The sequence below is a fragment of the Primulina huaijiensis genome, chromosome 16 (assembly GCF_012295235.1).
Source record: "Primulina huaijiensis isolate GDHJ02 chromosome 16, ASM1229523v2, whole genome shotgun sequence".
NCBI lineage: Eukaryota > Viridiplantae > Streptophyta > Magnoliopsida > Lamiales > Gesneriaceae > Primulina > Primulina huaijiensis.
In genome coordinates this window covers 8,415,985-8,488,073 of record NC_133321.1, presented here as the reverse complement: position 1 = coordinate 8,488,073, position 72,089 = coordinate 8,415,985, and the positions used below count along the sequence as shown (strand labels likewise).

Here is a 72,089-nt window from a genome sequence, read left to right as displayed (position 1 = left end):
AGTTACCAGGGAATCAATTCTTACTGCTAATTTAATCCTCTCTCCTGTGGGGGATAATATGACAACACCTACTCCACACCCCGCAAGGCTAGATGCCCCATCCACGAACACTCTCCATACTTCTTCTTCATCGGATTGGGCCATCTCGGATAAAAAATCTGACAAAGCTTGTGCTTTGATGGCCACCCGGGGTTTGTACTCAATATCATACTCCCCTAACTCCACCGGCCACTTAATCATCAGCCCGGCCACCTCTGAGTGAGTCATAATTCTCCCCAAAGGGCTATTAGTGAGTACTATGATTTGATGAGACAAGAAGTATGGTCGCAGCTTCCAGGCGGTCACAACCAAGGCCAGGGCAATCTTTTCTACTTCGCTGTACCGGAGCTCGGGGCCTCTCAGAGCATGACTGACATAATACACAGGCTTTTGGTCAGAGCCTTCTTCTTTTATCAATACTGAACTGACAGCATACTCTGTAGTAGAGAGATAAACAAACAATTTTTCCCCAGGCTCAGGCTTTACCAACATCGAGAGTTCAGCAAGATGAATCTTCAAATCCTGGAAGGCCTGTTCACATTTTTCATCCCACCCGAATTGCTGGGCCTTCCTCAAGACTTCAAAGAAAGGATAACTCCTTTGTGCTGATCGGGAAATAAATCGAGAGAGGGAAGCAATCCTCCCGGTCAGCTTCTGTACCTCATTAACAGATCGAGGAGATGGCATGCACAACACGGATTTGACTTTCTCCTGATTCACCTCAATCCCCCGATCTGTCACTATGAATCCCAAGAATTTGCCACTCTTTACGCCAAAAATGCACTTGGCCGGGTTAAGTTTGATTCCGTAATGCACGAGAGTGGCAAAAGTTTCTTCTAGATCAACAATAAAGCTGGCAACCTCCCGGGTCTTGCCCAGGATATCATCCACATAGACTTCCAAGTTTCGTCCCAGCTGCTTCTCAAAGACTTTGTTCATCAAACGTTGGTAAGTAGCTCCTGCATTCTTTAACCCGAAAAGCATTACAATATAACAAAATGTACCTCCCGAGGTGATGAAGCTGGCTTTATCCTGATCACTCTTGGCCAGGGGGATTTGATGATACCCCTGGTATGCGTCCATGAAATTCAGTAATTCGAAACCCGAGGTGGAATCTACCAATTGATCAATACGGGGCAGAGGATAATGATCCTTGGGACAAGCCTTATTGAGATCGCGGAAGTCTACACACATGCGCCACTTCCCGGTAGATTTGGGCACTAATACCACATTCGAGAGCCATGTAGGGAATTGAATTTCCCGAATGTGGCCGGCTTTCAAAAGCTCTTTTACTTGCTCATCAATAACTTTGTCCCTTTCAGGACCAAAGTGTCTCTTTTTTTGCTTTATCGAGTGAGATCCCGGGAGAATATTCAGTTGTTGCTCCGATATCAGGGGAGAGATCCCCGTCAACTCCTGTTGGGACCAGGTAAAAACATGAATATTAGCTTTTAAACAGTTAAGTAAACTGACCCGGGTGGATACATTGAGATCTCGGACCACCCAGATCTGCTGGCCTGGTCCAATCTCCACAACTTCCTGCTCCTCTTCTGCCACGAAATGCACCTCTCCCTTCTCAACTGATCTTTCACCTTCTTCATCAGTTCGGGCCTTCTTCCCTTCCTTCTTAGCTTTGCTCTGATCTACCCGGACAGCTTCTACATAACACTTTCGGAAGGAAGGTTGGTCTCCCCGGACTTCACCCACTCGGGCTCCCACAGGAAACTTTATCTTTTGGTAATAGATAGATGCCACAGCCCTCAGCTCATTCATGGCCGGCCTACCTAGTATGATGTTATAAGATGATGGGGAGTCCACCATAGTGAAAGAAGTCATCACCGTTTTCTTGAGATCCTAGGAGCCCAGGGTTAGTGGTAAGAAAATGTCCCCTTCCGGGTAGACCACATGGCCAGCAAAGCCAAAGAGGACAGTTTCCACAGCTTCCAAATGATAACCCTGTAAGTCCATCTGCACAAAGGCATCTTTAAAAATTACATTTATAGAGCTGCCCGAGTCAACAAAGAGTCTCAGAATGTCATAATTTGCCACCCGGGCTTGGATAACCAGGGCATCATTGTGGGGTAGATTCACCCTCTTCAAATCTTCTGGGCCAAAACTGATGACCGCCTCGCTCCTCCTCATTCTCTCTACCTCCATACACTCCCTCCTACTCCTCGATTTCCTCGCCCGGTTGGAGTCTCCATCATTAGAGCCTCCTGATATCATTTTTATCAACCCCGTAGCAGGGGGTGAATTCTTTTTTGTCTCAAGCTCGGGCTCTCTTCTCCTCCCGGGCTCTCCTCTCGGTACATTCCTCATACCTCCTCCCCGGGCGCTGGACCCTGGCTGTGGAGATGTCCATGGCAATCTCGGCCTCTTATTGGCTTGACTTTGTTCCGGGGCGGAAGGGGAGGAATAGTTTCCCTTCAATGTTTTGCAGTCCTCGGTGTTGTGATAACACACCTTATGGAGAGTACAAAATCCTCTTTTCTCAGGTCGGGATAATTGATGGTCCGGGGCCAGATCCCTACTGCACTCCTGGACCTCTCTGTCCCGGACAATCTTAAGAGGCACATGGTGAGAGAAGTGTCCTGGATTATTCCTTCTCTGTCCTTTCTCCTCGGGCCTAGCTACCCGGTCTCCTCTTTCTTTCCTTACAGCTTCCCTCTTCTGCTTCTGGGCTTCCTCCATGTTGATGTATTTTTAGGCCCGGGATAATAAGTCCTCGAAATCCCCGGGCACTTTTTTGGTCAACGACTTGAAAAATTCACCCTCCCTCAAGCCTTGTGTGAATGCCGTAGTTTTTGTTTCAGTGGCACAGGTGGGGACATCCAAAGCCACTCTGTTGAATCTTCTGATATAAGCCCTTAAGATCTCTTCCGGGCTCTGCTTGACTTCGAAAAGACTGAAAGCAGTCTTTTTGTACTTTTTGCTGATGCTAAAATGGTGTGAGAACACCTTTTGAAAGTCCTTGAAAGAATGTATGCTTTGAGGGGACAATCCTTCGAACCATCTCTGGGCTGAATCTACCAGCGTTGTTAGGAACACTTTACACTTTAATCTGTCAGTGTAACAGTGCAGCATGGCCATGTTCTCGAATCTGGCCAAATGTTCCTCAGGGTCTGCGTTGCCATCGTAATCTTTTACTTTGGCGGATTTGAAGTTTCCGGGAAGAGGTTCCCGGACGATGATATCAGCAAATGGGCAACCCTTAGCAATAGCTCGAGGAATACTACGACTCTCCAACTGCCCTTCCAGAACCTTCATTTTCTGCCTTAGTTCCAACAACTCCTCAGCCACAGTAGGCGATTTGGATCCAGCACTGGACTCCTCATCCTCTCCTCTTCCCTCCTCACTTCTTGCTCTTGCTCCTGCTCTAGCTCCTGTCTGTTCCCGGGTGGGGTAACATTCTGAGAAGCTTCTTTCATAGGCCATAGCTTGCTTTACGGCATCTGATACAATCTTCTTCAACCCTTCCGGGGTCATGCTGATGAGATTTGGCCCAGTATTATTAACTTCAACTTGTCTCGAAGTTTGCCCTCCATCTCCCTGGGCCCGAGAATTATCTTGGTTAGTTCTTCTGGGCTTTCCAATTGGGCACAGGCCTTTACAGGGGTATCAATGCTAATAACACTTCTGTCTATTCTCGATCACCATTCTTTTTCATCTTTGGGAATTGTCTTTTATATAGTAATCTCTTCCAACGGTCATATTTAATCTTTTCGAAACTCCGTATCGTTTTCTGTTAAGGTATGATATCTTTTGTTATTGATTGATTGAATGTTTTTATCATTTATATTCATAGGCTAGTGACGTTATGAAGTTCATTGGTTCTTACTTGTTTGAAATATTTATTTGAAATAATGACTTGTCCAAGACTATTTTTTTTATTTATCAATTCTGTTTTTACAGCAAAATATTGTCCTATCAGGTTTCTCCTTTTTTACGCAAACAAAGATCGGAAGTAGCAGACGACATAGTCTAGCAACTTTCATTAAGTTCATTTTATTTTAGTATCGTTATCATTGAAACTTAAAAAAATTTATTCTAACATATATAACACTTTTTTTTTTATTAATATACACTTGAAAAAAAATATTTCAATAATTTATTCAAAAAATTTATTATTAATTTTTTATCGATTTTACTTTTATCTTACTTCATTTTCAATGCAAAAATTCTAAATATTTTATCCACAAAAAATTCTAAATATTTTAAATAAATCCAATTAACTCAAATTCGACCAAATATGATTTTAAAAAAAAAAAAAAACCAGATTAAAATCCTATCCATTGGGCTCTTTGTACCTCTGATAGAAGGTGGCTGAGGATTCTGCAATAAATTATGCTAACATTTATTACTGACTATTGTCTAAAACCAATACGCAAGTTTGTCCAGTACCCATCAACACTTTTTGTCGGTGATTAACGGTCAGGCACTACATTATTTACGGGAAATTGTCTTTCAGTCTTCAGCTGTCGATTTTTTTGTGTTCATTCCCTGGATACTTTTTTAGTACCACATTTCCACATGAAGTATACCACATTTCCACATGAATTGTACCACATTTTGTATGACATAGTACCACAATTTTATGGTTAGGGAATGAACCCAAAGAAATATTTTGATTAGGGATTTTTCACCAACTTCCCCCATTATTTACGTGTTTTATTTATTGGATATTTTTATTTTTCATTTTTAAAAAAATATCAATGATTTTTTTAACTGTACGATAACAAATTTTGAAATTAAACAGATACATACAATATTTTGTGTTGAAATTATATTTCATCTCGTTTTTAAATTGTGAGTGATATATCTTAAAATTTGTAGATTTTTGTTCGAGATTAGAAACAAACAACCTGTTTTATGAAAAATACTATATTACATCGGATTATATTTACTCAATAACCCAAATAATATTAGGTTATATTTGGATTAAAAGATTTGGATTTAAGATGTATTTCAAATAAAGATTTAAAATGATTTCATATTAAAATAAATNAAGACTAAGTCTACCTCTATTTGAAATTTGAATTGTTGGTTGATATCAAATATTTGTTGGGTGATTCTAGAATGGGGTGGCCGATTCTTCATGCTAGACTAGGTTAGGATATTGGTTAATATTTAATTAATTAAGGTTAATTAATAATTAAAAAAAAGTTATCATGCTAAAAATGACAAAGAATGGGTCAAAGGTGAATTGGCATATAATTGCTTATTCTACTAATGAGTGGCCGAAAAATCCACTAATAAATGGAGGAGAATTATTTTCTAATTAGTAAATTTATAACCCTTAAAAGCCTCACTAATCCTTTAATTAATTTAGTGAACTAACCCCTTAATTATGGAACTTAATTGAATTTATTTTCTACTCACCTCAAGTAACTTAAATAATTCCTTAAACTCCCTTTTTAACTTAAATGAACTTACTTGCTAGCTAAAATAAATTTCTGGGAATGTTTTCTAAATCTTAAATTTTATCTCAAAGCTCCAACTCCAGTCCGGCCTCACTGAATTAACTGAAATGATAAAGTTAAACTACTACGTAAAATAATTAAATTTAAATACTCATGCAATAAAAATCATTTTAATTTAAATACTAGAATTATGCATGACTTATACGTAGTCTAAGTTACGGGTTCTACATTTTAAATTCACCGTCAAATCAACATATTTATACAAACAAACTTTTTGTTCAAAAACTTATGTGAAACGGTCTCACATGTATTTTTTGTGAAACAGATCTCTTATTTGGGTCATCCATGAAAAGTATTTCTTTTTATGCTAAAAGTATTATTTTTTATTTTGAATATCGGTAGGGTTGACCCGTCTCACAGATAAATATCCGTGAGACAGTCTCACAAGAGACCTACTCCTAATGGAATTGGAATTTTTCTCTTCAAATTCATATATTCAAAAACAACCTTATCAGAGTGAACTTCGAGAAATAGATTCGAAATCCATGAATTTTGATTATTTACAATAAAACTAGATATTAAATCTTAAATTCATATTTTAATTATTTATGATTTAGTAATACAAAGTAAGATTGAATTTTAAATGATAATATTATTGGGTAAACTTAAAATTTATCCTAATTAATATGAAATACTATAAAAACATGTGAAAATTGAATTTGAAGTTTATGGTTTTATTTTTTTAAACAACAAAAAAATACATTCGAAATTAATTTCAACAAAAATAAAAAAAATAAATCCAAAGATGTCATTAATTTTTCTTTATCTAACCTCATTTTATTAGATGAATCTAATAAGTTAAGACAAGACATAAAATCTTTCAACTCAATTTTACCAAGTAGTCCAAGGTTGAACAAGAGGTGCTATGTTCTCACTTGTTGTCTCACAAAATATTATATATTTTTTGAATCACAAATTAAATAAATAATACAGCTGGCATGTTGCAAATTGGTAGAAACAAATAAAACCAAGAAATGAGGGGCCAATTTAATTTATTCCATCAAAAGCATATTGTCCCCCTTTATCTTTTCATCTGTCATCTGTCAGCAATCGACTTAAGACTCACTACAAAATTACTAGAAAGTGCTTCCTAACCAACTCCAATAACAATTCTAACCAACTCCAATAACAAAAAAAATTAATAATAATATATAATAATAATAATAATAATTTTTAGTTATGTCTACCAAAATATTATATAAATATAACAAATTTAAGATAAAATGCATAAAATTTTGTATTGGGCAATGAAAGGGCCCAGGATTTTTTCAGGAAAAAATTCTAGGTTGCTTAAAAATAATAATAATTAAAAAAACTATAACACTTTAATTTTTTAAAAATATTAAATTTTTTATAATATTAAAATTTAATTTAAAGTATAGCTTTTTGTTCATTAGACACGTTTAATTTGATAATCACGGCTTTGACTATTTTTTCTGTTTTAGACAATATCATTTCAATTTACTTATTCTAATTTACGTTTAATCGTTATTGGTTAATCTCTCTTTTGCAAGTAGATTGCTTGTAACTATATTTATATTGGAAATAGTGGGAGCAAAAGTTTCTTTACAATTATAAATTCTTGAATGTGTATATTTAAAATACAAATTTCATGTTGATGATCTCTAGTTCATCTAGCATTATTAGGATCGAAAATAAATTTAAAGAGGCTGAATAACTTTATCTCAAAATATTTCGGTTGGGTTAGGAACAATGGAATTCTTTTCTTGTCAATTGAATTCAAAGTTAGTCAATCAGCGTGAACTGTACGGAAAGAGGCTTAATGAAAATAATTGAACAAATGAATTATTCTGAAAATCAGTTGGATTATATAAAGAGTAGTAAGGTAGGTAGAATGAAAAAATTAATAAGCACAAGATTGTTTCAGGATGTTTGGAGATTTTAAGACTCCTATGTCACTCTTTCTTCCTGACGGTAGATTTGCACTAAAAGACTTTGGTAATTACAATCAATTTAAAATCATGCACTTAAGTAAGACTTAACATTGTCTAACTGAAACTCTTAGTAAAGCTTCAATATAAATACTTTGAGTATTGAGACTCCTTACTCTCAATTACATAGATTTCGTAGAGAAATTTTAAGCACAAATTTGATCCTCAAAATGATCAAATGATGACTTATTAGCGTGTGCTAGCTATTTCAGTTTGGCTTGTAGAAAGCTTCTTTCAGAGGAGATATGTAGTGCCCAAAATCAGTACACTTAAATCTCATGCATTTATTTAATGGTTAAATCATTATTTAAATTTAAAAGTTATTTTTAATGATGCATTATTTATTTAAATTGCATTATTTTAAATTAATTATGTTTATGTGATGCACGTTAAAATATTTTTCTTGAGTTTCATGTTTCAGGCGATCATTCGATGCGGGATCGGGGAAAAGAAACCGGTAACAATGTTGGCAAATATTTTTACGTGGTATTTTATTTTAAATTAGGATTGGGGCATTTTAAATGATTTATAAATTTTGGTATTTTAAAGTCTAATTTATTTATTTAGTAATTTAAGAGTTTAAAACTTTTAAAGTTTAGCAAGTGTGCAATTTATTTTAAATTAGAGGATTTCAGTAAATTGGGTATTAGTTTACCATTTTTATTAGCTTGTTAATTGGTTTAACATTTTAAGTAGCTTGATTAATTTTTTAATTAAGCAATTCCCCCTAATTACTCACTCACACACACGTTACACACACTCACACACACGTTACACACTCACACACACTTACACATTTTTACACACACCAAAACACACAACACACACACCTACACATCTTACTTCAGATTTTTAAAGAGAAAAAACCTAGGGTTCATAGCAAGAGAGCAGCCGCCCCTCCCCTTCAGTTTCCAGCAAAGTTTTGTTGAATTTTCTCCAAGAAAATCGAGCCACCATCGCCAAGGATCAACCTTCGCTCCGTCTCCCCGTCGGTATTGTCGTTTCGGTATTTTTAAATATCAAAAGGCACGTATATTCTTTCTTTTATGCATCGACCTCGTCATATTATGCGTTGTGTTGTTATTTATGCGTAAAAATACATGTGTGATGTGTGGAAGTTTGAGCAATGATGTTTTGATCAAGTTTGAAAGGGTTTTTGGATCACAAATCACGCTTTTTACTGTCATTTTAAAAACTGCGATTTTTTGGTCGAATTTTTGGAAAAACTTTCAACATATAAAACGTATTACTCTTCAATACCTTCGATTTGATATAAAATTCGCAATTTTTGGATGAGAAACGAGTGCGTTATGGTTGTTTTCGTGTGACTGCTCAAACCTACGATCTTATGAAAATGACGTTCATCATGATTTGAAGTTTTTGAGTTGCAGGCTTCGTTGGGAACCTCCGGGCTTGTGCTACTGCATTTAGATATGTTATGAGATGAGTTTAGGTGTTATTTGGTGGTTCGTTTGGGTCGAAATTGGCTTGGGATATAATAGAAGTCGTAGGAAGCGAAACAATGTCGAATTACGGGTCATTGTTTTATTGAAGTTGCTTGTCGATGTTTGAAGACGTTTGGGGTGTTTTTACGAGTTTGAATCAATGTAATAGCATCCTAGGATGAGTCTTGAGGTGTTGGTTCATGGTCTTTAGGCTTGGATTGAGAGAATGGATGAATAAGATAGTGAATTTTCGTGAATATCCAAGTCCATAGGCTACCCGGACCCCGACACGGAATCCGTGTCCTTTTTCCTTCAAAAATACGAATTTCCAGAGCCTACCCGGACCCTTACCCCGACCCCTACACGGGGTCCGTGTACCCCTTTAAAAAAAAATTTAAAAAAAATATTTTTTTTGAACTTTGATTCGGGGTTCTATATCATTGTTTAGTACGATAGTTAAAATTTATTTATGTAAAAATATAGGATTTGTTTTGGGGTTATTAATATAAAATATAGGATATGTTTTGGGGGTTCTATGTCATGGTTTAGTATGATGATTAAACGAGGTCAAGTCCCGAGCGATTTAGAATGTCATAAGCTATTTAATCACTTTGGTGGTGAGCTCGAGTACCTACGTTTAAGTTATGCAAGTTAAGTATTCAAAATCATGTTAGTATGTTGCAGCAGCGGCCCCAAGCGAGATCCAACAAATCCCTCAACGCCAAGTAAGTATGTTGACGTGCAAAAGAAAATATTTCAAGTTTTTGAGGTATGCTAAATGTCTTGTGACCAAATTTTGAATGGGTTTGGAAGTCGGTGAACGTGGCCGATGACCTCTACACCCCGTTAAAGCATGAACGGGTTTAGATCAGGATTGGAAGGCGTTAAAGCATGAACGGGGACCAATCCACCCGTTAAGACACGAACGGGGATCTCATGTATGTGGCAGTGGATACGTCTCTGTCAGCCCAGTACTGTGGTTTGTCTGATCAGGCATTTATTATGTATGGGTCACTTGCTTTGAAACATGCCTCTACGCAAAATGATGAAGTATGTATGCTCAAGTATGTTCAAGTATGCAAGCATGTTTAAGAAAAGTTTTTATGATTATGGCACGTCTATGTTATGCTATTATTATCACGCTCAAGTATGTTTATGTTATCGTGTTCAGATTTATGTTTCCAATATGTACGCTCTATTTGGAAGTTGCGTGTGGTTTTACTACGTATTACTCGTTACTTCCACTTTATACGTATTGAGTCTTTAAACTCACCAGACTTGATCGATGCAGGTGAGAAGCATGTTGAGGAGACTAGAGGTGGGGACCAAGGAGCTGGCTTGGACTGAGCGGAAGGCTAGATCCGAGGACCGCGTACATTTTTATTTAAAATGTTAGGCATGTCGAATATCTTTATACTCTTATTTTGTGAAGTGGTTGATGATGTTTTAACAATCTTTCTTATGGGAGACTTGGTTGTGATGGTTTCTTTCTTATGGGAGACTTGGTTGTGATGGTTTATGGCAAATGTTTCAGACAAACAAATATTTTATTGCAAAATTGGAGGTTTATTTTATAGTTAAGAAAAATTTTTAATTCTTCCGCAAATTTTAAGTAGTAAAAAGTAAGGTACGTTACAGTTGGTATCAGAGCGGTGTTCTTGTAAAGGGTTACGCCTACTGCCAGTTACGAGAAGCTCACGAAGTCACACCTCAAGTCTGTAAGTTTTCATGTTTTAAATTATGTTATGTAGTAAGCATTGAACCATGATTTCAGCATGTGTATATTCAAATCCAAATTACGTGCATCTTATGCTATTAGTATCATGTTCATGCATATTGGGTTACAGATTGGGTAAATTTTGGAACAGTATGCCTCCCAGACGTATGATTAACCGCGAAGCTAGAGAGGAGAACCGAGAGGCCCGAGAGGAGGAGAGGGTCACTCCTCCTCATCCACCTCCAGATATGCAGGCGCAGATGCCTGCAGGTATGACGTAGTTCTTCGTGCAGTTTGCGGGGAACCAGACTGCGGTTAATGTAGAGGCGAGGCCCCGACCAGAGGCTGTGTACGAAAGATTTAGGAGGATGGATCCTAAGGAGTTCTCGGGGACTACTGACCCGATGATAGCTGAGGGATGGATTAAGTCCATCGAAGTAATCTTTGATTTCATTGAGCTGGCATATGCAGACCGGATCAGGTGTGCCATATTCCTTCTAGCAGGGGATGCCAGACGGTGGTGGGAGAGTGCGTCAGTGTCAGTGAATTTGTGAACACTGACTTTGGATGGTTTTAAAGAAGTTTTCTACTCTAAGTACTTCACTGAGGAAGTACGCTCCCGCTTGACTAGGGAGCTCATGGCGCTGCGACAGGGAGACAGCGACGTAGCAAAATTTGTGAGAAAGTTTGAGAGGGGGTGTTACTTTGTACCCCTGATAGCCAATGACGCCGGGAAAAATTGAGGCATTTCATGGATGTTTTGCGGCCAATCTTGCGCCGAGATGTCCGAGTAGCTAGTCCTACCACATATGCAGTTGCCGTGTCTAGGGCGTTGGCGGCAGAGCCGGATCAGAGGGACATTGAGACGACAAGCAGGGCAAGAGGCCCTATGAGGCTCCACAGCAGCAGCAGCAGCATCAGCAGCGACCTCCGTTCAAGAAACCTTACTAAGGGCAACCAGGAAAGAAGCCCTATCAGGGACCACCGAAAGGTAAAGGTCCTGTTCCACAGCAAAAGGCTCCGCAGAGGCCCGGTGATTTCCCAGTGTGCTAGAAGTGCAATCGCCAACATCCGGGGGAGTGTTTATACGGATCAGGCAAGTGCTTTAAATATTGAAAGAGTGCCCACAGTGGAGGCAACCAACTCAGGGCAGAGTGTTCGCCATGCATGCACATGAGGCGAACCCAGACACGACGCTGTTGACTGGTAAATTATTTAATTCAGTACAGTATTAAATTTTGCCTTGCATGCTTTTTTTTTTTTATTTGGTATTATTAGGATACTAGTGACGTTTTGGTGTCTTTTGTTGCATGCGGTTAATGTTAGAATTTTGGGTTATAAGCTAGTGTGTTGCGCTAACGTCTCTCAGGGAATATCTTCATTAAGAGATTAGCTACTAAGGCCGTGATAGATTCAAGGGCCACTCACTCCTTTATCTCGAAGACATTTGCTAATCATTTGAACATCAAGTCCAGAGACCTCGACGTGAACTATTAAGTGACAGTCCCATCAGGGGAAGAACTGTTAGCCACCAGCGTGGTCAGAGATATTGATCTAGAACTGCAGGGCCACCTAGTGTATGCCAACCTAATAGTATTGCCGATGCCAGAATTCGAATTTATCTTGGGAATGGACTGGCTGACAAAGAACAGAGTCCTGATCGACTTTCAGAAGAGATCAGTGTTGGTCAGACCGATGGGAATGGAGCAGTTTCTATTTGAGCCAGACAGATGGAGAAGTTTCCCTCGTATGATCTCCTGCATGCAGGCACGGAGACTTATTTCCAAGGGTTTTCAGGCTTTCTTGGCCAGCATCATTTCGACACCTGATGCGTCCACTCCATCTATATTAGATGTGCCAGTAGCCAGAGACTTCTCAGACGTCTTTCCTGACGACGTCACAGGCCTTCCACCAGATAGAGAGGTGGATTTTTCCATTGATCTTATGCCAGGCACAGTACCAATCTCTAAGGCACCGTACCGATTAGCTCCAGCTGAGATGCTAGAACTCAAACAGCAGATTCAGGAGCTTTTTGAAAAGGAATTTATCTACCCTAGTTTCTCACCGTGGAGCGCACCAGTGCTCTTTGTGAAGAAGAAGGATGGGAGTATGAGGTTGTTCATCGATTACCGAGAATTGAACAAGGTAACGATCAAGAATAAGTACCCTCTTCCAAGGATCGAAGACTTGTTTGAGCAGTTGCAGGGAGCTACAATGTTCTCTAAAATAGATCTTCGATCAGGGTATCTTCAGCTGAAGGTTAAAGAAGCAGATGTTCACAAGACAGCCTTCAGATGCAGGTATGGGAATTACGAGTTCTTAGTGATGCCGTTTGGATTGACAAATGCTCCAGCAATATTCATGGACTTCATGAACCGAGTATTCCAGCCTTATCTTGATCAATTCGACATAGTGTTCATTGACAACATCCTTATTTACTCGAGGAGCATCCTTATTTACTCGAGGAGCCATGAGGAGCACAGCCAGCATTTGAGAACAGTTTTACAGATCCTGCAAAGTCGCAAGTTATTTGAGAAGTTCAGTAAGTGTGAATTCTGGTTGGAGAAAGTAGCCCTTTTGGGTCATATAGTGTCTAGCAGTGGTATTGAGGTGGATCCAGCAAAGGTGGCCGCCGTTAAGGAATGAGTTGAGCCAAAGAATGCGTCCGAGATTCGCAGTTTCCTAGGCCTAGCAGGATACTACAGGAAATTTATTCAAGGGTTTTCTTCGATAGCAGTGCCACTCACTTCCTTGAAAAAGAAGAATGCTAAATTCATGTGGAGTGATGAAGTCAGAAGAGCTTTAATACGTTGAAGCGAGCTCTTATTTCAGCGCCAGTGCTAGCCATGCCATCAGGGCAAGGAAACTTTGTGTTATACACCGATGCGTCTAAGCTCGGGTTAGGAGCAGTATTGATGCAGCATGGTCGGGTTATAGCTTATGCTTCCAGGCAGTTGAAGGTACATGAGAAGAACTACCCGACTCCCGATCTTGAATTAGCCGCAGTAGTCTTTGCGTTGAAGATTTGGAGACACTACTTGTATGGCGAGAAATGCCAGATATTCACCGATCACAAGAGTCTCAAGTATTTCTTCACGCAGATGAGCTGAATATGAGGCAGAGACGGTGGTTAGAGTTTGTAAAAGATTACGACTGCGAAATTAGCTACCATCCGGGAAAGGCTAATGTCGTCGCAGACGCCTTGAGCAGAAAAGTGGCAGTTGTAGCATAGTTGTCCGTGCAGCGACCTCTTCAGTCTGAGATTCAGAAATTTGATCTAGAGATTTATCGTAAGGGCGGAGCTCCGAGGCTGTCTAATCTGACAGTCAATTCCAATTTGCTAGACCGTATCCTTCAAGGACAGTCTTCAGACGAGCAGTTACAGAAATGGAAGCTGAAGGATGAAGCCAAGGGCAGTGTGCTCTACACAGTGTCAGATGGTCTTGTGAGGTACAGAGGGAGAATGTGGGTGCCTAAAATGGATTCGATCAGAGATGATATTTTGTCAGAGGCACATGCATCTCCGTATTCTATCCACCCAGGAGGTACCAAGATGTACAAAGACCTGCAGATCTTGTACTGGTGGCCAGGGTGAAGAGAGACATCCGCAGATTTGTGTCTGAATGCCTCACTTGTAAACAGGTTAAAGCGGAACACCAGAGACCGGCAGGAATGCTTAAGCCAGTCCCTATCCCAGAGTGGAAATGGGAGAATATTACCATGGACTTCGTTGTCGGTTTGCCGAAGTCAGTCGGTGGTTTTAATGCCATTTGGGTCATAGTGGATCGACTCACTAAATCAGCGCACTTCTTGCCGGTGAAGACGACTTTCTCCATGACATAGTATGCGGAGCTTTATATGAGAGAGATTGTTCGATTGCATGGGATCCCAGTTTCCATTGTGTCCGACAGGGACCCAAGGTTTACATCGTCCTTCTGGAAGAGCCTACATGCAGCCATGGGGACGAAGTTGCTATTCAGTACAGCGTTTCACCCGCAGACAGATGGACAGTCTGAGCGAGTGATTCAGATGTTGAAGGATCTATTGCGAGCATGTATGATCGATTTCCAAGGGACGTGGGAATTGAAGCTACCTCTAGTGGAGTTTACATACAACAAAAGTTTCCAAGCATTTATTGGTATGGCTCCCTATGAGACATTATACGGAAGGAAGTGCAGATCACCGATTCATTGGGATGAAGACAGAGAGAGAGCAGAACTTGGGCCAGAGATAGTTCAGCAGACTGCAGATGTGGTGGTCAAGATTCGAGACAGAATGAAGACGGCCCAGAGCCGTCAGAAGAGCTATGCTGATAAGAGAAGGAGAGATCTCAAGTTTGCCGTGGGTGATCACGTTTTTGTAAAGATAGCACCTATGAAGGGTGTTATGAGGTTTGGGAAAAGAGGCAAGCTGATTCCGAGTTTTATTGGACCGTTCGAGATTTTTGACAGAGTTGGGACACTAGCGTATCGTGTTGCCATTCCGCCGAATCTGGCCGGGGTACACAATGTGTTCCACGTCTCAATGCTGAGGAAGTACCTAGCGAATCCTTCGCATGTTCTAAGCTACAAGCCGTTGCAGTTGGCTCCAGATCTGTCATATGAGAAAAGACCTGTTCAAATCCTAGACAGACAGGAACGTAGACTTCGGAACAAGGTGAAGTAGCTAGTCAAAGTCCGGTGGCTAAACCAATCAGTCGAAGAAGCCACTTGGGAGACTGAAGCAGATATGAGGATTCGCTACCCGGAGTTGTTCGGTAAGATTTAATTTCGAGGACGAAATTTTATAAGTGGGGGAGGAACTGTAGTGCCCAAAATCAGTACACGTAAATCCCATGCATTTATTTAATGGTTTAATCATTATTTAAATTTAAAAGTTATTTTTAATGATGCATTATTTATTTAAATTGCATTATTTTAAATTAATTATGTTTATGTGATGCACGTTAAAATATTTTTCTTGAGTTTATGTTTCAGGCCATCATTCGATGCGTGATCGAGGAAAAGAGACCGGTAACGATGTTGGCAAATATTTTTACGGGGTATTTTATTTTAAATTAAAATTGGAGCATTTTAAATGATTTATAAATTTTGGTATTTTAAAGTCTACTTTATTTATTTAGTGATTTAAGAGTTTAAAACTTTTAAAGTTTAGCAAGTGCGCAATTTATTTTAAATTAGAGGATTTTAGTAAATTGGGTATTAGTTTACCATTTTTATTAGCTTGTTAATTGGTTTAACATTTTAAATAGCTTGATTAATTATTTAATTAAGCAATTCCCCCTAATTACTCACTCACACAAACGTTACACACACTCACACACACTTTCACGTTTTTACACACACCAAAACACACAACACACACACCAACACATCTTACTTCAGATTTTTAAAGAGAAAAAAACCTAGGGCATAGCAAGAGAGCAGCCGCCCCTCCCCTTCAGTTTCCAGCAAAGTTTTGTTGAATTTTCTCCAAGAAAATCGAGCCACCATCGTCCCGGATCAACCTTCGCTCCGTCTCCGCGTCAGTATCGTCGTTTCGGTATTTTAAATATCAAAAGGCACGTATATTCTTTCGTTTATGCATCGATCTCGTCATATTATGCGTTGTGTTGTTATTTATGCGTAAAAATACATGTGTGATGTGTGGAAGTTTGAGCAATGATGTATGGATCAAGTTTGAAAGGGTTTATGGATCACAAATCACGTTTTTGCTGTCATTTTAAAAACTGCGATTTTTCGGTCGGGTTTCTGGAAAAACTTTCAACATATAAAACGTAGTACTCTTTAATACCTTCGATTTGAAATAATATTTTTAATTTTTGGATGAGAATCGAGTGAGTTATGGTTGTTTTTGTGTGACTGCTCAAACCTACGATTTTATGAAAATGACGTTCATCATGCTTTGAAGTTATTTAGTTGCAGGCTTTGTTGGGCACCTCCGGGCTTGTGCTACTGTATTTATATATGTTATGGGATGAGTTTAGGTGTTATTTTGTGGTTCGTTTGGGTCGGAATTGGCTTGGGATATAATAGAAGTCGTAGGAGGCGAAACAATGTCGAATTACGTGTCATTGTTTTATTGAAGTTGCTTGTCGATGTTTGGAGACGTTTGGGGTGTTTTTACGGGTTTGAATCAATGTAATAGCATCCTAGGATGAGTCTTGAGGTGTAGGTTCATGGTCCTTAGGTTTGGACTGAGAGAATGAATTAATAAGATAGTGAATTTTCGTGAATATCCAAGTCCAGAGGCTACCCGGACCCCGACATGGAGTCCGTGTCCTTTTTGCTTCAAAAATACGAAATTCCAGAGCCTACCCAAACTCTTACCCGGACCCCTACACAGGGTCCGTGTACCCCTTTAAAAAAAATTAAAAAAAATATATATATATAATTTTTTTTTTACTTTCATTCGAGGTTCTATATCATGGTTTAGTACGATAGTAAAAATTTATTTATGTAAAAATATAGGATTTGTTTTGGGGTTATTAATATAAAATATAAGATATGTTTTGGGGGTTCTATGTCATGGTTTAGTACGATGATTAAACGAGGTCAAGTCTCGAGCGATTTAGAATGTCATAAGCTATTTAATCACTTTGGTGGTGAGCTCGAGTACCTACGTCTAAGTTATGCAAGTTAAGTATTCAAACTCATGTTAGTATGTTGCAGCAGCGGCCCCAAGCGAGATCCAACGAATCCCTCAACGCCAAGTAAGTATGTTGACGTGCAAAAGAAAATATTTCAAGTTTTTGAGGTATGTTAAATGTCTTGTGACCAAATTATGAATGGGTTTGGAAGTCGGTGAACGTGGCCGAGGACCTCTCCACCCCGTTAAAGCGTGAACGGGTTTAGATCAGGATTGGAAAGCGTTAAAGCTTGAACGGGGACCAATCCACCCGTTAAAGCATGAACGGGGATCTCATGTATGTGGCAGTAAATACGTCCCTGTCAGCCCAGTATTGTGGTTTGTCTGATCAGGCATTTATTATGTATGGGTCACTTGCTTTGAAATATGCCTTTACGCAAAATGATGAAGTATGTATGCTGGTATGTTCAAGTATGCAAGCATGTTAAAGAAAAGTTTTTATGATTATGGCACGTCTATGTTATGCTATTATGATCACGCTCAAGTATGTTTATGTTATCGTGTTCAGATTTATGTTTCCAATATGTACGCTCTATTTGGAAGTTGCGTGTGGTTTTACTACGTATTACTCGTTACTTCCACTTTATACGTGTTGAGTCTTTAAACTCACCAGACTTGATCGATGCAGGTGAGGAGCATGTTGAGGAGACTAGAGGTGGGGACCAAGGAGCTGGCTTGGACTGAGCGGAAGGCTAGACCCGAGGACCGCTTACATTTTTATTTAAAATGTTAGGCATGTCGAATATCTTTATAATCTTATTTTGTGTAGTGGTTGATGATGTTTTAACAATCTTTCTTATGGGAGACTTGGTTGTGATGGTTTCTTTCTTATGGGAGACTTGGTTGTGATGGTTTATGGCAAATGTTTCAGACAAACAAATATTTTATTGCAAACNTGCAGGTGAGGAGCATGTTGAGGAGACTAGAGGTGGGGACCAAGGAGCTGGCTTGGACTGAGCGGAAGGCTAGACCCGAGGACCGCTTACATTTTTATTTAAAATGTTAGGCATGTCGAATATCTTTATAATCTTATTTTGTGTAGTGGTTGATGATGTTTTAACAATCTTTCTTATGGGAGACTTGGTTGTGATGGTTTATGGCAAATGTTTCAGACAAACAAATATTTTATTGCAAGATTGGAGGTTTATTTTATAGTTAAGAAAAATTTAATTCTTCCGCAAATTTTAAGTAGTAAAAAGTACGGTACGTTACAGTTGGTATCAGAGCGGTGATCTTGTAAAGGGTTACGCCTACTGCCAGTTACGAGAAGCTCACGAAGTCACACCTCAAGTCTGTAAGTTTTCATTTTTAAATTATGTTATGTAGTAATCATTGAACAATGATTTCAGCATGTGTATATTCAAATCCAAATTACGTGCATCTTATGCTATTAGTATCATGTCCATGCATATTGGGTTACAGATTGGGTAAATTTTGGAACAGTATGCCTCCCAGATATCTTTTTAAAATATATATGTTTCCAAATATAGATGTCATTATTGTCATGTCATCTTTTTTTATGACATGTTCTGTTAGTGCACCTAAACCTGACATTCTGTCAAAGTTCAATCACTGTCAGTACAGAAAGCTTTATTCGCTATTTCCACTAGGAACTGATATTTAATCACTGATAATACAGATTCTTCAAGGAATATATAGATTTGGACTGATTGATCGACTTAAAGATTTTTAGTTTGGCTTCATCAGTCGACCTTGAATATATTAGGAGACTTATTAGGAGACATTCTTATGGCAGTTTAGTTTACCTTCTTAAATTCAAATCGGTTAGATTCTGTAATTATCCATTGGTTCATCAATCTTGTTCAATCACTAAAGCTAAAAATGTTCCGATAATTACCAAGTCTCAAATTCCTTCAGAGTCGTGTTCTTTCTTTCAACAACTCCATTTTGTTGAGGTGTTCTTATTGCAGAGCATTCGTGCTTAATTCCTTGATCTGACAAGTGCTCATCCAGATATTTGAAATGAACTCAGTATCTCGATCACTCCTGATCCTGATTAATAATCTCATTTTAAACAACCTTAATAAATTTAATAAGTTGGGTAATATTATGATTTTTACCACTAAGAAGTGTCATCCAAGTAAATCGAGAGAAATCATCAATAATCACATGTGTATATCTCATTCTTCCTAAGATGATTACAGGTATCCGTCCAAACAAGTTTATATGCAATAATTATAAGCATTTACGAGTCAGTTTTCTACCTTTATTTATAAAACTAGATCAAATCTTCTTACCTAACTGACATGCTGAGCACACATAGTTTTTAACAAATCCAATGCTAGTTAATCCATCAGCTAGGTTAAATTTACGCGATTATTAATAGATATGAAATTGAGATGATTAAGTCTTTTTATGTCATATCCACTCTTTGAAATTATTAATACAACAAACCATGTTGTTAGATTAAATAATTACTATTCCAATAAATTTTGTAAGTGTTATCATTTCTAATTCCAATTAACAATATGTGATTATTAGCATTCTTGATTAAGCAATTGTTTTTACAAAATAGACATTATCACAAAGTTGATTATGCTAATCAAATTGTAACACATATTTCAACAAGTAGAACATCATTAATTATCACATTTCTATATGTAATCTTACCATTACATATGGTCTTACCTTAGCATTGTCTCCAAAAGTGATCTTGAGTCCTTCAAAATTGATTACATTTGATAACAGTTTGTCTTGACCAGTAATATGCCTTGAAGATCTACTATCCAGGTACCAAACTGAATTTTTAAATTCTACTCGTTCATAGTTCTGCATACACAAATTAAATCAACTGGTACCCAATCCTATTTGGGTCCAAACAAGATTTTTCCCTTGGGAACCCACACTTAGATCAGTTTAAAAGTCTGGCCTCCTTCTTTCTTCTACAACGGTTGTGGAAAAACATGTGTGTGCAATGCTAGGTGTGTGTGTGAAATGGAATGTTGTTTAGTATTTCTGTCATCATTGATTTTCTTGTATCTCTTTGAACTAGATTGCAGTTATATTATCGATAGAGCCTATCCATTTTTGAGTTGTATCTTGTTTAACTGAGTCTGCAATCAGACCAGTTAATCTTGACAGATGAACTCTCTAGTGTATACCCATTACCAAAATTTTTGTCTTTGTTTATCAGTTCAACATGTTTATTAACTTGATCATTCGACTTTTGATGTTCATATATCTTACTAGACTTTACAAAATGAATGTATTTCTATTTGCACATGTTCAATTTCGATTCAGTACTGCAGTCAGTAGGATTTCTGTCATTGCCATTGAAGCCAATATCAGTTTTGCATCCTTAGTGCTTCTGCAGCTCTTGCATTTTTTCAAGACTTACTGACGACTTATTCCAAATACTAATCAGTTCAGCTAGTTTCTTATTCTCAGAATTAAGTTGTTGATGCTCATTTAGTACTCTTCCATTCTCATTTTTTATCTTTGCAATTTTTGTCTTAAGACCTAATAAATCATCTTACTATTCATAGTTAGACTAAGCATCATTGTCAGTTTTTCTTGTTGCTTTGGTTTCATTTCCTCTAATGATTGAGAAGGTCTCTTCTACTCTACTACCATGTCATTGAGTGCAGTGATGAGTTCATTTCGCGTAAAATCACTCGAGCTAAAATTAAATACCTCATCATACGTAGATTCCAACTCAGCATCAGTCATGAGACACTGTACCACCTCTTCATCACTTTCACTTGTGGAGCAGTCTAACTCGAATGAGTCGTCTCAGAGTCAACCCACTTGGCTTTGTTGTTTTCAACAACAAGCACCTTATTGTTATCTTTCTTTCTGAATGACTTTCTGTCATCCTTAGACTTTTTATTCTTGTCATAAAGTCGGCCTTCTTTGTTAGTTGGCCTCCTCTCATCCTTCTTTGCTTTGGGACAGTCGGCTAAGAAGTGACCGACTTTATCACAATTGAAGCATGCATTTTCCTCAATGGTGGATTCTTTCTTGTAATGGTAGCGTATGCTTGGACCTTGGAAGTTGCCCTAATTTTTCCTTAATAATTTCTCAAATTTCTTTTCGAACAATGACATTGCATCACTGCTCAACTAATTTTTTTTTCAAGACATTTTGTTTAGGAGTTGCAGCAGCCAGAGCCTTTGTCAGTTTTGTTGAAGATTTGCCATGACTTCTTTTTTCGGGTTCAAATTCAAATGCTTTGATGTATGCGAACAAACTGTTAAAGTCAAGATTGTTAAGATCCTTTGATTCTCGCATGGCCAAAGTTTTAACATCCCATTCTCTTGGGAGTATTTTCATAACTTTTAAGGCTATTTCTCTATTTTCGTATTCCTTACCAAAAGCAGCTAGTTCAATAATAATATTACTAACTCTTTCATCAAAATCTGACATGGATTCTCCAGCTTTCATCTTGATACGATCAAATTTTTGGATTGCCACATAAGGTTTATTCTATTTTGTTTGATCAATACCTTCACATGATTGTATCAGTTTATCCTAGATATTTTTGACAGTGAGACATATTTAGATCTCGCTGACGGTATTCTTGTCCAAAGTTTTGTATAATATGTCCTTGATTACATTGTCCATATTTGCCTTCTTCTTGTCCTTACTAGTCCATTCCATTTTTTTTTTCAATCATCCGAGTAGCACCATCAGAAATGGCTATAACAATGTTTTTTTTCGTGATTCTCATTGATCTGTCTATGATGACGTATCACATATGGTCGTCTTCTGCAGCTAGATGAGCCTGAATACTGATATTCAAGTCATCAAAATCTTCTTTAGAGAACATTGAGATCTTATTGAATAATGTCATTTTCAATATTTTGTTCAGAGACAAGAATAAAAAGTTTTCATACCACTTGTTAGAATCTAAAATAAATTTAAGGGGGGAGGGGTGAATATATTTATCTCAAAATATTTCGGTTGGGTTAGGTACACTGAAATTTTGTTCTTGTCAGTTGAGTTCCCAGTAATTCAATCAGTGTGAACTGTGCGAAAATGGGTTTACTGAAACTGGATGAACAAATGGCTTCTGAAGATTATCTGTTGGGATTGTATAAAGAGTAATACGGTAGGTATACTGATAAAATAAATAATCACAATGTTGTTTCTGGATGTTCGGAGATTTTACGACTCCTACGTCGCCACCTCTTCTTCCTCACGGAAGGTTTACACTAAAAGATTTTGGTAATTACAAGTAATTTGAAATCACCCACTTCATCATGACTTAACACTGCTTAACTGAAACTCTTAGTAAAACTTCAATCTAAATACTTTGAGCAGTAAGACTTCTTGCTCTCCATTACACATATTTCACAGAGAAATTCTAAGAACAAATTTGATATTCAAAATGATCATATGATGACTTATCAGCGTGTGCTAGATATTTCAGGTTGGCTCTTAGAAAGCTTCTTTCAGAGAAGATAAGTTAACAAAAAAGTTTAGAGATAAAGTGTGGCTGTCTAACTTTTGAGCTTATTCAACTGATCTATTTGTATCTTTAATCTGCAACAGTTTTCTTTTTGAAATATATCTATTTCCAAATGCAGATGTCGTTGTTGTCATGTAATCGTCATTTCTGACATGTTCTGGAAGTGCGCCGAAACCTGACAATATGTTGAGGTTCAATGACTGTTAGTACGGAAAGTTGTATCCGCTATTGCAGCTGAGCTCTGATATTAATCATTGATATTATTTATTCTTCAAGGAATACATGGATTTGGACCGACTGATCAAATTATAGATTTTTAGTTGGGTTTCATCATTCGACCTTGAATCGGTTTGGCTATCAATATACTTCTGATGTTTATCAGTCTGGCTTTGAAATCAGTTTGGCTTCTTAGGAGACTTCTTCTTATGACTGTTCAATTTAACTTCTTGAATTCAGTTCGTTTAGATTCTGTAATTATCCTTTGGTTCAAAAATTTTATTCAATCACAAAAACTAAAAATGTTCCAACAAGCACCAAGTCTCAAATTTGGGACAAAGTGTAGAGTTTAAAATTCAATTGTAACAATCCATTCTCCAATTAAAACAAAAACGAAAAAAAATATCTTTTGGAACTTTTGGATGGTACCTGTTCATTTCATAATGCCTCCCTTAATTATTAAAAAAATTCATTTGGCTTCATTTTAAAGAAAAGAACTTAGTTTGACGAGTGTAATTTTTTAGTGGACCTAAAAATGTCCAAATTTGGATTCAACCTGAGGGTAATACCAAAGTCGTTTAGATATTGTCTCAATGCTTTATCTCATATAATATCGATTCAAATAAAAATCAAATATATACAGTAAAACTTTTGAAAATTAATATTCGATAAATTAATATTTCTCTAAAATAATATATTTTTCTCGTTCTCGACTTGGGCCAGTGCGCTAAATTAATAATTTCGATAAATCAATAATATAATAATTTTTCAGAAAACTCGTATACAAAATTACGGTCTCTTCAATTTCATAAATTAATAATTATCTAAAATCACAAATATAACTAGGAAACTTTAATAAACTATGATTGCATTTGTTGTGAAAAAGTAAAAATTTACGGTAAAAAGTAAAAAATCTCAACCTCTCAAAATTATCACACTACACACTTTATAATATTTTTCTCTCAACTCAATTGTGATTTTCTTCACAAATGAGATATCTATTTATAGAAAATCTTTACAAATAATCCAAAAATAAATTACATCATTACCTTCATCATCACACACAAATTTCAATATTCAACACCTAATTTTAACTAATTTTCAAAATTCAAATATTCAACATTCAATATTCAAATATTCAATATTAAAATATTAATTTTCAACACTCCCCCTTGTGATGATGATCATAATGATTGTCGTCATTACGTGTTTTTATACTGCCTCGTTAAAAACCTTACTAGGAAAACCCATTTGGGATAAAAACCATAGTAAGGGAAAAAAAATGCAGTCACGTAAACTCCCCCTCATTATGACCTGAACAATTCTTCACAAATTTCGTAGATTGCGCATCCAAATATTATATATGTGCTTTCTGAATATTGTCGTAGGAAGTGCCTTTGTGAAGAGATCTGATGAGTTTTTACTTGATTGAATGTGACGAACATCAATATATTTATTCTTCTCAAGCTCCTTGGTGAATGCGAAGAACTTAGGAGGAATATGTTTAGTTCTGTCGCTTTTTATGTATCCTTCTTTCATTTGAGCAACACATGCAACATTATCTTCATATAGTATTATAGGCTTCTCGTCGAATGATAATCCGCATGAGATTTGGATATGTTGGGTCATTGACTTTAACCACACACATTCACGGCTTGCTTCATGTAGTACGATAATCTCGGCATAATTTGATGAAGTTGTTACGAGCATTTGTTTCTGTGAACGCCAAGAAATCACAGTGCCTCCACGTGTAAATACATATCCAGTTTGGGAACGTGTCTTGTGTGGATCAGATAAGTATCCAGCATCGGCATAACCAATTATACTTGGATTAGCATCTTTTGAATACAAAAGTCCCAAGTTTGTCGTTCCTCGTAGATAACGGAATATATATTTAATTCCGTTCCAGTGTCTCTTTGTTGGATATGTGCTAAATCTTGCCAATAAATTTACGGCGAAAGATATATCAGGCCTTGTACAATTTGTAATATACATAAGGGCACCGCTAGCACTTAGATATGGTACTTCTGGACCAAGAATTTCTTCATCATTTTCACATGGACGGAATGGATCCTTTTCTATGTTTAATAATCTAACAACCATTGGAGTACTTAAAGGATTTGATTTATCCATATTAAAACGTTTAATGATCTTTTTTGTATAATTTTTCTTGTGAACAAATATTTCACATTCTTTTTGTTCAATTTGTAAACCCAGACAATACTTGGTTTTTCCAAGATCCTTCATTTCAAATTATTCTTTCAAGTATGACAAAACTTTATGAATTTCATTATTCGTTCCAATGATGTTTAAATCATCAACATATACAGCAATAATTATGCATCCGGATGTTGTTTTCTTAATGAAAACACAAGGGCATATTGAATTATTTACATATCCCTTTTTCATCAAGTGATCACTTAGCCGATTATGCCACATTAGGCCTGATTGCTTTAACCCATATAATGATCTTTGTAATTTCACAGAATAACATTCTCTAGGTTTTGAACTTTGTGCTTCAGGCATCTTAAATCATTCAGAGATTTTCATATATATATTACTATCAAGTTATCCATATAAGTAAGCTGTAACAACATCCATAAGACGCATTTCTAAATTTTCAGATACCGCCAAGCTAATCAAATACCGAAACGTAATTGCATCCATCACGGGAGAATACGTTTCTTCATAATCAATTTCAGGCCTTTGAGAAAAACCTTTTGCAACAAGTCGAGCTTTATATCTTACTATTTCATTTTTTTCATTTCGCTTTCGAATAAAAACTTATTTGTATCCAACAGGTTTTACACCTTCAGGTGTAAGGACTATAGGTCCAAAAATATTACGTTTATTTAGCGAATCCAATTCAACCTGGATGGCATTTTTCCATTTTATCCAATCCTGTCGATTTTTACATTCACCAAAAGATTTTAGTTCATGATCTTCAATATCATTTCTGATGTCGATTGCCACATTATAAGAAAATACATCATCAATTTCTTCTATATCTTTTCGGTTCCTTATTTTTCCAGTATTAATATAATTGATAGAGATTTCATGNGGAATTTCAATTCGAGCAGGGGCATTTGCAGCATGTATATATGATTTAGTTACCCCTTTTGTGTCTGCAAATGCATCTGGTATTTGATTTGCTATTCTTTGCAAGTGCACAATTTGCTGTACATCTTTTTCACATTGTTTTGTTCTTGGATCCAGATGTAACAATGATGATACATACCATGTAATTTCTTTTTCGGTATGTTTCTGTTCTCCCCCTAACATTGGGAAGATTTCCTCATTAAAATGACAATCAGCAAAACGTGCTGTGAACACGTCGCCTGTCTGTGGTTCAAGATATCGAATGATCGATGGACTATCATAACCAATATAAATTCCAATCTTTCTTTGAGGTCCCATTTTCTTTCGTTGAGGTGGTGCAATAGGCACATACACCATACATCCAAAAATTCTCAGATGAGAAATGTCTGGTTCTTTACCAAATGCAAGCTGCAATGGGGAGTATTTATGATATGCACTTGGTCTGATGCGAATTAATGAAGCAGCATGTAAAATTGCATGTCCCCATATAGAAATAGGGAGCTTTGTTTTCATAATCATTGGTCTAGCAATCATTTGCAGACGTTTAATCAATGATTCAGCCAATCCATTTTGAGTATGTACATGAGCAACAGGATGCTCAACAATGATTCCCATAGACATACAATAATCATTGAAAGTCTGGGAAGTAAATTCACCAGCATTATCAAGTCTAATTTTCTTGATTGTATAATCGGGAAATTGATTCCTCAATTTTATTATTTGAGCAAGTAATCTTGCAAATGCAACATTTCGAGTTGACAATAAACATACATGTGACCATCTGCTGGAGGCATCAATCAATACCATAAAGTATCTGAATGGTCCACATGGTGGATGGATTGGTCCACAAATATCACCCTGAATACGTTCAAGAAACATTGGTGATTCAGTTTGGATTTTGGCTGGTGATGGTCTTATAATAAGTTTTCCAAGAGAACATGCTTTACATTGAAACTTATTATTCTGAAAGATCTTATGGTCTTTCAACGGATGACCATGTGTATTTTCTATAATTCTTCGCATCATTGTTGAACCAGGATGTCCTAATCGATCATGCCAATTAGTTAATATTGAAGAATTATCAACTACCATGTTTGATTCAATGGGACTTATATGTGTATAATGCAATCCAGTAGGGAGCATTGATAGTTTTTCAATCACATATTTCTTTCCTGATTTATATGTGATAAGACACATATATTTCTCATTCTCTTTATTTATTGTTTGAGTATCATATCCATGGGAATATATATCATTAAAACTCAACAAAATTTCTTTTCGATTGTGGTGAATACAAAGCATCATTGATCAAAAATTTTGTACTATTAGGTAACAAAAATTGTGGTTTACCACATCCTTTAATCAAGTCTACAAGACCTGATATTGTATTCACCATTGTTTTTGTTGGTTTTAGTTCCAAAAAATATCTTTTATCTCGAAGGATAGTGTGCGTTGTACCACTATCAGGTATGCAAACTTCAGCTTGGTTCATATCATTTTCCATATTTGAACTTCAAAAAAAAATATGCAACAAAATAAAATTACTAACAATACATTTATAAAAATAAAATACAATAAAATATATATTTATAACACACTATAAAACATTATCATACGAGTACATGGAAAATAAAATATTTTACATATTTATTCCACCAGCAAATTGATCATTGTCTGAGAAATCAATCAGAAAATCTCCAGCATCAAAATGAGTTGAATCACTCAAAGGTTCACTGTGTTCAGCGAAGTTGGTCTCCTTTTCTTTCCCCTTTATTAATTCTTTATAATGTTTGCAAAGGTGCTCAGGGGCTCGACAAATATGGGACCAATGTCCTGGAGTACCACATCTAAAACAAGAACTTTCAAATCTTTTTGAGTGATTCTCATTAACACTTATATTCTCATGATGTCTTTTCGGTGGATGGTTTGGGACGCTCTTTTGAGATGAGTTATAAAAATAACTATTTCGATTATTTTCAAAACAACGGCCGCATCCACGACCACGACCACTTCCACGTCCACGTCCACGACCACGACTTCGACCTCGATCTCGACCAAAACCTTGTCTTTGAATTTGATTTTGGTTTTCAGGTTTAAATTCATTTTTACTTACAACATTTATTTCTTGAAATGCTGTTGATCCAGTGGGTCGGGACTGATGATTTCTTATTAATAGCTCGTTGTTCTTTTCTGCCACAAGAAGACATGCGATGAGTTCAGAATATCTAGCAAATCCACGCACTCTATATTGTTGCTGTAGAGTTATATTTGATGCATGAAACGTGGAAAATGTTTTTTCAAGCATTTCTGATTCTGTAACCTCATGTCCACAAAATTTTAATTGCGAGATTATTCGATACATCGCCGAATTGTAATCACTTACTTTCTTAAAATCTTGGAATCTCAACATATTCCATTCATCACGGGCGGTCGAAAGTATAACTTCCCTTATATGTTCAAATCTTTCTTTTAATCCTTTCCACAGAGCCATGGGATCTTTTTCGATGAGATATTCACATTTCAAACCTTCATCAAGATGTCGGCGCAAAAATATTATAGCTTTTGCTTTTTCTTGTGATGAAGATATACCATTTTCTTTAATAGTCTCGCTTAGACCCAATGACTCAAGATGCATTTCTACATCGAGAGTCCATGGCATATAATTTTTCCCCGTAATGTCGAGTGCAACAAATTCGAGCTTTGTCAAGTTTGACATGGTGGTACTAAAAAAAATTATGATGCATTTTATTAGTTAATGAATATTGCAATACAAAGTAATGGATAAACAACAAATACAAGCATTCGTAAAAATAAAGAAAACACACGAGGAGGATATTCTCCGATAAGTACAAGATTCGTGAGTATTATAACCAAAATAATTAAAAATAACTTTGTGAAAGCCATCTTCTTTTTTCTTCGAAAATTTGATGAAGAATAATTTTTAGAGAAGAAGAGAAAGTTGGAGTGATTGAATGTGTTTGTGAGATCATATTTATAATGCAAAAACTAGCCGTTTTGTTACCGTTTATGACCGTTGGTGTACAAGAAAATTAATGTATGTATTTGTATAATTTTATGTTAATAATATGATGTATATAATATTAGTCATGTTTAAATAATTATGTATATCATATCACAATATTATAATGAGTTGTCATAAGATATTTTATTTAAAAACCTTATAGACTTTTATACTTGTCGTATCTCTTACCGGGAGTGTGGGATGTAGTCTTAACATCCTCCCAGGATTTATAACAAGTTTTTGAAAAATTTATTTTATTATAACATTATAATATATATTAAGTTTATACAAAATAAATAAATAAACAGTAAAATAAATAATATTATTTTTGTTACTTTTTTATTCTGTTTTGGAGCTTGGAAAAATATGGAGGACTTTTAGAGCTTCGTGCTGATAACGTGTTGTGAAAAAGTAAAAATTTACGGTAAAAAGTAAAAATCTCAACCTCTCAAAATTATCACACTACACACTTTATAATATTTTTCTCTCAACTCAATTGTGATTTTCTTCACAAATGAGAGATCTATTTATAGAAAATCTTTACAAATAATCCAAAAATAAATTACACCATTACCTTCATTATCACACACAAATTTCAATATTCAACACCTAATTTTACCTAATTTTCAACATTCAAATATTCAACATTCAATATTCAAATATTCAATATTAAAATATTAATTTTCAACAGCATTGTTATTTTTTTCATAAAATTTAATTATAATACTGTTCTATTTATACGATAAATTATGTTTGAGTAATCAATTACAGGTAATTCATTTTTATGTAATTCAATTTATGTTTGGTAAATAAAAAATTATTTAAAATAATAAATTATTAATTTATCGATTAATTGATATCTATGTAAATTAATAAAATTTCATGGTCCCAACATTATTAATTATAGAAGTTTTATGTATATATATGTGTGTGTCATGCATAAGAATAACTTAAAAAATTTCTAATTATTTGTAGCAAATTAAATGTGTTGATCCAATTTCTCTTATTTTCTTAGTTTTTATTATTATCTCAATTAAAAATAAATAAAACTGAAAGCAAAAATAAGAACACAGATGATTTTAACGTGGTTTGGTTCAACCAACCTACATCCACGAGACCACGCTCAGCTATCAAGCAAATATACTAAACTTTAATATTGTTACAATGATACAATGATTTACTCAAATAAAAGACTCAATCTTTTCTAACGATCTATCTATGATGAAAACATTTAGTAGACTTCACTTGAAGAGCATCACCCGTCTTCAATATATGCCAACTCGAACTCCGTTCAATAACATGTGAATTGTTCTATTTCGATAGCGTCATCTTCATCTCCCGATGAATGAATCACCAATTAGTGAATGTTTGTGCTCCATCAGCAATAGAAAAGCTCTCAAAACATGATGATAAACCTGTGGTGTTTGAATCTTGTCGTAGAAGTTACAGAGAATGCAACACAGAATGAACAGATTCGTTTTGGCTCGTTAATTACGCACCGAACCAACTTGACAAGCTTACAACATAAAATATGCTAAATGCAAGAAATATCCTCTCTCTCGAGAACTTATCTTCTTTTCTTGAAGAATATCTTAATGAATATAATGCATAAAAGCAACAACCAACAAATAAACTCTGAAAGATTTGACATTAAAATATCATCGGCCTCCCTTGACCACACATGACCACTCTCGACACCATTATATCTAAGATAGACAATCTCTTGCATATTATCTTCTCATATCAATCAAGATAATATCTTTATATCTCCATAATATCTTCAACAATCAAAATATATATGTTCAACAAAATATATTCGCCAATTATCTCCAAAATTTTCAAATCAATATTTTATTGACAAACTAATCTAAAAATTAAACCAACCAAAGATAACATCTAACAATCTCCCAATTTGACTTATTTTTGAAGGATTAAAAAAACAATATTCAATAAAATTCACAAAAATATAGCTCTCTTTGTTTTCAAAAAAATCAACTTAAGTTCATAAATCAAGCTGAAAAGTTCCAATCCATTATCCAGGTTCTCCCCCTATCTACTGCATCTAAAGACGTTGCGAATTCTGTTGCAGCACATAAATAAAACCGTGAACATAAAAATCAAATAATAATTATATGACCCCCCTAAATATCAACCATAATTCCATCATATGTACCTGCATAGGAATTTTTTTCATTATGCATCCTACCATTATCTTCAAAAACCGAACTCCAAGACCAACATCATGAAAATAATGCATCGGCTCTGTTACCAGTTGTTGATTCGATTTTTTCTTATTTTGCTTAGTTTTAATGATTAACCCAATTAAAAATAATAAAATTAAAAGCAAAAATAAGAACACATGCAATTTTAACATGGTTCAGTCAAACTGACCTACATCCACGAGGAAACGTTCAGCTATCAAGCAAATCCACTACACTTCAATATTATTACCATCATATAAAGAATTATTCAATTCAGGTAATCTATTTTTTAAGTAAAGAATTATTCAACTTAAATAATCTATTTTTTTAGTAACACCTTTATGACGAACACATTCAGTAGACTTAACTTGACAACCACCCTCTTCTTCAGTATCCGTTAACTCGAACTCCCTTCGATAACATGCAAATTTTCACTCTTGAGAACGTGACATTCCTCTCTCGATGAATGAATCATCAATCTAAGAACGTTCGTTCACCACAATCAATAGAAAGGATTTTAAAACATAATGATAAAGGGGCATTGTTTGAATCTTGTCATAATAGTTGTCGAGACTTAGAATGCAACACAAAATGAACATATTCGTTTTGTCTTGTTAATTTTTCATCCAACCAACCTAACAAACTCAGAACATAAAATATGCTTCATGCAAAAAATATCGCTCTCTCTCGAAAACTCACATTCTTCTTCGGAAGAAAGTCTGAATGAATATAGTGAGTACAAGCAACAACCAACCAATCTACTCTGAAAGATTTGACATCAAATTCCCATCAACCTCCCTCAACCACACATGACTACTCTCTATAATCTTCATAATTAATAGGAACTCTACTATATGAAGTAGGAACTCTACTGTAGAGCCCAAAATTAGTACACGTAAAACTCATGTATTATTTAATTGTTAAATTATGTATTCAAGTTTAAAATATTTTTTAGCAATGCATTATTTAAATTATTTATGTTTTGTGATGCACGTTAAAATGTTTCTTGAGTTCCATGTTTCAGGCGATTATTCGATGCGGGATCGAGAAAAAGAGACCGACGACGATTTTCGCAATTTTAAAGTGTGGTGTTTTATTTTAAGTTAAGAATGGGGCATTTTAAATGATTTATTAAGTTTTTATCATTTTTAAAACCTTATTTAGTGATTTTAAGATTTTTAAAACTTTTAAGATTTATGAATTGTGTATTTTAAATTTTTAAAGTGAGTTAGCATTTTTAGTAGCATTTAAACTAGCATTTTTAGTAGTAATTTAATTAGTGTTTTTAATTAGCATGTTAATTGGGTGATTAAACATTTTAACCCCAATTAATCACACAAACTCAGACACACACATCTAAACACACACACACACACACTTAAACGGCTGATACACACACACATTTCATTTCATATAATCTCATTTTTTTTAGAAGAAAATTTTAGGGTTCTAAGAACCAAGAGCAGCCGCCCCTCTCCTCTATATTTTTCAGCAATTTTTGTTGGGTTTTATTCAAGAACAATAATGTCACGTTCGTCCCGGATCGTCCCTCGCATCATCCCCGCTTTGGTATCGTCGTTTCGGTAACTTTAAAAATCAAAAGGCATATATATTCTTTTATTTTCACATTGATCTTGTCATAGTAATAATTGTGATGTTTATTGTACGAAAAACATGTGTATGTTACGCAAACGTTCGAGCAAAAATGGTTGGATCGCTTTTGAAATGATTTTTGGATCTCAAAACTCGAAATGTGCTGTCATTTTAAATAATGCGATTTTTAGATCAATTTTATGGAAAATCTTTTAACATATAAATCGTAGAACTTTTTGATACCTTCGATTTGACAGTAAATTCAAAATATTTGGATACGAAATGAGCAAGTTATGATGGTTTTCGCGGGACTGCTCAAACTGAGATTTTCTGAAATTGCCTTCTTGATGTGTTCTTGAAGTTTTATTGTTGCAGACTTCATTGGAGATCAACGGGTGATCACTACTACGTTTAAGTATGTTGAGTATGATGTTGGGATGGTTTTTGGTGTGTCGGTTCGCGTCGATAGGCACTTGATTGCGTTAGAAGTCGTAGGATGCGATTTGGTGTCAAAATGTCGTGTTTGCAGGTTGTGTTGCGTCGTTTGGAGTGTGTCGTCGTTTGGGGCATTTGTATGAGTCTGAGTTAATGCCGTAGCATCCTAGGATGGGTCTCGAGGTGTTGGTTCACGGTCCGTATGATCGAGTTAGGAGGAATAAGCCGTAAGTGTAGTGTTTCTCCGTTGGTTTACAATTCCAACATGTACACGGACCCTTAGCCGGACCCTGAAACGGGGTCCGTGCCCTTATTTCCTTCGAAATGCAAAATTCCAACATCTACCCGGACCCTTACACGGGGTCCGTGTCCTCCATAAAAAAAATATATTTTTTTAGGGATTGTTTTGGGGTTTGATGTCATGATTTAGTATGATGATTAAAAGAGGTCAAGTCCCGAGAGATTTAGAACGTCATAAGGAAATTTGTCATTTTGAGTGTGAGCATGACTAATACGTCTAAGTTATGAAAGATAAGTATTTGAACTCATGTTAGTACGTTCAGCAGTGGCCCCAAGCGAGATCCAAAGAATTCCTCAACGCCAAGTAAGTATGTTCGACGTGCAAAAGAAAATATTTTAAGGTTTTTGAGGTATGCTAAATGTCTTGTGACCAATTATGAACGGGTTTCGAAGTCGGTGAACGTGGCCGAAGACCTCTCCACCCCGGGAAAGAATGATCGAGTTTAGATAAGGATTGAAAAGCAGTAAAACATGACCAGGGACCAATCCACCCGGTAAAGCATGACCGGGAATCTCATGTATGTGGCAGTGGATTTTCCTTGTCAGCCCAGTACTATGGTTTAGTCTGATCAGGCACATTTATGTATGGGTCACTTGCTTTGAAACATATCTCTACGCAAAATGATGTTATATATGCTCAGTATGTTTAAGAAAAGTTTTAAAATGATAGCACGTCTACTTTATGCTACTATTTTCAAGTTTCAAATATGTTTATTCTTTTACGTTCAAATTTCAAGTATGTAAGCCCTAGTTTAAAGATGCACGTGATTTTATTATGTAGTACTTGCTATCTCCAGTTTATACATGTTGAGTCTTTAGACTCACTAGACGTGATCGATGCAGGTGAGGATGACTTTGAGGAGACGAAGGGTGGGGACCAATGAGCCGGCTTGGATTGCGCAGGAGGCTAAACCCGAGGACCGCCAATGTTTTAAGATTTTATGCATGACAATTTTAATACTCTGATTTCACGTTATGGTTTACGATGTTTAAACAAGTATTTTTCTTTAGCAAAATTTATTTGTGATCTCTTTTATTGCAAATATTTTGGATGAACAGTTTATTGATGATCGCAATTTGAAAGTTTATTTTGTATTTAAGAAAATTTTTAATTTTTCCGCAAATTTTAAAGTTGTTCAAAATACAGTACATTACTATTGGTATCAGATCGAGGTTCTTGTAAAAGGTTATGTCTACTGCCAGTTGCAAGAAGCTCACGAAGTCACACCGCAAGTCTGTAAGTTTTAAAGTTTTAAATTATTTCATGTAATAAGCATTAAGTCATGATTTCAGCATGTTCATATTTAAATTTAAACTGCGTGCATCCTATGATATTGATGTTATGTCCATGCATGTTGAGTTTACGTGTTGGGTAAATTTTGGAGCAGTATGCCTCCCAGACGTAAGATTGTGCGTGAAGGAGGCGATGAGAATAGGGAAGCTCAGGATGGGGAGAGGGCCACTCCTCCTCGTCCACCCCGAGACATGCATGCTCAGATGCTTGCAGGGATGACTTAGTTCTTCGCACAGTTTGTGGGGAACCAGGCTGCAGTGGACACAGGGACAAGGCCCAGACCTAAGGCCGTGTATGAAAGATTCAAGAGTCGGCACACTTTTTTCCAGTGAAGACATTTTATGGATGGGTTGCAGCCGATCTTGAGCTGTGACGTTCAAGTTGCTGGTCTGACTACTTATGCAGTTGCCGTATCGAGAGCTTTGGCGGCAGAGCAGGACCAGAGGGGCAATGAGGTCGATAGGCAGGGCAAGAGGCCCTATCAGTCACCTCAGCAGCAGCAACAGCAGCAACCCCAGTTTAAGAGGCCCTTCCAGGGTCACCAGGAGAAGAGGCCCTTTCAGGGACCGCTGAAATCCAAGGGTCCTGTTCCACAGCAGAAGGCTCCTCAGAAGCCTGGTGAGTACCCAGTGTGCCCGAAGTGCAACCGCCAGCATCCTGGACAGTGTCTAATGGGATCAGGCAAATGCTTCAAGTGCGGAGCCAGCGATCATATGTTGAAGGACTGCCCACAGTGGAGGCAGCCGACCCAGGGAAGAGTGTTCGCCTTGAAGACAGAGAAGGCGAACCCAGACACGACCTTCTTGACTGGTAACTTATTTATTTTGGCACCGTGTTATTTTTGCTATGTTTGTTCCGAATGTGTTTTGGGAATATTAGTGTGATAGTCAATATTTTGGTGACTTGGGATATAAATTTTTCTGCTATGCATGAAGTTAATATTAGAATTTTGGGATATAAGTTTTGTGTGTTGTGCCAACGTCTCTCAGAAAATATTTTCATAAAGAGAGTAGCCACGAAGGCCCTGATAGATTCAGGGGCCACACACTCTTTTATTTCGGAGACGTTTGCTAATCATCTGGAGGTCAAGTCTATTGGACTCGACGTGAGCTATTCAGTGATAGTCCCATCAGGGGAAGAGCTATCAGCTACTAGCTTGGTCAAAGACATTGATCTGGAACTGCAGGGCCACCTAGTGTTTGCCGACCTGATTGTGTTGCCGATGCCAGAGTATGATATCATTTTGGGAATGGACTGGCTACAGAAGAACTGAGTTCTTATTGACTTTCAGAAAAGGTCAGTGTTAGTAAGACCGTTGGGCATGGAGCAATTTCTCTTCGAGCCGGATAGATGGAGGAGTTTCCCTTGCATGATCTCCTGCATGTAAGCGCGGAGACTCATTCACAAGGGTTGTCAGGCTTTCTTGGCCAGCATTGTTTCAGCGTCTGACTCACCCACTCCATCATTATCTGATGTACCAGTAGTCAGAGATTTTCTTGACGTTTTTCTTGATGACGTCACAGGCCTTCCACCAGAGAGGGAGGTGGAGTTGCCATCGAACTTGTGCCAGGCACCGTGCCAATCTCTAAGACACCGTATCGTTTAGCTCCAGCTGAGATGTTAGAGCTCAAGTAGCAGATTCAGGTGCTCCTAGGCAAAGAATTTATCCACCTTAGTTTCTCACCTTGGGGCGCACCAGTACTCTTCGTAAAGAAGAATAATGGGAATATGAGGTTGTGTATCGATTACCGAGAATTGATCACGGTAACGATCAAGAATAAATACCCACTTCCGAGGATCGAGGACTTGTTTGATCAATTGCAGGGAGCTATAGTGTTCTCTAAGATAGATATCCGATCAGGGTATCATCAACTGAAGGTAAAAGATTCAGATGTTCATAAGACAGCCTTCAGAACCCGATATGGGCACTACGAGTTCTTAGTAATGCTGTTTGGACTTACGAATTCTCCCTCGATTTTTATGTACCTCATGAACCGAGTATTTCAGCCCTGCCTAGATCAGTTTATCATAGTGTTCATTGACGACATTCTCATTTACTCGAAAAGCCATGAGGAGCATAGTCAGCACTTGGGTACAGTTTTGCCGGTCTTACAGAGTCGCAAGTTGTTTGTAAAATTCAGTAAGTGTGAATTCTGGTTGGAGAAGGTAGCGTTTTTTGGTCATATAATATCTAGCAATTGTATCGAGGTGGATCCAGCTAAGGTGGCAGCAGTTAAAGAATGGGTTGAGTCGAAGAATGCGTCAGAGATACGTAGTTTCCTAGGCTTAGCAGGCTACTACAGGAAATTTATTCAGGGATTTTCTTCGATAGCGGTGCCACTCACTTAATTTACCAAGAAGAATGCTGAATTCATTTGGAGTGCTGAGTGCCAGAAGAGCTTTGATACTTTGAAGCAAGCTCTCATTACAGTGCCAGTTTTAGCCATGCCGTCAGGGCAAGACGACTTTGTGTTGTACACCGATGCTTCTAAGCTCGGATTAGGCGCAGTTTTGATGCAGCATGGTCGGGTTATAGCTTATGCCTCCAGACAGTTGAAGGTATATGAGAAGAACTACCCGACTCATGATCTCCAGTTAGCAGCCGTTGTCTTTGCGTTGAGGATTTGGAGACATTATTTGTACAGCGAGAAGTGCCAGATATTTACTGATCACAAGAGAGTATTTCTTCACGTAGAAAGAGTTAAATATGAGACAAAGGCGATGGTTGAAATTAGTGAAAGACTAAGATTGTGAAATTAGCTACCATCCGGAGAAAGCTGATGTTGTGGCCGACGTCTTGAGCAGAAAAATTTCAGTTGTAGCATAGTTGTCAGTGCAGAGATCTCTTCAATCAGAGATTCAGAGATTTGAGTTAGAGGTTTATCATAATGCCTACGCTGTCTAATCTGACAGTCTAGTCTTCTTTGCTAGACCTAATCTGTAAGGGTCAGCATTCGGATGAGCAGTTACAGAAATGGATACTGAAGGACGAGGCCAAGGGCAGTGTACCCTACACAGTGTCCGATGGTATTGTGAGATACAGAGGGAGAATGTGGGTGCCTAGTTTTGATTCGATCAGAGAGGATATTCTGACAAAGGCACATGCATCTCCGTATTTCGTCCATCTAGGACGTACCAAGATGTACAAAGATTTGCAGATTCTGTATTGGTGGCTAGGTATGAAGCGAGACATCCGCCAATTTGTGTCTGAATGCCTCACTTGTTAGCAGGTGAAGGAGAGCATCAGAGGCCAACAGGGATGCTTAAGCCACTCCCTATCCCCGAGTGGAAGTGGGAGAATATCACCATGGACTTTGTTGTTGGTTTTCCGAGGTCAGTTAGAGGATCCAATGCCATTTGGGTTATAGTGAATCGACTTACTAAGTCGGCACACTTTTTGCCAGTGAAGACGACTTTCTCCATGACACAGTATGCGGAGCTCTAAATCAGGGAGATAGTCCGATTGCACGGGATCCCAGTTTCGATTGTGTCCGACAGGGACCCGAGGTTTACATCGTCTTTTTGGAAGAGTCTAAATGCAGCCGTGTGGACGAAGTTGCAATTCAGTACAGCTTTTCACCCACAGACAAATGGCCTGCCAGAGTGAGTGATTCAGATTTTGGAGGATTTATTGCGAGCCTGCATGATCGATTTCCATGGGACTTGGGAATCGAAGCTACCTCTAGTGGAGTTTACCTACAACAATAGTTTTCAATCGTCTAATGGTATGGCTCCCCACGAGGCACTATATGAAAGGAAGTACATATCGCCGATTCATTGGGATGAAGTCTGTGAGAGATCAGAACTTGGTCCAGAGATTGTTCAGCAGACTGCAGATGTGGTGGTAAAGATCCGAGACAGGATGAAGACCGCCTAGAGTCATCAAAAGAGTTATGCTGACAAGAGAAGGAGGGATATTGAGTTTGCCGTAGTTGATCATGTTTTCGTGAAGATAGCACCTGGAGTGTTATGAGGTTTGGGAAGAGAGGCAAGCTTAGTCCGAGATTTATTGGACCATTCGAGATTCTTGACAGAGTTGGGATACTAGCTTATCGTGTAGCTCTATTGCCGAATCTGGTCGGTGTACACAATGTATTCCACATCTCGATACTGAGGAAATACCTAGGGAATCCTTCGCATGTTTTGAGTTATGAGCCGTTGCAGCTTGCTCCGGATCTGTCGTATGAGAAAAGACCTGTTCAAATCCTAGACAGACAAAGCGGAGACTTCGTAACAAAACAACCAAGCTTGTCAAAGTCCGGTGGCTAAATCAATCAGTAGAGGAGGCCACTTGAGAGACCGAGGTAGATATGAGGAATCGCTACCCGGAACTGTTTGGTAAGATTTAATTTCGAGGACGAAATTTATTTTAGTAAAGGAGGAATTGTAGAGGCCAAAATTAGTACACGTAAAACCTATGCATTATTTAATTGTTAAACTATTTATTCAAGTTTAAAATGATTTTTAGCAATGCATGATTTATTTCTTTGAATTATTTAAATTATTTATGTTTTGTGATGCACGTTAAAATGTTTCTTGAGTTTCATGTTTCAGGCGATTATTCGATGCGGGATCGAGAAAAAGAGACCAGCGACGATTTTCACAATTTTAAGTGTGGTGTTTTATTTTAAGTTAAGAATGGGGCATTTTAAATGATTTATTAAGTTTTTATCATTTTTAAAACCTTATTTAGTGATTTTAAGATTTTTAAAACTTTTAAGATTTATGAATTGTGTATTTTAAATTTTTAAAGTGAGTTAGCATTTTTATTAGCATTTAAACTAGCATTTTTAAGTAGCAATTTAATTAGTATTTTTAATTAGCATGTTAATTGGGTGATTAAACATTTAAACCCAATTAATCACACAAACCCATGCACACACATATACACGCACACACACTTACACGGCTGATACACACATTTCATTTCATACCATCTCATTTTTTTAGAAGAAAATTTTAGGGTTCTAAGAACCAAGAGCAGCAGCCCCTCTCCTCTGTATTTTCCAGCAATTTTCGTTGGGTTTTATTCAAGAAAAATCGTGCCACGTTCGTTCCGGATCGTCCCTCGCATCATCCCCGCTTCGTTATCGTCGTTTCGGTAACTTTAAAAATCAAAAAGTATGTATATTCTTTCGTTTTTGCATCGACCTTGTCATAGTAATAATTTTGATGTTTATTGTACGAAAAACATGTGTATGTTATGCAAAAGTTTGAGCATAAATGTTGTATCGCTTTTGAAATGATTTTTGGATCTCAAAACTCAAAATTGGCAGTCATTTTAAATACTGCCATTTTTCGGTCGATTTTCTGGAAAAACAAATCGTAGAACTTTTTGATACCTTCGATTTGACAGTAAATTCAAAATATTTGGATAAGAAATGAGCAAGTTATAATGGTTTTTGTGGGACTGCTCAAATATCGATTTTCTGAAAATGTGTTCTTGAAGTTTTATTGTTGCAGGCTTCGTTGTGGATCTATGGGTGATCACTGCTGCATTTAAGTATGTTGAGTATGATGTTGGTATGGTTTTTGGTGTGTCGATTTGCGTCGATAGGCACTTGATTGCTTTAGAAGTCGTAAGATACGTTTTGGTGCCAAAATGTCGTGTTTACGGGTTGTGTTACGTTGTTTGGAATGCGTCGTCGTTTGTGGCGTTTGTATGGGTCTGAGTTAATGCCGTAGCATCTTAGGATTGGTCTCGAGGCATTGGTTCACGGTCCGTATGATCGAGTTAGGAGGAATAAGCCATAAGTGTAGTGTTTCTCCGTTGGTTTACAATTCCAGCATGTACACGGACCCTTAGCCGGACCCTGACACGGGGTCCGTGTCCTTATTTCCTTCGAAATGTGAAATTCCATCATCTGCCCGGACCCTTACACGGGGTCTGTGTCCTCCATAAAAAAATAAAAAATTAAAAATATTTTTTTAGGGATTGTTTTGGGGTTTTATGTCATGATTTAGTACGATGATTAAACGAGGTCAAGTCCCGAGAGATTTAGAACGCCATAAAGAAATTTGTCATTTTGGGTGTGAGCATGACTAATACGTCTAAGTTATGAAAGATAAGTATTTGAACTCATGTTAGTACGTGCAGCAGTGGCCTCAAGCGATATCCAACGAATCCCTCAACGCCAAGTAAGTATGTTTGACGTGCAAAAGAAAATATTTTAAGTTTTTGAGGTATCTTAAATGTCTTGTGACCAATTATGAACGGGTTCGGAAGTCGGTGAACGTGGCCGAGGACCTCTCCACCCCGGTAAAGCATGACTGGGTTTAGATCAGGATTGAAAAGCGGTAAAGCATGTCCAGGGACCAATCCACCCGGTAAAGCATGACCGGGGATCTCATGTATGTGGCAGTGGATTTTCCATGTCAGCCCAGTGTTGGATCTCAGTTTTTCTTGTGCCCAAACGCAGCGTAAGTTATAAAATTTTTATTTTATTTTGACAATCAAAATATATGTTTGAGCACTCGTATGGTTTAGATTAAATAACATTCATAGGGAATAAGAAAATTTTACCTTTAGTGAAATTTTCACTTGACTCCAACTACACCGGTATTAGCGGACGTAGCTCTTGTTGTAAATCCCTACGAACTTTTTTCGATCTCCGAATCAGGTTCACGATTGGAATATTTGTTCTCTTCTAACTTGCACTAGAAAGTATATAAGATTTTTTTCGTAGAGATAGAACACAATTTTTGCTTAAAAGCTTTTTAGAGCCCAAAGAAATTGGAAGAGCCGAAAAGGTTTTCTAAAGAAAAACTTTCGGATGCCTTATCTCCAATTAAGAATCAAAATCCTTATCTTTTTGAATCTTTGGTGATCTCCACAATTAATTAATCAAAGTAACATATATATTTTTAATTTAATTAACTAATTGTCATTTCCTTAATGAATCAAATTAATTAAGTAAAGAATCTCAATAGAATCCTTGAATCACGAGAATAGCACACAAAAAATCATCCAATATTATTTTCTTTGTGTGCAAGTTTTTAAATCATGGTATCATGAATATTTTCATATTACATAAATCAATACCATATTTTGTAAAAATTTAATGGGTTATCTTTTAATTCAATTAAAATACAATTTAATTATTAAAGTTCATTTGAACTTTAATAAATTAACATGATGTGCTTATATTCTCAATTAAAATACAATTTAATTATTAAAGTCCATTTGAACTTTAATAAATTAACATGATGAGCTTATACTCTTACAAGCCCATGATTCTTGTTCTCATTATATTAATCTCATCATAATCACGATCGACGATCCAATATCATCGATGTGACTAATTCAACTTGTTTGTTATTATGATGCACATTTTAATTTCGAGATCACCAAAATATAAATAAGGCAAGTGCACTCCTTTGATTGTCTTAACAGTCATGCTCTCAAAATTTCTATAAGCTTTTGTAAACTTTATTTATAAACTTATCGATTGATCATATCAAACTTATTTATTATAAATTCAACTCATTGAATTTATTATCTCAACGGAAACAAGTAAACCAGTGCTTGTGTGATTCTCAATGGTTCAGGAATACAGCTAGCCGTGGGTTCACAACTCTTTGTGATTCAGGACAATTTCATTTATTCGGGCTTACCCTAATTTGCCCACATTCCATGCACCAACATTTGATCATGAGAATGTCAGAAACTATTTTCTAATTAAACCTATCGAATCATGGTAAGAGCGTCTAGTAGCATCGCCTCATGATTCCCTAGATATCACTAATAGTGCCTGCAAGAACCAGTCGATTATGATTAACGTACAGTATGGTCCCTTCATCTCATATATCCCGATCGAATCTGCAACCATTGGTTCATCGAGGGTTGCATATCAATTCGATAACTATGTGACACATATAAATCGTGGCATCGCATGTACTATTAGGGAACTCCTTCTCCAACGTACATCTCATACGCTGGCCAGAAATTCCACGCACTATTATTTCATCATATCACATAGGATATCCACACCCGTAGGTGATCGGTGGATCCCCGACTACAATGCACTGGCTCCTACATGTGTCGCAACTGTACCCAATCTCACCACCTGATGACTCTCCTGGAGTCGGTAAACGACTCAAAGCACTGCCCTATCATATAGAGCCTCAGTGTTGTCCCGGGTCATAAGGACTTATGATGTACAATCATAACCACGGACTTATCCTCTCGATGAATGATAACTACTTGGAAAGTCCGATGGAGGGTTGTTCGGTATAATCATCATATAACTACACATCTGCATGTTTGGACATCTCTATGCCCTTACCAAGAAACGCGGTACACACCATCACAGATGCTAGTCTCGAGCTCAAGCGACCTTTATCCATGTTTTAGGCGGCTGAATCGACTAGGAACGAATTTTGATTAAACAGTGTTTACAAATGAGTTTCAACATCGAATTACGATTCATTTGTATTAAAATATAATCAAGGACTTTATCTATGCTGATTGCATGGGTATACAGATAAAGTAAAACAAGACCATAAAAATTAAATTATATTAAAATAAAGATTATTTATTACACTTGAGTCAATAAAATCCCTAGCCAACCGATGGCTTGCAGGGCATCTACTCTAACACCCAGTACTGTGGTTTAGTCTGATCAGGCACATTTATGTATGAGTCACTTGATTTGAAACATATCTCTACGCAAAATGATGTTATGTATGCTCAAGTATGTATGATGCAAGTATGTTAAGGAAAGGTTTATGATGATGGCACGTCTACGTTTATGCTACTATGTTCAAGTTTCGAGTATGTTTATGCTTTTACGTTCAAGTTTCAAGTATGTAAGCTCTACTTTAAATATGCATGTGGTTTTATTATGCAGTACTTGCTATCTCTAGTTTATACATGTTGAGTCTTTAGACACACTAGAATTGATCGATGCAGGTGAGGATGACTTTGAGGAGACGAGGGGTGGGGACTAATGAGCCGGCTTGGACTGCGCAGGAGGCTAAACCCGAGGACCGCCAATGTTTTAAGATTTGATGCATGACAATTTTAATACTCTGATTTCACATTATGGTTTACGATGCTTAAACGAGTATTTTTCTTTAGCAAACTTTATATGTGATCTCTTTTATTACAAATATTTTGGATGAACAGTTTATTGATGATCACAATTTGAAAGTTTATTTTGTATTTAAGAAAATTTTTAATTTTTTCGCAAATTTTAAAGTTGTTCAAAATATTGTACGTTACATATACTATATGAAGAACTCCATTATATCCAAGATAGACAAATTCTTTCAAACTATATTCTCCAATTATCTCCTTATTTCAAAAATCTTCAAATCAATATTTTCTTGACAAAGTAATCTAAAAAATTAAGCCAACCAAAGATAACATCTAACCAAAAAAATCCTTACCTCCATGATAAAATTAATAACGATTGGTATGAATTTCAGATCTTCAATTACTCGTCCGATTTTATCATATCCATTGGAATCTTTCGCTATATTAGGTTAGATTGTGATAGTTTGCACAAGGACATGTCATAATCTATCTTATGGATGATATATAAAAAATTAGTAGGATATATTAAATAGATAACAATTTAAATTGAAATAGTATATCTCTTGTAAGACGGTCTCACAGATTTTTGTCAGTGAGATGAGTCAATTCTGCTCATATTTACAATAATAAGTAATACTTTTGAATAAAAAGTAATACATTTTAATGAGTGATCTAAATAGGAAATTCATCTCACAAAATTGACATGTAAGACCGTCTCACAAATATTGTTGTGTTAGTTGCAGACATCAGTCGAATCCGCACACAATCATCTTGCATTTCACTATGTCATGCCTTCGAGGGCTGTAAATGAAGTTGCACATATATTAGCCTGTCAGTATATAATAAATATGAGAAGTATAGACTTTATGGATGTTATTTCTCTTTTCCGTGAAAAAATGTACACTCCGATATGTTTTCTATACGAATGATATTGAATTTTACTCTTCAAAAAAGGTTAATAATCCCAATTGAATACGAAATAAACCAGCTTCACGTATATTCAATGTTCTTCAATATAGTTTATTACATCACATACTCATTGGAGGAGTATATTTTGAAACTTCAACTTGTTGAGAAAAGATTATTCCATTGAATATTTTAACTATTATGCAAAAAATTTAATTCAAATTGATCTCTATCGATGAATAATTATAATCCTCATATGATGAATATTAATCAATACACGTGACGTCATTTTTCATTAGATTTCAGCGTTCTCACACATATGTTGGAAATCGTTTTTATCGTGTCCAAAACGCAGCGAAAGTTTAAAAATTTTAATTTGATATTCAAATAACGTCTTTAGACATTCGTATGGTTTGAACGAACATAAACAGTCATATGACGTTTATAAATATAATTTTAGTGAAAAAATCACTTGACACCAACTATTCCGGGACTGATGGAGATAACTCTTGTAATATTCCATACGAACGATCTTCTTGGTATCTTCTTTATTCATTCTCCAATCAAGTCCACGACTAGATCATTTATTTTACCTTTAAATTGCGTTAGAAAACTTAGAGGAAATTTAACATAAGGATGATAAATCAATATATTTACATAAGATAATTGTTAATGACACTAATCATCTGTAAAATTTGAGGCAAATATTGAAAATGACACTGCTGAATTATCAGTTAATATTTTATCTTCCACACTAAGCGATACCTAAACATAGTTAGAAACATCCACTCTTTACCATCATACGATATGCCTCGTTGAGTAGATTGTTAATCTTCTGATCAAGTACTTATTACAATATTGTTTACTGATTTTTATATATATCACAAAATTCTAAATTTTATAAGGGAACCTGTTTACATAATTAATGTGTGTGTCACTCACTATTCATGATATTGAATAAATCAATCTTTACATTATATTGAGTAGGTCTCTTGTGAAACGGTCTCACGAATTTTTATCTGTGAGACGGATCAACCCTACCAATATTCACAATAAAAAGTAATACTCTTAGCATAAAAAATAATACTTTTTCATTGATAACCCAAATAAGAGATCCGTTTCAGAAAATACAACCCGTGAGACCGCCTCACACAAGTTTTTGCCCAGTATATTATGCGTGTTAATTTTTCCACATATTTTGCAAGAGAAAACTAGCTCATTCCATAATTAATCTAAATTCAATAAGAGTAAGTCTCTTATGAGACGGTCTCACGAATCTTTATCTGTGAGGCGGATCAACCCTATCGATATTCAAAATAAAAAGTATTACTCTTAGTATAAAAAGTAATAATTTTTCATGGATGACCCAAATAAGAGATCCGTCTCACAAAATACGACCCATGAGATCGTCTCACACGAGTTTTTGCCATTCAATAAACCCCACACAAAAAATTTATTTGAAAATTTAAAAAATATTCACATTCGTTTGTTCATAAAGGATGTTTGGCTCAAATCATTTTCAAGATCGAGCTTATGATTTTGAAAAAGTATTTACCTATCAATTGACAAGAGCTTATTAGATGCTAAAGAATTAGTTGTTTATTTGTTTTCAAGCTGTTTCAGTAGAATTGTCGTTCTTCTTTATTATAAAATCTTATTTTAATATTGTAAAATAACAAAATAACCCCACAAATTTTTATTTTATTCAAAATACGTTATTCTATATTTTAATGAAACAGATCTAAAAGTATGCCCGAAGATATTTGTATTATTTTTCATTGTACCACATCAATTTTTATAATTAAAATAAAAATAATGTTATACAATACAAAAAATTCATCAAATTATCATTAAAATTCAATGTAAAATATCACGATATAATTATTATAAATATGGTTATACACTATTTTTTTTTAACGTTTAGCATTAAATAATAATGGCTTATCATATAACCATCTTTAAATTACACCTTATATTTTATAATATAAACTTGTATATGTAGGAGTTTGAATTTCAATTTTTTTAGATATAAATAAATTTATAGGTTTGATGTAATTAATATTTGATGAGATCCCCATCCCCAACCTCAAAAGCTTGTTCCTTTATAATTCATTCATCCAACACTCTTTTCTCCTAAAAAACAAAACTAAATAAAGCTATCCAACTCCACACTGCAAATGCAATACCATCCGATGATCGGCGGCTCCTCATCGCAGCCGGACACCAGCAAGACCACCAAGCTCGAGCGCTACAACAGCTACATACGCCGCTTGAACAGTACCAAACTCCTCCAAGCTTCCTCCAAGCTCCTCTTCCGTGTGACCCTTCTAGTCGCCTTGGTTTTGATCTTCTTCTTCACGCTCAACTACCCGCCTCTCTCCGGCGACAACCACCACATTCACGCCACCAACAACTTCCTCTCCTCCGCCTTCTATGGCAACGGCGCCACCTGGGAGAAACAAGTCCGCCACTCCTCCACTCCCAGACGGCCAAACGGGTTCTCCGTCTTAGTCACCGGAGCCGTCGGATTTGTTGGATCGCATTGCTCTTTAGCTCTTAAAAAACGCGGGGACGGTGTGCTGGGTATTGATAATTTCAACTCGTACTACGATCCGTCCCTGAAACGGGCCCGGCAAAAGCTGCTAAAAAAGCACGAGATCTTCACCGTCGAAGGGGACATTAACGATACTGAATTGCTGACCAAATTGTTTGATATCGTCCCGTTTTCGCACATTCTACACTTGGCGGCTCAGGCTGGTGTACGATACGCTATGCAAAACCCACTATCCTACGTCAATTCCAATGTTGCCGGCTTTGTTAATCTACTGGAGGTCGCTAAATCCGCCGATCCTCAGCCGGCAATCGTTTGGGCTTCGTCGAGCTCCGTTTACGGGTTGAATTCGGAGGTTCCATTCTCTGAAACGGATCGTACAGATCAGCCGGCAAGCTTATACGCCGCCACGAAAAAGGCCGGCGAAGAAATCGCCCACACTTACAATCATATATACGGGCTATCCTTAACAGGGCTGAGATTCTTCACAGTGTACGGGCCGTGGGGAAGGCCCGACATGGCGTACTTCTTCTTCACGAAGGACATCCTCCAGAGCAAGTCAATCAATGTCTACGTGACGCAGGAGGACAAGGAGGTGGCACGTGATTTCACGTACATAGACGACATAGTGAAGGGCTGTGTCGGTGCTCTCGACACGGCGGAGAAGAGCACCGGAAGCGGCGGAAAGAAGCGAGGGGCGGCACAGCTGAGGGTGTACAACCTAGGGAACACCTCTCCGGTAACGGTGGGGAAACTGGTCCGGATTCTAGAGAGTTTGCTGAGCGCGAAGGCGAAGAAGCACGTGATCAAAATGCCTCGAAACGGCGACGTTCCGTTCACGCATGCTAACGTGAGCCTGGCGTACAGGGACTTCGGGTACAAGCCTACCACCGACTTAGCCACCGGATTGAGGAAGTTCGTGAAGTGGTACGTTAGTTATTATGGGATCGAATCGAGGGTAAAAAAGGAAATTGACGCATCGACCAATGAGGAAGCATAAGTCTCCATCATCACATGGGAAGCCAGGCAATGCTTAAATTTTTATTTTACTTTTATTTAATTTTCCACATATTAAATTTTTATTTTTTTTTTCTTATGTGTCTGTTTATTTGGACCATTTAATATCATAAATTATTGTAATAGTATAATAATATATAGGTCATAGATTTTTACACAAAAAAAAAAATCGACAGGCAAGTGTAAATCTGTGAATTTGGAATTGTATTATGATGTATTTTTAATTTAAAGATGAANATTAATTATGTGACCAATGAAATCGATCTCCCTGCTCATACTATGATATAATTGGTCCTAATTTTCAGACTCTTTTTTTGCTACATTTAATACATACTACATAGTCATGTATTGGATACCAATCCCATAGTTATGTCAAATAATGATGCCGCGTAGACTTTTTTTCTTTTTTTCATTTATTTCTTATTTTTAGAATAAGGGACGAAAGAGAAAGAATAAATGTGTATTCAACGTCTGCGAGACTCGGATTTAGATTCGAATTAAATAAATTAATAGAGAAACGGGGTGGGGTAGAGTAGAAAATACGGTAAGAATACATGATCAATCTCTATCAATAGACCTGCTAAAGCCCCGAACCCCCCTAGAACCATATAGGAAGTTTTATCCTCGTACGGCTCGAGAAAAAATGATCCGAAATCTCTTCTTTTCTTCTGTTCTGTTGATATAACTCGGAGAATAATTCTCCGGTAGAAACAGAGGAAAGACTGTTGATATTTTGTTTGACAAGCCAATTACCATAAGACCTGTTGAAACACGTATGAGTTCAGGGAAAGGATCAACTTCTCCCCAGTTAGATTCAGTGCTACACTTTTTAGTTATTGGGAGAACCCAAGTACTCTCTTTCGGATTCGTATGCCCCCGAAGATAGATTGTTACGAGTCATACTTGGCATTCAGGTATCTATTTCAAAAGAAACTTGTTTGGACTCTCATTGCTATCGGTGAAATGATTTTGTTCCATAATGTGTAGAGGTATACCAAGGGAAATGTATGTGAGACCGTCGTAAGTTCAGCAACTTTCATCGTTGCAAACACCTGCGCTAATAAGATAAGACAAAGAAATGAAATTAAAGTCTAATTGATTTTCTAGGTTCATTCGAATCAAATCATTTTTCCTCGAGCCGCCTTTTATTTGGCCTTTTTTGGATGTTACATAGGAAATGAGATTGAATTCCTTTAACAACAAATCTTTAAGCGGTTTTATTTCACTCATATATCTGTTATTCTTTTGGATACTATATATATATATATCAAATAATTTAGGAAAAGTTGAAACAGATAACTTGATTTGTATATAAATATATGTTGGTATAAAATATCGTACAAACGGAGCAGGTGTTCAATTCCATCTATTTGGTGGGATGTACAAATTTTTGGAGTAAAATAACAGGCTTTTATAAAACAATTTTTTTTTTAAAAAAAATGGTATTTGTAGATGTTTTTAAATAATATTTAAAAAAAACAATTAGTTTCTGGCAACAATTTCAACTAGCTTTCGTTAGGATCGAATTTAAAAGAAGTAAATAAAATCTTTAAATTCTTTCGAAATATCTTTGCTTGAGATGATTCTCAAATCGGATTTAATATTTTTTATCTGTAAAAATCATTTTCTCGACTGGACAGATATTGTAGAATCCAAAATCAGTACACGTAAAACTCATGCATTTATTAAATTGTTAAATTATTTATTTAATTTTAAAAGTATTTTTTAACGATGCATGATTTATGATTTACATTATTTTAAATTATTACATGTTTATTTGATGTACGGTAAAATATTTTCTTGAGTTTTACGTTCAGGCGAATATTCGATGCGGGATCGGGAAAAGAGACCGACGACGATTTAGGAATAATGTGATATTTTATTTCAAGTCAATAAAATTGGTATTTTAAATGATTTATGAAATTTTAAGTATTTTAAAGCCTAATTTAATTTATTAGGTGATTTTGACATTTTAAGCTTTTCAAAACCTACTAACTTGAATGGTGGGGATTTTAATCTTGAAAGTTTAGCACTTATGTATTCTATTTAAATTAAGGGTTGCTAGTAAATTAGAGGGGAATTAGTAATTTTTATTTAGCATATTTGTTGGTTCTTAGTATTATGTTATCACTAATTATTTGACTAAGTAAATTTTTATCCTAATTAACCATTTGAGTCATCCACACGCACACACTTTACACTTACACACCATCGGTTGCGCACACACACCCCTTGTATTCATTCTTTTTGGAGGAGAATTCTAGGGTTCTAAGTTTCTCCCAGCAGCCACCCCTTCTCCTTCGACTTGTCAGTAGATTCATGTTGGTTTTGTAGCAAGAATTGTGTAGCAAGCGTCTCCCGGTCATCTCCCGTAATCCACCGTGTCGGTATTCGTTATCTTCGTGCGTTTTAACACAAACGCATGTATAATATTTCATTTTTTGCATCGATCTTGTCATAATAAAAATTTTGATGCATATTGTATGTAAAAATCCGAGTATGTTATGAAAAAATTTGAGCGTTGATGTTTGAAACGATGTTGAAAAAGTTTTTAGATCTCAAAAACCGAATCTGCTGTAATTTCGAATCCTGCGACTTTTCGGACGGTTTTCTGGAAAAACTTTCAACGTATAAAACATAGTACTTTTTGATATCTTCGATTTGACAGTAAATTTGTAATTTTTGGACAAGAAACTATTGAGTTGTGATCATTCTCGTGTGACTGCTCAAACTGTGACTGCTCAAACCGTGATGTTATAAAATAGTGTCCTTCATGTTTTCTTGTGTTTAATTGGTTGCAGGTTTCGTTGGGAACCACAGAGTGATCACTGCTGTGTTTAGGTTTGTCTTGTGTTGTGATCAGACGTTTTTGTTTTTCGTTCGGATCGGTAAGGGTTTGGTTACAATAGAAGTCGTAGGGATGTGAATGGGTAGAAGATGATTTTTGGGTTTGAGTCGCGTGCTGCAGCGCCTGAGGTTCGTGTCTGGTAGAGATGCGGCGCTGGAATGCAGCGCCTAGGTGCTTAAACAGAGCTGCAGCGCTACTCTGTAGGCACCTAGGCGCTGGTCCAGGAGTTGAAAGGCTGTGAGTTTAAGTTCTATTGCCTCGTTTGGGAATTTATACGTCGTTATGGCCTAGCTTGGTGAGGGTATATTAACTGATATGAAGTTTGAATAAGGAACGTTGAACTATGGTTTAAGCGAGGTGCGTGTCTTTCATTGTTTAGGAAATGTTCATACTCCATGTCAAGATTGTTTTCGGGTTCGAGGTCATGGTTTAGTATGTTGATTAAACGTGGTCAAGTCCCGAGTGGTCTAGAAAGTCATAAGTTATTTAATTACTTTGGTGGTGAGTTTGATTGGTACTATTAAGTTACGGAATTTTAAGTTGTTGGAATAATGTATTAGTATAAATGTGCAGCAGTAGCCCAAGCGAGATCCAACGAAGCCCTCAACGCTATGTAAGTATATTCGACGTGTAAAAATAAAATGTTATATGTTTTTGAGATATGCGATTTGTCTTATGACCAATTATGAACTGGTTTGGAAGTTGAAGAACGTGTCCGGGGACCTCTCCACTCTGGTAAAGCATGACCGGGTTATGATCAGGATTGGGAAGCGGTAAAGCATGACCAGGGACCAATCCACCCGGTAAAGCATGACCGGGGATCTTATGTATGTGGCAGTGGACATCCCTGCTAGCCCAGTACTATGGTTTAGTCTGATCAGGCGCATTATGTTATGGGTCACAATCTTTGAAACATATTTCTACGCAAAATGATGATGATTATGTATGTTTAAGAATATATGTTGCAAGTACGATTATGAGAAGTTTATGAATTGATGGCACGTCTATATTTATGTAAGTATGCTCAGAGTTTAAGTATGTATGCGTTATTTTAAAATGCATGTGATTTTATTATGTATTATTTGTTATTTTCAGTTTATACATGTTGAGTCTTTAGACTCACTAGATTGGATCGATACAAGTGAGGACGAGTATGAGGAGACGAGAGGCGTGGATCAGTGAGTTGGCTCGGACTGTGCAGAGGCCTAATCCGAGGACCGCTTTAGTTTCAAGAGTTTTATGCATGTTAAAATTGTTTACTCTGATTTTTAATGAAATTACTTTATGTTGTTTTAAATAATTACTCGTTGCAAGTTCGTTTACATTTCAAATTTTTGTTCAATAACTTTATTATTTTTTTTGGCATTTTGAAGAAGAATTACTGATTTAAGAAAAAAATTTATTTTCCGCAAATTTTAAGTATGTTTAAAATTACGATACATTGCAGTTGGTATCAGAGCGATGTTCTTGTAAAGGGTTATGCCTTCTTCCGATTGCGAGAAGCTCATGAAGTCACGCCTCAAGTCTGTAATTTTCAAAGTTTTAAAATTCTTTCAAGTAGTAAGCATCAAAGTCATGATTTCAGCATGTACATATTTAAATTCGATTTACGTCAATCTTATGATATGGATATTATTTTATTGCATGTTGGTTTACGTGTTGGGTAAATTTTGGAACAATATGCCTCCTAGACATATGATTACACGTGGAGCAGGTGAAGAGAATAGAGAGGCTCAGGATGGAGAGAGGGCCACTCCTCCTCGCCCACCACCAGATATGCAGGCACAGATGCTTGCAGGGATGACTCATTTCTTCGCACAGTTTGTGGGGAACAATGCTGGAGTAGATACGGGAGCGAGGCCCCGACCAAATAGTGTATGAGAGGTTTAGGAGGTTGGACCGGAAGGAGTTCTCGGAGACTACGACCCAATGATAGCTGAGGGATGTATTAAGTCCATCGAGGTGATATTCACATTTATGGAACTGCAAGATGCAGACAGAGTCAGGTGCGCTACTTTTCTATTGACAAGAGACGCTAGATTGTGGTGGGAGAGCGCGTTTGTGGCAGTGAATTTGCAGACCCTTACTCGGGAGGGTTTCAAGGAGGTGTTTTATTCCAAGTACTTTACCGAGGAGATTCGCTCCCGATTGACTAGGGAGTTCATGACTCTGCGACATGGAGATAGCAGCGTAGCATAGTTTGTAAGGAAATTTGAGAGTGGGTGTCACTTCGTGCCCCTAATTGTAAACGATGCCAGGGAAAAGTTGAGGCACTTCCTTGATGGTTTACGGCCGATCTTGCGCCCTGATGTTCGAGTGGATGGTCCTACTACTTATGCTGTTGCCGTGACCAGAGCCTTCGCAGCAGAGCAGGATCAGAAAGACATTGAGAATGACAGGCAGGGCAAGAGGCCCTATCAGGTGCCCCAGCAGCACCATTCCCAGCAGCAGCAGTTTAAGAGGCCTTTCCAGGGACAACAAGGAAATAAGTCGTTTCAAGGTCCGCCGAAAGGCAAAGGTCCTATGCCGCAAAATAAGGCTCCTCAGAAGCATGGTGAGTACCCATCGTGCCCGAAATGCAACCACCAACATATGGGCAGTGTTATGGGCTTCGGGCAAATGCTTCAAGTGTGGAGCAAGTGATCACATGCTGAAGGACTTCCCATAGTGGAGGCAGCCAACCCAGGGGAGAGTGTTAACCATGCATGCCGAGGAGGCGAATCCATACACGACTCTACTGACTGGTAACCAATTTAATTCAGCAAAATATTTATTTTTGGTCATGCAGGCTTCGAATTTTTACTTGGGGATATTAGTATGTTGTTTTCGTATTTTGGAGACCTTGGATAGAGTTTTCCAACTATACATGAGGCTAAGATTAGTATTTTGAGGTATAATTTTATGTGTTGTGCTAACGTCCTTCAGGAAATATCTTCATAAAGAGAGTAGCCACGAAGGTCTTATTAGATTCCGGGGCCACTCTCTCTTTTATATCTGAGACGTTCGCTAATTATTTGGGTGTCAAGTCCATTGGCTCGACGTTAGCTACTCCGTGACAGTCCCATCAGGGGAGGAGTTATCAGCTACTAGCGTGGTCAGAGATATCGATCTTGAACTATAGGGCTACCTGGTTTACGTCGATCTGATTGTGTTGCCAATGTCAGAGTTTGATGTTATCTTAGGGATGTATTGCCTGATGAAGAACAGAGTTCTAATTGTGAAACGTCTACCCTTTTTATTGCTTAAAAAGTACTAGATTTTTTTTTCACTCACTATTTCGCCCATATACATACTACATAAAAATATTTTTATAAAATATTTTACCCCTTAAAATAAAACATCAACCAACTAGTATTTTAAAAATCAAGTGAAATAGTCATAAATTGAAATCGTAAAATGTTTTACCAAACCTAAAAAGCAATAAATTTGAAAAGTATAGCCCATAATAAACCTCTCAAAATCTCTCAAAGACATAAATAAATAGTCCTAAAATCTTTAACGTGAATCATGAATCATAAATGTGGAAAAAGTAGAAGCGATGGTCCTCGGGTTGTGTGCACCGACAGTCCAGCAAAATCAACCATCAAGGACTCTCGTAACATTAACATCATCATTACCTGCATCCATCACACCTAGTGAGTCTAAAGACTCAACACACCATCATCTTGATATCAAATAATATGTATAAAACCACATGCAACAGTGAAAATACTTTTACGTAAGAATAACATTTTCATGACATGCATAACATGAACCTTAATCTTTTCCTTTTTCCTCAAAGCATAACATAAAACCTTTTATCATGATCATAACATTTTCTTTTTCTTTTGTTGAATTCAGATCGTTAATTGTGACTTTCCTCAATACTCAAAAAGTCGATGGATCCATCTACATGTAACCACAGTACTGGGAGACGGGGGACATCAGCGACACTCTCACCGGTCAACTGAGCCCTGGCCTATCCTCATCGAATGGAAATATGATCGTCGGACTCCCTCTGGGGTCTTTTCTCATAAATGGGCTCCATCTAGGGCCTTTTCCCTCACGATATCCCCATTCTTATCCTCATATCCTCGATAGTGTCACTGGAAATACGATCGTCGGGCTTCCACTAGGACCATAACCCTTACGATATCTCCAACATAACATCATTATAGTCACAATTACTTCACTTCCTTCAATGTTTTTCATTTCCATCACTTTATAAAAAATCATGCATAACATATCATTTTTATTTTTGAAACCAAGCATGCAACATGTCTTTTAAATGTCAAACTTAAATCATAAAAATCCATGGACATTTAAATATCATAATTTAACATGTAAAAATTCATAAACGTTTGAAATAATCATAATAGCATACAAAACAGCTTTCAGAGCACTGCCATGACGTTTACTAATTTCAAGTGTAAAAAGATCGTTTTACCCCTGGACATGACATTCTACGTTTTTGACTTTTTCTTGATTTCATTGACTCTAACATGTCTCAAATAATTATTTAAGCTTAAATTAAAATTCTCATAATTTTATTTAGCTTAAAAACAAGACTTTTTAATTTATCTTTAATCAATCGTTTTGATTAAAATCAATCGTTTTGAAGGTGTTTTAATCCCGAAAAATCCTAAACTTTAACATAAAATTTCTAAATTCAAAACTTAGTTATTTAATATTATTTTAGCCCTCGTGAACCCTGACTCATCCCCTGTGAGCCATTTTTCAATTAATTTTAACTTTAAAACCCTAACTTGACCTATTATTGAACCCCTTGAGCCATCTCTCGATTTTCTCGAGCCACCCTTGAACCATGTTGGTCCAGACCCTGACCAACCCCTTAGGCCACCCCCCTGGACCCTTGGAACTGATAGACATGGCCCCTAGACTCGAACCGAAGCTACACCAAGAGATGCTAGCAACGGCCGAGAACTCCTCAAATGCATCGACTCTTTGTTTTGGTGCCTAGGACCCTAGCCGACTGAGCCACCCCTGAACCAACATGTTGTAAACTCACCTAGGACCCCAAGGAGTCCCCCTAGCCCAGCCCGTCGTCCACCATATTGAGCCCTTGTCCCTGCGCAAGCTCTAAACCATGCACTTGTTTTGTGCGATTCTCGGGTGGGACTAGGACTCCTTCCCCTGCCCTGGCTCGAGTCCTAGCATGGCTAGGTCCTAGCATGGCTAGGACTCTACCCTTGACCCCTCACAGACCCTGGCAAGCCCTGACTCATGCCAAGACTCACCCAGCCCCTTAAACAAGAAACCCGATCACCCCCAAGCCCCATGACAGAAAACCAACTCAAGCTTATTTCCTTGTTGATTGCCGTGGGTTTGGTGCATTTTTAGGACTCTAATTCATGCAAAATCTTTACTTGATCAATACTTAACATCATGGCAGCCCCTTGACATAAACAACACATGATTTCAAATTCAAGTTCATAAGTTTAAAGCATGTATGAGTGAAAATTCGAAAATAATCATATGAATGGCATGCTTTTCATACTAATGATGTGTAAAACGATAATACGATGTGATAGATGAGCAAATGAGATGTATGGCGTGCCTTTGCGTTTTAAACGCACGAATATTCGATGGCGATTGAGGAACGACGACGAGGAAATCCCTAGGCTGAAATTCTTGAAGCACCTTCGAAATTCTCTACCAAATATTTTTAAGTGTGTTGTCGTGTGTTTGCAAGTGATTTTGGGAGAGAAATCTGATTTTTGAGACGTGTACTAATGAGGGTAGGGAAGGGTTCGATAACACTTTAAATATCAATTAAATCACTAACAAGGCTTAGGCCTAATAAGCATGCAAATTAGGCCCAAGTTCTTAATTAAAATATCAAAAAAGTAGTTTTGTTTAATTAAGTTTGTGAATTTATTAGTCGGGTTGCCAAAAAGTTCGTATTTTTGTTGAAAAACCAACACCGATAAAATTTACGTCCCGACATATAAAATCACCTCAAAACCCCTTATTTTAAAAAATATGAAAAACCATCAATCATATTTTAAACAATTAAAAATAATTATCAAATAAAAACAGTTCATGCATAATGATAATCAAATCCTATTTAACATATGAGCATGTATGCCACATAATCAATTAAGCAATTAAAATCAATTAATTAATCATTTTTCATATTTCCTAAATTTGCACGCAATTGGATTACATCGTCTTAATTTTGGATTTTACAAATGGACTTTCAGAGAAGATCGGTGTTGGTAAGACCGTTGGGCATGGAGCAAATCTTTTCAAGTAGGGCAGGTAGAGAAGTTTTCCTCGCATGATCTCTTGCATGCAAGCACTGAGACTTATACATAAGGGGTGTCAGACATTCTTGGCCAGTATTATTTCAACACTTGACGCACCCACCCCGTCGATATCTGAGATACCAGTTGTCAGAGATTTTCCTGATGTTTTCCCAGACGACGTCACAGGCCTTCCACCAGAGAGAGAGGTGGAGTTCCTCATTGACCTTGTGCCAAGAACTGTGCCAATCTATAAGGCACCGTACCATTTGGCTCCAAGAGAGATGTTAGAGCTCAAACAGCAAATTCAGGAGCTCTTAGACAAAGAATTCATCCACCCTAGTTTCTCACCACGGGGCGCACCAGTGTTCTTCGTAAAGAAGAAATATGTAAGCATGAGGTTGTGTATCGATTATCGAGAATTGAACAAGATATCGATCAAGAACAAATACCCATTACCAAGGATCGAGAACTTATTCGATCAGTTGCAGGGAGCTACAGTGTTCTCTAAGATAGATTTACGTTCTGGGTATCATAAACTGAAGGTAAATGATGCAAATGTTCATAAGACAACCTTCAAAACAAGATATGGGCACTACGAGTTCTTAGTGTTACCATTTGGATTGACGAATGCTCTACCGATTTTTATAGACCTAATGAATCAAGTATTTCAGCCCTACCTAGATCAGTTCGTCACAGTATTCATTGACAACCTTCTTATACACTCGAAGAGCCATGAGAAACACAGTCAGCATTTGGGTACAGTTTTTCAAATCTTGCAGAGGCACAAGTTGTTTGCAAAATTCAGTAAGTGTGAATTCTTGTTGAATAAAGTAGCATTTTTGGGACATATCATATCTATCAGTGGCATTGAGGTGGATCCAGCTATAGTGGTAGCAGTAAAAGAATGGTTTGAGTCGAAGAACGCGTTAGAAATCCGTAGTTTCCTAGGCTTGGCAGGCTACTACAGTAAATTTATTCTGGGGTTTTCCTCGATTGCAGTGCCACTCACTTCATTGACTAAGAAGAATTTTAAATTTGTATGGAGTGAAGAATGTCAGAAGAGCTTCGATACTTTGAAGCAAGCTCTTATCACAGCGCCATTTTTAGCCATGCCTTCAGGACAAGGCAATTTTTTGTTATACACCATTGCTTCTAAGCTCGGATTAGGCGCAGTATTGATGCCGCATGATCGGGTTATAGCTTATACCTCAAGACAGTTGAAAGTGCATGAGAAGAACTACCCGACTCATGACCTCGAGTTAGCTGTCGTTGTCTTTGCATTGAAGATTTGGAGACACTATTTGTACGGCGAGAAATGCCAGATATTCACTGATCACAAGAATCTCAAGTACTTCTTCACGCAGAAAGAGCTGAACATGAGACAAAGACGGTGGTCGGAGTTAGTAAAAGACTACGATTGTGAAATTAGCTACCATCCGGGGAAAGCTAATGTTGTGGCAGATGCTTTGAACAGGAAAGTAGCAGTCGTAGCACAGCTGTCAGCGCAAAGATCTCTTCAGTCAGAGATTCAGAGGTTTGGCCTAGAAGTTTATCCTAAGGACAGAGCTCCCAAGTTGTCTAATCTGACAGTCCAGTCTTCTTTGCTAGACCGAATCCATAAAAGTTAGTCTTCAGATAAACAGTTACAGAAATGGAGACTGAAGGATGAAGTCAAGGGCAGTGTACTCTACGCAGTGTCCGATGGTATCGTGAGATACAGAGGAAGGATGTGGGTGCCTAGTGTTGATTCGATCAGAGAGAATATTATGACAGAGGCACATACATCTCCGTATTCTATCCATCCAGGGGGTACCAAAATGTACAAGGACTTAAAGATGCTGTATTGGTGGCCATGGATGAAGCGGGAAATTCGCCGATTTGTATCTGAATGTCTCACTTGTTAGCAAGGAAAGCAGAGCATCAGAGGCCAGCAGGGATGCTTAAGCCACTCCCTATTCCCGAGTGGAAATGAGAGAATATCACTATGAATTTTGTTGTTGGATTGCCGAGGTCAGTCAGAGGATCTAATGCCATTTGGGTTATAGTGGATCGACTCACTAAATCGACACACTTCTTTCCCGTGAAAACGACTTTCTCCATGACTCTGTATGCAAAGCTCTATATCCGGGAGATAGTCCGATTGCAGGGGATCCCAGTTTCTATTGTGTCTGACAAGGACCCGAGATTCACATCGTCCTTTTAGAAGAGTTTACATGCAGCTATGGGGACGAAGTTGCTATTCAGTACGGCATTCCACCATCAGACAGATGACCAGTCTGAGCGAGTGATTCAGATTTTTGATGATTTGTGGCGAGCATGTGTGATCGATTTCCATGGGAATTGGGAATCGAAGCTACCTCTAGTGGAATTTACCTACAATAACAGTTTTCAATCATCTATAGGTATGGCTCCCTATGAAGCACTGTACGGAAGCAAGTGTAGATTGCCGATTCGTTGGGATGAAGTTGGTGAGAGATCAGAATTTGGCTCGGAGATTGTTCAGCAGACTGCAGAAGTGGTGGTCTAGATCCGAGACAGGATGAAGACTGCCCAGAGTCGCCAAAAGAGTTATGCTGACAAGAGAAGAAAGGATCTCGAATTTGCCGTAGGAGATCACGTTTTCGTGAAGATAGCACCTATGAAGGAGGTTATGAGATTTCGGAAGAGACGCAAGCTGAGTCCGAGATTCATTGGGCCATTCGAAATTCTTGATAGAGTTGGGACACTTGCTTATCGTGTAGCTCTACCACCGAATCTGGTCGGAGTACACAATGTGTTCCACGTTTTGATGCTGAGGAAGTATATGACAAATCTTTTGCATGTTTTGAGCTGTGAGCCGTTGCAGCTTGCTGCAGATCTATCATATGAAGAAAGACCTGTCCGAATTCTAGACAGACAAGAAAGAAGACTTCGGAACAAAGTGACCAAGTTGGTCAAAATCCAGTGGCTGAATCAATCAATGGATGTGGCCACTTGGGAGGCCAAAGAGATATGAAAAGTTGCTATTCGGAGTTGTTTGGTAAGATTTAATTTCGAGGATGAAATTTATTTAAGTGGGAGAGGAATTGTAGAGCCCAAAATCAGTACTAGTAAAACCCATGCATTTATTAAATTGTTAAATTATTTATTTAATTTTAAAATGATTTTTTTAACGATGCATGAATTATGATTTGCATTATTTTAAATTATTACATGTTTATTTAATGCACGTTAAAACATTTTCTTGAGTTTTACGTTTCAGGCGAATATTCGATGCGAGATCGGGAAGAGAGACCGGTGACGATTTAGGAATAATGTGGTATTTTATTTCAAGTCAAAAAAATTGATATTTTAAATGATTTATAAAATTTTAAGCATTTTAAAGCCTAATTTAATTTATTAGGTGATTTTGAGATTTTAAGCTTTTCAAAAATTACTAACTTTAATAGTGGGGATTTTAATCTTGAAAGTTATTCTATTTAAATTTATGGGTGCTAGTAAATTATTGGGGAATTTGTAATTTTTATTTAGAATGTTTGTTGGTTATTAGTATTATGTTATCACTAATTATTTGACTAAGTAAATTTTTATCCTAATTAACCCTTTGACTCACCCACACACACACACGTTACACGTATACACACACCATCGGTTGTACACACAAAGACCCACCTTGCATTCATTCTTTTTTGAGGAGAAAGCTAGGGATCTAAGTTTCTTCCAGCAGCCACCCCTTCCCCTTCGACTTGTCATTAGATTCACATTGGTTTTGTAGCAAGAATAGTATAGCAAGCGTCTCCCGGTCATCTCCCGTAATCCACCGCGTCAGTATTCGCTATCTTCGTGCGTTTTAACGCAAAGGCATGTATAATTTTTTTTTTGCATCGATCTTGTCATAGTAAATATTTTGATTCATATTGCATGTAAAAATCCGAGTATGTTATCGCAAAATTTGAGCGTTGATGTTTGAAACAATGTTGAACAAGTTTTTAGATCTCAAAAACCAAATCTGCTATCTTTTTGAATCATGTGAATTTTTGGTCGGTTTTTTGGAAAAACTTTCAACACATAAAACGTAGTACTTTTTGATACCTTCGATTTGATAGTAAATTTGTAATATTTGAACAAGAAACGGGTGAGTTATGATCATTCTCGTATGACTGCTCAAACTATGATGTTATAAAAATATGTCCATGTTTCCTGGAGTTTTATTGGTTGCAGGCTTTGTTGAGAACCGCTGGGTGATCACTGCGGTGTTTAGGTTTGTCGTGTATTGTGATCAGACATTTTTGGTGTTTCGTTCGGATTGGTAAGGGTTTTGTTATAATAGAAGTCGTAGGGAAGCGAATGGGTAGAAGATGATTTTTGGGTTTGAGTCGCACAGAGTTAGCGCCGCAGCGCTGCAACGCCTGAGGTTTGTGTCTTGTAGAGCCGCAGCACTTGAATGCGGCACCTAGGTGCTTAACCAACGCTGCAGCGCTACCCAGTAGGCGCCTAGGCGCTGGTCCAAGAGTTGAAGAGCTGTGAGTTTAAGTTATATTGCCTCGTTTGGGAATTTATACGTCGTTATGGCCTATCTTGGTGAGGGTATATTAAATGATATGAATTTTGAATAGGGAACGCTGAACTATGGTTTAAGCGAGGTCTGTGTCTTCCATTGCTTAGGAAATGTTCATACTCTATGTCAAGATTGTTTCGGGGTTCGAGGTCGTGGTTTAGTATGTTGATTTAACGTGGTCAAGTCCCGAGTGGTCTAAAAAGTCATAAGTTATTTAATTACTTCGGTGGTGAGTTTGATTGGTACGGTTAAGTTACGGAATTTTAAGTTGTTGGAAAAATGTATTAGTATGTATGTGCAGCTGTAGCCCAAACGAGATCCAACGAAGACCTCAACGCTATGTAAGTATGTTTGATGTGCAAAAAGAAAATGTTTTCTGTTTTTGAAATATGCGATTTGTCTTTGACCAATTATGAACGGGTTTGGAAGCCGGAGAACGTGTCCGAGGACCTCTCCACTCCGATAAAGCATGACCGGGTTATGATCAGGATTGGGAAGCGATAAACCATGACCAGAGACCAATCCACCCTGTAAAACATGACCGGGGATCTTATGTATGTGGCTGTGGACATCCCTTCCAGCCTAGTACTGTGGTTTAGTCTGATCAGGCGCATTATGTTATGAGTCACTTGATTTGAAACATATCTCTACGGAAAATGATGATGATTATGTATGTTTAAGAATGTATGTTGCAAGTACGATTATGAAAAGTTTATGAATTTATGGCACGTCTATATTTATGTAAGTATGCTCAGAGTTTAAGTATGTATGCGCTACTTTAAATTGCATGTAGTTTTATTATGTATTATTTGTTATACTCAGTTTATACATGTTGAGTTTTTAGACTCACTAGACTGAATCGATGCAGGTGAGGACGAGTATGAGGAGACGAAAGGTGGGGATCAGTGAGTTGGCTCGGACTGTGCAGAGGCCTAACCCGAGGACCACTTTAGTTTCAAGAATTTTATGCATGTTAAAATTGTTTACTTTGATTTTTAATGAAATTACTTTATGTTGTTTTAAAAAAGTACTCGTTGCAAGTTCTTTTACATTTTAAATATTTGTTCAAGTTTTTTTTTTTTTTTTGCATTTTGAAGAAGAATTACTTATTTAAGAAAATTTTTATTTTACGCAAATTTTAAGTATGTTTAAAAAATTACGGTACATTACAGATATAGTTGGTATACTTTAAAAGGTTTTTCAAAGTGCGAAAATATTTGGTTGTATCTAAAGAAAAAAATACACAAGTGCCTAAGCTTTTAACAATGCAAACCAGAATGAAAATAATGCCAAAAAAAAAAAATCAACACAAGTAGTTTTTATGGAATTTCGAAGATTTTTTTAAAATATGGATACAGCAGTAGCTATTACTGAAGGGGCACCTCACCGCATAGAAAAGCCCAGAGATGAATGGACGACAGAAGACAAATGAAAAGCTAACTTGGACAATGTGACGAAGGACATACTGTACAAGACACTGGACATAGTAACTTTCAGCAAGATCAAGATGTGTAAGACAGCTAAGGAGATTTGGGAAAAGCTGATCCAGCTGTGTGAAGGAAATGAACAAACTAAAGAAAATAAACTTTCTGTTGCTGTTCAGAAGTTTGACAATATCAAGATAAGAATTGGAGAATCGATGCATGAGTATGATGAGAGAGTCAGTTGCATCATCAATGAGGTAAATGCACTTGGAAAAGTGTATACCAACAAAGAATTTGCATTAAAAGTGATCAGAGGTCTTCCCAAGGAGTGGAATGTTAAGACCATGGCAATGAGGGAATCCAAGGATCTAAACAAGGTTGAGCTTCATGACCTATGCGCTGATTTGAAGGCCTATGAGTTTGAGCTGCAAACTCGAGAAGGAGAGAACCTTCTACTCCAGCAGTCACAACTGCATTAGCTGCTGTCAGAATAGAACCAACTGGTTCAGTCGAGAAGTCTGTTGATCAACTGATTAATGATGCTATGTCATTGTTCATCAAAAAATTCGGAAGGTTTATGAGGAAAAATCAAAGGAACTTCCAGAAGAATTATCAGAGAAACAATTCTAAAGAGGAATCAAATGTTTGCTACAACTTTGGAAAACCCCGTCACTTCATTGCTGACTGTCCCAAACCCAAGAAGGACAGTCAAGGCTCGACTGAAAGAAGAAAAAAGTCATATGAGCATAGAAAGAGATTTGAACAATGATTTTAAGTTAGTTTTAAGAGATGTTTTGTTTGTACCTGATTTGGGTTGTAGAGGGCTAGGGTTTCGGTTTGGGTTTCCTTGAAGGGTGTGGCTGCTGGCTGCTGTTAGGGCACGTCTAGGGGTCCTAAAGGGGCTGAGTCAGGGTCCTAGATAGGCTAAGAGATGTCTGGTGCAAGGGCAAGGGGCATGGGACGCTAGGGTGTTGGCCGCGCAAGGCTTATAGGTGACAATTTATGGGTTTGCAAGTGCATGGGATGTAGAGGATGTTCCATTAGGTTGTTAATGGCTTAGTCATGGTCCTAGGAAGATTATATAAGCTCTGGTTGGCACGGCCATGGGCTAGGGTCGAAGAAATTGAGGATTTGTTCAAGCGAGAATTTTTTGAAATTGTTCAGAATTTTCCAGCAAAGTTCTAGGCTTGTTCAAAGGTTCTAAATGGTTTGATTTGGGTTGTATAGGGTATGGTTAGGTGTTAATAAGTTATGGTTTAAGTTTGGTAAGGTTTGGTTAAGTTTCGAGTCGATTCGAGTTAAAACCGAGACGTAGGTTCAAGTTTTAAAACAAATTAGGAAATTAGTCGAGGAGCTTAAGTTTAGATCTAAGAAATGTTTATGGGTGTGTTTTAAGCTGGTACGTTAAGTTAGGATGGATTTGAGTCGTCGTTTTAAGGTCAAAGAGTAAATTGGGAAAGTTAGGGTTTCAAGGGCAAAATGATCATTTTACACCTGAAAAAGGTTAGACGTCATGACAGTGTCCTGAATGCTGTAATGAATGTTAAAATATTTATTTTAAAAGATTATGGAATTTTATGATGCAAAACGATAAATGCTAAAAGACGTGTTGTATGCTTGGTTTAAAAGAAAATGATATTATTACATTTAATTTTATAAAGTGATGGAAACAAGGAAAATGTTTTGAAAGAAGTGATTTAATTGTGACGGTAAGGAAATGTGGATTCGTGAGGGACGAGTTCCCAGAGGTAGCCCGTTTATGGGAGAAGGTCCCAGAGGGGGCCTGACGATCAAATTTCCATCGAAAGGATATGATGATATGTAAGGCCAATGCTCAGTTAACATGTGAGAGTGTCATTGATGTCCCCGCCGACTATAAGCCAAGGCACATAATTGAAAAGTGATTAATGTTGCCTCGCCGCATGATACTATGGTTACAGCTGAGATTGATCAATCGACCGAATGATGGAAGGATGGTCAAAATTAATGAACAGAATTCACCTTAAAGATAATGTATATGTATATGTTTATGATGAAAGAAATATGATATAATGAAAGGAAAAATGTTTAAAGTTTATGCATATTCATGAAAAGATATTTTATTAAAAGTATTTTTCACTGTTGCTTGTGAACGTATATGTATTACTTGTTATCATAGTTAAAGTTTGCTGAGTCAATAGACTTACTAGGTGTGATTGATGTAGATGAGCATGATTTTGATGAGGTTAGAGGACTTGATGGTTAAACTAGCTGGACTGATCGTGAACATAACCTGAGGTTCTTTGCTAGTTTTTCCGCATTAGTATGATTTTAAAGATTTTATGACGTTTATGACTTTTGATGCATTTGAGTGGTTTTTGAGAGGATTTAAGATGCTTATTGTTTTACGATTCCCATTTATTGCAAGGACTGCAATTATTGGTTAAACGTTTAACCATTGATTGCACTCAGAGCCAAGGTCACGGGTTCGATTTCCATTGATCTCAAGGAGTGCAATTATTGGGAGGGAGATTGTTGGGTGCAATAATTATCCCTGCTTGGTAGAGCGATCGAACCGTGGTACTTGAGCTGCTGTGCGGTTTAAAAGATTTGAGTTGCACCATTAAAAACGTAAAATAAACGTTTAACCAATAATTGCACTCCTTGCAATCAATGGGAATCGAACCCGTGACCGAGTGCTTACCGCTTTACCAAAAGCTATAGCTAGCGGTAATGGTGCAACTCAAATCTTTTAAACCGCACAGCAGCTCAAGCACCAAGGTTCTATCGCTCTACCAAGCAGGGACAATTATTGCACCCAACAGATTTGTTGCAAGGGGGCTGCAGAATTGTGTTACTAAGGGCCTGTAAGCATCGAGTTTTATGAGGAAAGGAGGCTGATGATCATGTCAAGGCACGGGTTGGCAAGGGGGCCGATCGCGTTTAGCTTTTGAGTGTGTATGTTGGTTAGATCGGGAATTTTTAAGAGGGTGCCGATGCATGGAGCATGCTAGGGATGTGGGGCACACCTTAATGGGGTAGAGACTCGCCCTGGAGCTACTATTGAAATGCTGGTGTCGAGTGGAAGGAAGGTTGAAGGAGTTAGTCGTGAGTTAGGGTCGCGCGGGTGGTTTCGGGCTCGCGCCTTGTGGTTTTTGTTTGCTGTGGGCACATGGCTAGGGGCAGTGGTTGGAGACGTCCAAGAGAGTTCCGAGGTGAACTAGAGGGGGCTGGTTCGGGGCTGGCCCTCGATGGTTAAGTCTAGGATCGATGAAACAAGAGAATAGTGCGACAAGGGGTACAATGTGAACGTGCAGAAAATTTCAGCACCCTTGGGTCTCGTTCTTTTTGGGTATTAGGGGGCTGGAGCGTGTGGTTTTAAGGCTGGTTGGGTAAGTTTAAGACATGATTCAAGTTAGGAGAAATTTGGTTAAGTTTCGGTTCGATTCGGGTTGAAACCAGGACCCCGGTCCAATTTTTAAAACGAATCTAATAATGTTTGTTATGGGCTCGAGTTTACGTCTAAGAATGCTTTTAAATATGTTTTAGTACATTTTAAGGAATTTGGTAAGCTTCGGGTCAATTTTAAAGGTCCAGGGGTAAAACGGTAATTTTTGGGTTTCCAGGAGCAAAATGGTCATTTTGCACCCGGGGTGAGATTTTTGTCCTGGCAGTACCCTGAGCACAAATTTACTATATTTTAAAAGTTTATGCATCATGATCACGATTTTTAAGATTTTTTGAAAATATACGTTGCCTGCTTGAATTTAAAGAAAATTGCATTTGTAAATGATTTTTATAAGCGATGTAAATGAAGATGTTTTGAATGATGGGAATTAGTTGTGGCTATCGTAGTATATGAAATGTTTAAGACGTATATGTAAATGCTAATGATGAGGCCTAGGCACAGTGGATGGGTGATCCTGTCATTCATGTCCGACAGCCGCTGGGTACCGCGGTTCTATGTTTGATGGATCCATCGTAAATGATGAATGATGTACGATAGTCATCTCTAATGAACTGAATTCACCAAAGAAAATGATAATTGATAAACGACGAATGATGAATGATGAATGATGATTAACGATGAGCTATTTTGACAAGTCATGATTTTACACGACACGTTTATTTTATGTTTTTAAAATTCATGAAAGGTATGTTGAGTATGGTATTTTTTACTACTGTGTGCTATGTATATGTATTTGTTATTAACGGTGCATGTGTGTTGAGTCTTTAGACTCACTAGACGTGTTTGATGTAGTTGAGCATATCGATGAAGAGACTGGAGGTAATGATGACTGAACAGGCGGAGCTGGTGGCGCACGTCAACCCGAGGACCTTGTATTCTTCCGCAATAATATGATTTTATGATAACACGTTTAAACAGTTTTTAATTGATTGATGAATTTATTTTGTTGAGGGTTTTTGGCAGATTTTGATATGCTGGACGTTTTACATTTTTTTTTTAACGACAATTGTTTAGGTTGGTTGCTCTTTTCATAATTTTAACTGTAGTTATTTTATTCAGTAGTGGGATGATTTTACAAAATGTATGTTTCTACTTTTATAGTTTTATATGGGCATTGTTTCGGCCATTGCATATAAAAAAAATGTCCAGTAGAATTTTAAAATGAACGAGATGTTTCAGTTGGTATCAGAGCAAGGTTCCTGTATAGGGTTGTGACACCGTCAGCTTCTGCCGCTTAGTCTTCAAGCCTCAAGTCCGTAAGTTTAAATGTTTTTAATGCTATCATCTGCATGTTTACATGATATACGTTTTACGGGACATGTTTATCAGTCGTTATGTTTTGATATTAGATGCTTTAAAATTTTTTATGCATGTTACGACATGAAATGAGAAATTATATGATTTTCATGCATGCTGGCTTGGTGGTGGAATTGGACATGAATAAGAATTTTGCTATTGGGCATTAGGAGAGGTCGTTAATGATTTGACTATATTAATTTCGGTTAGTATTACTGATGTTCTACTCGTGGGTCATAAGTTAAACTTAAAAATTATGAATGCCTTTGGGACTTGTAGATTTTCTAAAAAATTACTGATGGTTCGTGGTTGTTAGCCGAGTTAATTTTTGAGAATTCCATGTAAGGATTAATGATTCGGGACTACGACTAACTTTGGAAGTATAAAAAGCATAATTTATTTAGGGTGCATGCCCTACCAAATTGGATTTAAGAATTGAATTTCATGAACTGAGAATTTTAGGGATCTAGTTGTAATAATCCATAATTTAAGGACCTAAGTGCAAAATAAAATTCTAAGGGACTATTTTTGAATTTACCAAATTTTGGAATTAAATTCTGAGTTTCGAGAATTTTAAGGTTTAATGAGACTATAATCGAAAATTTTTTGGGAACAAAAATGCAAATTTCGAAGGTTGGTAGGGAAAAAATGCAAATTTCGAGAACTTTAAAGGCCAAATTGCAAAATACGAAATTTTTGAGGATTAAATTCGAACTTTTGAGGAACACTTGAGTAAGATCAGTAACTTTTCGAGGTTATGAGAATTGATTTTTGGTCTAATAAGCTTAAAATTATTGAATTTTATATTACGAAAAACCTATAAAATGGAATTAAGAGTGCCAAGAACTTATGGGTAAATGTGAACTTTTCGAAATAAAGGACAAATTGGATAATATTCAAGGAAAGTAAGAAGGACTTTTGAAATTTTTAAGAAATTTGGGGACTTGTTTAGCAGTAAGTGGGAAGCGAATGGTTTAAAGGATATGAATTTTCGATGATTTTGGCTTGAAGGGATATTTAAAATGAAACGTCTGCTACTCGTTTTCTTAAAACGTGCTAGAAATTTTTTCTTTCTCTCCTTAATCTCCATGGTTCAAAATATACATATATATACTTTAAAATACCTTGACACCATTTTTAAAATAAAACAACCAACTAACATTTAAAAATCAAAGGAAAATAGTTTGAATCGTAAAACCGTTAATCGTTTTACCAAACCCAAAAACATTATTTGAAAGTATAGCACATACTATAACCTCTCAAAAATATCTCATAAACATAAATAAATAGTCATAAAAATATTCTTGACATAAATCATAATCATAAACTAGTGTGGAAAACTAGCGTCGGTCCTCGGGTTATGTGCATCTTCAGTCTAGCAAAGTCAACCATCAAGACCTCCATTAACATTATTATCATAATCACCTGCATCAATCACACCTAGTGAGTCTAAAGACTCAACACACCATAATCTTGATAACAAGTAATACATATACAGATCACAAGCAACAATGAAAAATACTTATACTTAAAATATTGTTTTCATGACGATGCATAAACTTAAAACAATAACATTTTCATAAAGATGCATCAACATTAAACATAAATATTTCCATAAACTTTTTCATAAACATTTTCATATCAACACAAACATATCCATATCCATATCCATATTCACATCCGTATCCGTATCCATATTCGTATCAACATATTCATATTCCTTTCGTTGAATTCAGATCGATAATTGTGACTCGTATTCGTATTCGTATTCGTATTGGGCGATGGATCCATCTATAAAAACCACAGTACTGGACGGCGGGGACACCAGCAACACTCTCACCGGTCAACTGGGTCTTGGCCAACGTATTAACATATTAACGTATTCGTATTCGTATTCGTATCAATAGAAACACGATCGTCGGGCTCCCACTGGGACCATAACCTCACGATATCTCCAACATATTTAGTCACAATTACTTCACTTCCTTCAACGTTTTGTATTCTCACCACTTAATAAAAATTAAACATGCATATAACGTTTTTCTTTCAAACCAATCATGCAACATATCTTTTAAATGTCAATATTAAATCATAAAAACCCGTAAACATTTAAAATAAACGTTTTAACAAATAACAAAATTCATAAAAACCCATAAACGTTTTAAAATCAACATTTTAACATATTAAATCATAAACATTTAAAATAAATATTTTGACATATTAGATCATAAACATTGAGAATAAACATTTAAAATAAATGTTTTAACATATTAAAAATCCATAAACATTTTAAATAAATATCATAAAAAATCCATAAATATTTAAAATAATCATAGTAGCATATAAAACAACATTCAGGATACTGCCATGTCGTTTACTAATTTTTGGGTGTAAAATGACGGTTTTACCCCTAGCATCATAATTTTTCGTATTTATCCTTAGAGCTCGAAACGACATCTCAAATCATTCTAAACTTAACAAATAACCTTAAAACACTCCCATAAATATTCCTTAGGCTTAAAACTTAGCTTTTTGATAGATTCCTCGCTTCTTTTTTAAACTTAGGCGTACTTCTCGGTTTTTACCCGTATGGATTCGAAACTTAACCAAATTTTACCAAACTTGAACCAAAGCTTAACAACACCTAATTAAACCATATTCTACACAAATCAAGCCCATTAAGTCCCTTGAACATGTCTAGGAAGCTACAGAATTTTTCTGCACCCAAGAGTTCTAGTCCTAATATGATTCAAACCTAGGCTAATTTCGACTCCAGCCCTTATTCACCATGTCCAGCCTCTACCCAAAAATTTTAGGACCTAGAACAAACCCATGAAATGCTGCTGGACTGAACCTACCAGTTCCAAACACGCCTAGCCCTTCAACCGTACCCTAGGACTCTAAAACATACAATTTTCGTTTATAATGGTGTCCTATATTTTTCAGCCTTTAAACATAAACCTAGGGATCCTTAAACATGTGGAAAAACATCCCTTCAAGTTCCCTACCATGGCAGCCCCTTTGTGCATCATTATGAAGAGTTTTAAAAAAAGAAAACTATAGTTTTATGCATAATAAGCCATAAAAAAGAAAATACAAGGTAGTGTTTCATAATTTTCATGCAAACATGCATTATACATATAATATGGTGTGATAGATGAGAAAAAAGAAGACTAAGGCGTGCCTTTGCGTTTAAACGCTCGAAATACGAATACCGTAGCGGTGAAAGTCGCCGACGAACGGACGACGATTTTTATTTTTTTCTACCCTTTTCTCTTGTCAAAACCCCTCCAAAAACCCACCTTGGGATGCACGGAAGTCGGGTGATCGTTGTTGGAAGGAAGAACGAGGAAGAAAATCGAAGAACGAATGAGAAAAAAATTCAAAACTTCACCTTGAAAATCCTTTGGAATGGCTGCCGTTCTTCAATGTTTCGGCCAACATGTTTTCGTATTTTGTGTGTGTGTGTGTTTTGATGTGTGTAGGTGTGTGTGTTTAGGTGTTTAGGTATGTGTAGGACTAGGACTCTTATTTATTTATTATCTTCTTCTAAAAAAATAAATAATAAAAGCCTTCTATAATCACTTAATTAATGGGCTTAATCAACCATATTTTTTAATTAATAAATTAGGTCCATTAAGATTAATAAAATCATTAGGTTTAAATTAAAAAGGTTTAAAAATACATATTTCCAAAAAATCCACTTATAAAACACATAAAATTCCTTGCTCCTTCTAATTAATTTAATTTTACCTTAACAATGCTAAAATTCTTAAAATATTTAAAATAATATTTTCTTAACTAAAAATAAAATTTTAACTTTTTAATTTTTAACACCTTAATCGTCTCCAGTCCTCCGTTCCCGGCCAACCACCAATATTCGTCTGAAAATCTTTAAATTATGA

The 72,089-nt window shown here is 36.9% G+C and overlaps 1 protein-coding gene across 1 annotated transcript; it reads left to right on the top strand.

Annotated features, from left to right (window-relative positions):
* The first annotated feature begins 46,892 nt into the window (after positions 1–46,892).
* Positions 46,893–48,621, top strand: LOC140961787 (UDP-glucuronate 4-epimerase 6-like). Its single transcript, XM_073420482.1, has one exon. It carries the CDS (start codon positions 46,993–46,995, stop codon positions 48,364–48,366), a length of 1,374 nt encoding a protein of 457 aa, XP_073276583.1. The 5' UTR covers positions 46,893–46,992; the 3' UTR covers positions 48,367–48,621.
* Positions 48,622–72,089: the final 23,468 nt, after the last annotated feature.

Coding starts and splice junctions, on each gene's coding strand:
- LOC140961787 (XM_073420482.1), top strand. CDS start 46,993: ATGCAATACCATCCGATGATCGGCGGCTCCTCATCGCAGCCGGACACC.